The sequence below is a fragment of the Schistocerca nitens genome, chromosome 1 (assembly GCF_023898315.1).
Source record: "Schistocerca nitens isolate TAMUIC-IGC-003100 chromosome 1, iqSchNite1.1, whole genome shotgun sequence".
Taxonomy (NCBI): Eukaryota; Metazoa; Arthropoda; class Insecta; order Orthoptera; family Acrididae; genus Schistocerca; species Schistocerca nitens.
This window is the reverse complement of record NC_064614.1, coordinates 985,707,408-985,779,496: the sequence shown is the minus strand read 5'-3', so window position 1 is coordinate 985,779,496 and position 72,089 is coordinate 985,707,408. Positions and strand designations below refer to the sequence as shown.

Below are 72,089 nucleotides of genomic sequence, written 5' to 3'. Positions count from 1 at the left end.
TCTCAGTAATTTTGAGAGAACGCCGTCTGCTCCAGAGGCCTTGTTTCCACTTACGTCTTTCTCTCATCTTCACCTACCTGCGCTCTTTCTATAATATTGTACTCAAGTCTATTCCGCTTATAGAGCATCTATTAAATTTTTTTTCAGCTTGCTGGTTGCCATCAGAGCTCTGGATATGCAAATTGCTAGTAATTTTTAAAGCATTTTAGGAACAGCAGCAATCTATATCTTTTTTTGATGAAAATAATCAATCACGATCTCAAATATTTTATTTCGTTACTGGTGAGTAGTTTAAATCTTTGTATAACATCTGCAGAACAGAGGGCGACCCGCCTAGAGGATGAGCAGAACATTTGACGACTGGTGCCACACGTCACACACATGAGCTGTGTTCATCGTCTAGCTACGTGGATCACTAATGTTGTCATCCACTGGTCTGAAGATGGTCTACTAAGACTGAGTGATATAAAACATCATTTGCGACTACGACTGATTATTTTCATTAAAATTCATACATTTTCTTTGCTTTTCTCCAAAAGTCAATTGTCAATTTAATTCATCAATACCCATGCTTCTGCACCCACCCATTTATCATGTAGCCTTTCCTACTTAGAAATTTTGCACTTCCTGTCAAACGCAATTTTTAGACGTCTGTATTCCTTTTCGTCTGCTTCACATAATGCGATTATATAGTTTATCCTTTCGTGATATAAATTCAGTGTCTCCTGATTCCTCGGGGATTTCTATGAGACCTTACATTTTTACCTATGTGACCCTCTGCTGCGTTCCGTGTTTCACCTCTTTAAGCTACCCGTTCGTTTCCTACAGTATTCCTTTCCCTTGTGTCAGTCCAGTGTTACGTTGGCTTTAGAAATTCTCAACAATGTCAGTTTCCTTTAGTTTATACAGGCCCCATCTCTGTAATTGTCTAGCTTTTTCCAGTTTGTTCAGTTTCAATCTGCTGTTCATAACCAATAAATTATGGTCAGAGTACTCATATGCTCCAGTAAGTAATATTCACAGCAGTGCTTTGGTGTTAGTCCGCCTCCGTAGCCGCGTAGTCTGTCTTTATAAGCCGAGCAGTGCCGACTCCGGCACTCTTTCCGCCTGCGATGCTCACAGCCTGTCTTGTTTACTTTGCGGACTTCGACTCCGCTTGCCTGTGAGCAGGAACATAGACAACCGCTTCAGGAAAGCTGCACTTCGATTCCCATTTAACAATGAACATACACGACCAAAAGCAGTGGAAGCAGAGCGTTTCCTCTGTGACGATGAGAGGATACCACCATCGAACATACTGGGAATACACCTGTCCATACTCAGTAGTGTCGTATGCAGGATGGTCCATTGATCGTGAGCGGGCCAAGTATCTCACGAAATAAGCGTCAAACGAAGAAACTACAAAGAACGAAACTTGTCTAGCTTGAAGGGGGAAACCAGATGGCGCTATGGTTGGCCCCCTAGATAGCGCTGCCATAGGTCAAATGGATATCAACTGCGATTTTTTTAAATAGCAACCCCCATTTTTATTACATATTCGTGTAGTAGGTAAAGAAATATGAATGTTTTAGTTGGAACACTTTTTCGCTCTGTGATAAACGGTGCTGTAGTAGTCACAAACATATAAGTACGTGGTATCACGTAACATTCCCCCAGTGCGGACGGTATTTGTTTCGTGACACATTACCCGTGTTAAAATGGACCGTTTACCAATTGCGGAAAAGGTCGATATCGTGTTGATGTATGGCTATTGTGATCAAAATGCCCAACGGGCGTGTGCTATGTATGCTGCTCGGTATCCTGGACGACATCATCCAAGTGTCCGGACCGTTCGCCGGATAGTTACGTTATTTAAGGAAACAGGAAGTGTTCAGCCACATGTGAAACGTCAACCACGACCTGCAAAAAATGATGATGGCCAAGTAGGTGTTTTAGCTGCTGTCGCTGCTAATCCGCACATCAGTAGCAGACAAACTGCACGAGAATCGGGAATCTCAAAAACGTCGGCGTTGAGAGTGCTACATCAACATCGATTGCACCCGTATCATATTACTATGCACCAGGAATTGCATGGCGACGACTTTGAACGTCGTGTACAGTTCTGCCACTGGACACAAGAGAAATTATTTGACGATGACAGATTTTTTGGACGCGTTCTATTTAGCGACGAAGCGTCATACACCACCAACGGCAACGTAAACGGGCATAATATGCACTATTGGGCAACGGAAAATCCACGATGGCTGCGACAAGTGGAATATCAGAGACCTTGGCAGGTTAATGTATGGTGCGGTATTATGGGAGCAAAGATAATTGGCCCCCATTTTATCGATGGCAATCTAAATGGTACAGTGTATAGTGATTTCCTACGTAATGTTCTACCGATGTTACTACAATATGTTTCACTGCATGACAGAATGGCGATGTACTTCCAATAAGGTGGATGTCCGGCACGTAGCTCGCGTGCGGTTGAAGCGGTATTGAATAGCATATTTCATGACAGGTGGATTGGTCGTCGAAGCACCATACCATGGCCCGCACGTTCACCGGATCTGACGTCCCCGGATTTCTGTCTGTGGGGAAAGTTGAAGGATATTTGCTATCGTGATCCACAGACAACGCCTGACAACATGCGTCAGCGCATTGTCAGTGCATGCAATGTATGTCCGAACATTACGGAAGGCGAGCTACTCGCTGTTGAGAGGAATGTCGTTACACTTATTTCCAAATGCATTGAGGTTGACGGACAACATTTTGATAATTTATTGGATTAATGTGGTATTTACAGGTAATCACGCTGTAACAGCATGCGTTCTCAGAAATGATAAGTTCACAAAGGTACATGTATCACATTGGAACAACCAAAATAAAATGTTCAAACGTACCTACGTTATGTATTTTAATTTAAAAAACCTACCTGTTACCAACTGTTCAACTAAAATTGTGAGCCATATGTTTGTGACTATTACAGTGCCATCTATCACAAAGCGAAAAAAGTGGTGCAACTAAAGCATTCATATTTCTTTACGTACTACACGAATATGCAATAAAAATGGGGGTTGCTATTTAAAAAAGCGCAGTTGATATCCGTTTGACCTATGGCAGCGCCATCTAGCGGGCCAACCATAGCACCATCTGGTTTCCCCCTTCAAGCTAGACAAGTTTCGTTCTTTGTAGTGTTTTCGTTTGACGCTTATTTCGAGAGAAATTTGGTCCGGTCGCGATCAATGGACCACCCTGTATGTCAGTCGTTGACAATGCAGTGTGTGACAGGATCTTGAAATTTGCTCTACATTGCCTCCGGGCTTGGTGTTCGTACTATACTCGTGTGCTGCCGGCGGAAGAAAATATAGCGGCGTACTGGCCCTAACAGCGTAGTTCACGGTCACGCAGCAGAGCCCTCGGTGCAGTTCAGCACGTACCCCCCCCCCCCCCCCCCCCCAACCTTCTACAGTTTTTAACGGAATGCGTCAAATCACTATTGATCTTCGTTGTTACGTGCCGTTCTATTTAATTGCGTCGCGGGGTCGTTATTCACGACGGTCAACCTGAGACATACTCTGGGTGGGCGACGAGAGAAACACCACCAACCGTATTGCCTGTTAAACTACGCAGCGGCCTTCTTTTCGCCGCCCACCGGTCGGCGACCAACAGACCCAGTGTCACAAGCGACACGATCATCAGCGGAGTCCGACGGAACGAAGGAGACTACGACCTACCCTGCCCCTACAAGATCGACGCCTGTCAACTCCATTCCGGGCCCTTCGATGGAACTTTCAACACTCATCGTTCTCACAACGGGTTTTGTGTCGGAACGCCGGGGGAATAATGAAGGTCGGGAGCGCAAGCAGCGGTCACCAAAGAAGCACCAGCGGCAACACTTTACGGCCTCTGACCAGGATGCCTCGCTTCACGACGGTGATTCAGTAACCGATAGCCCTGGTGACATCTAGGTGATTCCTCAGAATAAAGAGAACCACGATATTCCTGTGAAAGACGAAAACAACGATCTGGAAAAACTCCACCCCACTGGCAGCTCGGTTGTTCTGCCGCCACCATCGGCAGTGTTGGCGATGGATCATTTGGACACATCTGAGACACCGACGACATTGGTGTGGAGCGACGACGTCGAGGACGCACCGGACCCTGCGGCACCCGTGACGGAGCAACAAACGCATGACAGCAGCAGAGGATTTCGTGGACACTCGGTGTGTGGCGCTGCCGGCAACCCCATTCCATGAATATTGAAGTTGGGGAGAAAGGAAGGGAGGCGATCACCGCTGTCAGCTGCATCGGCACGTGACGCGGAATCAGCGACCACGCGTGAAAATGTGTACCGGACCGGGTTTCGAACCCGGGATCTCCTGCTTACTAGACATGCGCTTTAACCACTGCGCCATCCGAGACATAGCGTCACCGCAATTGCGCGGATTATCTCGGCATGCCCCACGCCCGATCCACAATCTCATCGAGCACCACCTATCTGCAGTTCCTGTCCACTCCCTCCATGTTCTCTACACTGAGATTTTCCTACAGAAAGTCGGACGTATATGTGCATCCACACTGAAGAAGGTGGATATACGGCGTAACATCATATGCCCGTAAGTCGGTCAACAACATTAGAGTAGAGAGGACTGTGAGACGGCGTCAGCGAATAAAACGCTGACCAACCCCTCTCTAGGACGACAACGAGGCAGTAGCGCCATCTACAGCAAGAGAATATAAGTGCCGCCACTTCCTGGCCGCGGGCTAGTTGAAGTCTAGGCAGTCTACGAACGCTACAGAAGCGACTTAACACTTGTATTGTTTCCCTTGTATTGTAAGTAGGCTGTTTAGGATTTTATGTAGGTAACGCCACGCTCTGTATGAAAATCACTGGCTGTGCTGTGTGCAGTCTGTGGCTGGTTTGCATTGTTGTTCACTATTGTAGTGTTGGGCAGTTGGCTGTTAACAGCGCGTAGCGTTGCGCAGTTGGAGGTGAGCCGCCAGCAGTGGTGGATGTGGGGAGAGAGATGGCGGAGTTTTGAGAGCGGATGATCTGGACGTCTGTCCGACAGAAAGAGTAAACCTGTAAGACTGGATGTTATGAACTGGTATATATATTATGACTTTTGAACACTATTGAGGTAAATACATTGTTTGTTCTATATCAAAATCTTTCATTAGCTAACTATGCCTATCAGTAGTTAGTGCCTTTAGTAGTTAGAATCTTTTATTTAGCTGGCAGTATTGGCGCTCGCTGTATTGCAGTAGTTCGAGTAACGAAGATATTAGTGAGGTAAGTGATTCATGAAAGGTATAGGTTATTGTCAGTCAGGGCCATTATTTTGCAGGGATTATTGAAAGTCAGATTGGTTGCGCTAAAAATATTGTGTGTCAGTTTAATGTTGATCAGAATAAGTAAAGAGAGTAATGTCTGAGTACGTTCAGTTTTGTTCAGCTGTTTGAAATACAAATAATGTAAGAGGTTTATCAGCACAGTCATTCATAAATTTTTCTAAGGGGACGTTTCATAGCATTAGGAATTGTATATACTGAAGAAGCTTATTTGTCTGTCACCCATTGCTTGGAACACTTCTGTATTTCACACAAGTTAAGTATTGTCAATATCAATTATCTTACTGTAATAAAAATCCATTAACACGATATGCTTGAATTGTTGTCCAGCGATCCGAAAAAGCAGGTTTCCTAGGCACGAGTAAGCAGGACACAACACACAGCTGGGTGAATGAATTATATGACATGTCCAAAAGAACATACATCATGCATTCACAAAAAGCCCTTCTATTGGCTATCAGTGTGTTTCCTGCGCACTGCGGGTCACAGCTTCAGTTGTACCGAGTGACTATGATTAACATCAAGCCGCTGTCGGCGAGCGGTTCTATGCGCTTCCGTCTGGAACCGCGCTACCGCTACGGTCGCAGGTTCGAATCCTGCCTCGGGCATGGGTGTGTGTGATGTCCTTAGGTTAGTTAGGTTCAAGTAGTTCTAAGTCTAGGGCACTGACGACCTCAGATGTTAAGTCTCATAGTGCTTAGAGCCATTTGAACCATTTATGATTAACATCAGCGATGTTAGAACCCGGGTAAAATTCCAACTTCTGCGGGAAATGATCTGGGCTTCCGACACTGACGTCGCGCTGCTTCAAGAGAAGCACATGGCCACCCCGCCGGATGTGGTCAGTTACGCTGCTCTTGGCGACGACCTTGGACGAAGTAGCCAAGTACATTCGTGTTGGTATATTAGTTGATGACAACATGTGCCAGCCTTCCACAACTGGTATGGCACCTACAGTCATGAGCACCCACATTGTAAATGTTTACGTCACATAGAAGGGAGAAAGCTCGATTTTAATCTGAGGTGATCACTGCCCCCCACTTTTGCCGCTACGGACATTGTGTTTTACATCGCAAGGACCAACAACGACGCTACAAACCCTGCCAGGAACTATGCTTTGTCATATACGACCTATCCCTCTGTGACACATGGGAGATTCGATATGGCTATGCACAGGCTATACACATCACACGGGCCGCTCTGCAAGTCATCTGGATAGGATCCATGTCTCCCAGTAGATCGTCGGTGCTATCTAGGATGCAGAACGCTAGCCCTCGATGTTCCCGGACCACTGTGTATACGTCAGCACCATCCTCCTCCTATGGCAGGCGGAAAGGCGCAGTTGTGTGTCCTTACTTACCATTCCTGAATGCCGTCAATAGTAGCGGAGGTTTGGACAGTGTCCGAACCTCGACGCCTGGCATATACGATGAGGAAGGCTGCAATATGGCGAGTCTTGATGCAGTTTGGCTAGGAGGTGTCTACTTAGAGCCATCTTACGACAGACTTCTATTCTCTGTCCTTTGTGGCCTTAATATGCAGCCACGCTCTCTAGTTGTTCAGATGGACTGCAACAGGATAAAGGCTCACATAGTTGCGCTGGCCGTCGCAGATTGCAGGCAGTAACCGTGAGGACTAGATGGTCGTAGGAAGACCTCTCAGTGCGCCACATCGTAATTGACAGGAAACACCACATGCAACAACTGGTCTCAGAGCTCGTCTCCCATAGATGCAGTGGTACAGCAACGAAGTAGATATCATGGCTGGCTTTGTCGAACATTTTCGCCACATTTATCAGTACGAGCACCATGAAGGCTATGATTTGTAGTAGGTTTTGTCCCATATCACTCGCACCATTTCAGGCACTGAAGTGGAAATCCTGATGGAGGACACCACTTGTGAAGACCTCAAGGATGCGACAGTGATGGGTGCTCCAAACAAGTTGCCTGCTGTTGATGGTCTTCCTGTGGAATTTTATCCGGATTTTCAGGAGTTGGTGAGATTAGTGCTGACTGTGATGTTCCACGAACTGTTGATGATAGGCGCCACGGTTCCGGTTGCCATTTGTCGAAGGCATGGTCATCCTAATTCATAAGCCATCGCAGGGGAATACAGTTGGATATTATCGCCCCCTAACCTTACTCATTGCCGACAATTAGATATCTGCACGTATGTTGGCGACACGATGCTGTTGGATCCTTCTGAGTGTAGTAGCCACAGAGAAAACGACGCTGGGTTGACCAATCAGTGCCCAGATGGCCACTGGTGAACGTCGAGATTAGGTTGTTCTAACAGCTATGTGCAATCTCTGTGCAGCATTGGTGACCCTCAGTTTTGACACCGCTTTTAATAGGGTGCAACATTGTTACCTCTTTGTTATCATGGAGCAGATGGTCCCCACTAGTACTCTACGGCGTTACTACACAGAGAAAATTCCCTTGTCCAAGCTAACTGCCATATCGCCAGACCAGTACCGATCTGCAGTTCCTTACGTCACAGATGCCCTCTGTCGATGCTCCTCTATACTCTCGCCCTGGAGCCATTCATTAGGAGTCTCACAACGCACCTGTGAGAATTCACCCTGTGGCAATACACGTTTCACTGTTATGCTTATGCGGACAACCTGTTGCTGCTGGTAGGGACCTTATACCTACTTGATCTGATGTCCATGTATGGGGACTGGCAGGCCATGCTTTAATCGTTGTCAAATCTATGGTGATGCCAGTTGGCCTAAGACTAACACGAGAAGAACTGGCCCCTCTGACTTGCATCCAGATCTTCAGCTGCCTTGGCATCGTCTTTACATCCATCACCGTCGCACCGCAGTGGTCAATATCTGGGGCACCCTGCAAGCCACTCAGCAAACCGTCCGGCAACGTCGCCTCCATAGCTTTGATGCTCTGCAGTGTGTGTAATATCTGAAAGTGCATATAGTTTCCAAGCTGGTGCACATAGCACAGGTCCTTCCGATGTCGCCGACTACTGGTTGCAGCCTGCATCCCGCATTGGGCTACTTCTTTACCGTCCCACACGAATCAGGGGGACTTGGACTCACCAGTGTGTGCTGTCGCGCGGAGGCCTTATATCTAAACACTATGAACAAACAATGGTCTGGCATAGGGAATTAAATCACGCGACAACTCTTGGACATTTACACACCGGACTCCATGTCCCCTCCAGTATCAGTATAACATGTTGTGCCTCTATTTTGTGCTTGCACTAGCCTCCCATGTACGCGTCCTCCACGTCCAAAGGATCTCTACACTCAGTCACAGAGTGGCATACTTTGCAACAACGTTGGGTTCGAAAATCCATTAATGAAGTGGCCGAGGATGTGACGCAACATTCATCGGCCGCACCTTCCGATATCAGTCCAAGCGACATTGTGTCACATTGCCTGAGGAAAATTCGTCTTTAACCAGCGTTAACATGCGACTAGTTTAATGGACACTCCTTTATGCTCCACCTGTCACTGGGTGGACGATGATTCCCATAGCCTGACCTGCAGCGGTGTTCCTGACGTCGGGATACTGGGGCGTAAATGATCATCTGTTACCAGTTTACTCCTCCATCCGTGGACGAACCATGCTCTTCCATTCTCCTGGAGAATGTGTGCTTCCTGCAACCAACACTGATGTAGTAGTCTGGGTCAAAGGATGAACAGTCGCCTACCTTTTTGAAGACGGGGACCAACTGCGGTTTGGTCTTTGGACGCTTCTACAGAATGAGCATGCAGTGATTGAACGATGTCCGCGCTACCGCGCCTATTTCTCCAGTTACCTCCGTGGGGTTTTCCGCGAACCCACCGCTCAGCTGGAATGTGCCTGGCATGGTTAGCTCGACTGGTAGCGAGGTGCTCCACCAACACACCCTCACGTTAATTCAAGTCCCCGGCGGGCGAAGTGACTGATACCGTATTGTCCGTGTTCTCCATTACTGCCCCCCCCCCCCCCCCCCACCTACCACTGCCATACCACGCGATGGTTACCAATTAGTACCTCCTTCCTTGTCTGTCCTATCTTCTCGATTTGCGGTTGGTTGGTAGTGTTGGGGACGCCATGGCCACACCTCGGGTGGCTGACCCCTGCCCACTCTGCCCCTCGCCCTGCCATCGAGCTGCAGGTGGCCTGCAAGTACTCATATCCTATCGTCCCTCCTATCTGCTTATGGGGAACGGTCAGTTTTCCCCATGGGCATTTTCTGGCGTTATCTGCTGATTTGGAGTACTACTTATTTGTAAATAAAGGTTATATTTCCCTCTTATGTTCCACAAAAAATTATATCCATTATAAAAGTAGAGTGAAGAAAGGGTGTTAATTCGCTGTTTCCTAACACAAAGAAGTGAACTGGAGCCGCATAAAAAAGTTGTTAATGCGACGGACCCTCATGATGGCGACGCGGGCCGATCGGGGTAGTCGCGCAGTCTGAGGCGACTTCTCATGGTTCTCGCCGCTTCCCCCGTCGGAGGTTCGAGTCCTCCCTCGGGCATGTGTGTATTTGTATGTGTGTGTTATCCTTAGCGTAAGTTAGATTAAGTGTGTAAGCTTTGGCACCGATGACTTCAGCAGTGTGGTCCCATAGAACATTACCACAAATTTCCAAAAATAATTTACGGGGATCCGATCGCGATTCCGAGTACTGTCAAGGAGTTCTGCTCCGTGAGAAGGCTAGACCGTGATGTGGTAAGCCTCGAGTTACCAGCTGAGGAGCCACCTGACTCAGAGGTAGTGCCTCCAAGGACGGAACGTCAACAACGACCGGCAGTGCGGAGTGCTGATTCTGCTCCCCTCCATACCGCGTCAGATGACGATTGCTAATGATGACACGGCGGTCGCTAGGTTATCACGTTGCCTTTAGGATCTCACTGCAGGGGTTTCTTTCCTTTTGCTTTAGTGTGATGTTTCTCCAGAAAAATATTTTGTAGTGCGAAGGTGTTGTGAAATTGTACAGGCGTTTTGTTATTCTATATTTTCGTTACGGTTTCTGTCAAAACTCTGTGTTATCCAGTTCTTGACAATATAGATCTTAGTCGTAAACGGTTACTTTTTACTTGCGTCGATAAAAATATTTCGTAGTAATCTCTTTAATCTCTTCAGCTAATGTATTGTACAGTTAAATTCAAAGTTAGCGAATTCTGTTTGAGTTTTATGTTTATTATTTCTTAGCAATCGGAAGTTTATGTGCCTTGTTCTACGGTCATTGACAGAGCTGGTTGCGCAATAATTATTAATATTGGTTTTGATGTGTATAAGTGATATGTAAATGTAGTTAAGATACCCAAGAGTTTTGCATAGATCTTTACAATGAGCCCGATTACTATGTTTAGTTATTACTTTCATGGTCCTTTCCTATAGTTTGAAAACTGTGTTCACATTTTTTGCATCTGTTCCCCAGAAAGTAATTCCCCAGATAAAGTTTGAGCGTAGCATGTAACCAAAAGGCATTGCCTGCTAGGCACTGACGATAGAATTCTAAGTACATAACATACTGTTGATTTTGTGGCAAGTATCATTCTGCATTTGCAGAACTAAACCGATAATTGCTTTCATTCCGAAACATTTTGTGTTTGTTACTTACACCGTATAGGTACCATCTCCACTGATGTGGCGAAAGTCATGGGATACCTCCTAATAACGTGTCGGATATCTTTTTGCCTGGCGTACAGCAACAACTCGGAAAGGCATAGACTCAAGAACTGGTTCGTAGTCCCCTTCAGAACAGTCTATAATTTCAAAAGTTTTGCCGTACAGGATTTTGTGTACGAACTGATCTCTCGGTCGCGTAAATGTTCGATGGGATTCGTGTTGGGCAATCTGGGTGGCCAAATCATTCGGTCGAATTGTCCAGAATGTTCTTCAAACCAATCGTGAAGTATTGTGACACGGTCACAGAGCGCAATGTCTTCCATAAAGATTCCACCGTTGTTTGGAAACATGAAGTGCATGAACGGCTGCAAATGGCCTCCGAGTAGCCGAACATTTCCAGTTAATGATCGGTTCAGTTTGGCTACAGCACCCAATCAATTCCATGTAAACAAAGCCCACAATATTATGGAACCACCAATAGCTTGAACAGAGCATTCTTCACAACTTGGGTCCGTGGCTTCGCGGGTCTGCCTCACTCTTTAACCCTACCATCTGCTCTGATCAACGATGGACTCAATTCGGGATTCACCTGACCAGGCCACGGTTTTCCAGTCGTCTAGGGCCCAATCGATAGGGTCACGTGCTCAACAGAAGTGCTGCCGGCGATGTCATGCTGTCAGCACAGGCACTCGTTTCGGTTGTCTGCTGTCATAGCCCATTAACAACAAATTTCGCCACACTGTCCTAACACTGTTCGTGATAAGTTCCATGTTGACTTCTGCAGTTATTCCATTGCTTGTCTGTCAGCATTGACAAGTCTAAGCAAACACCGCTGTTCTCAGTCGTTAAGTGAAGGGAGTCGGCCGCTGCGTTATCCGTGGTGAGAGGTGATACCTGAAGTGGGTGTTTTCGGCATAAACTTGAGACTGTGGATCTTAAAATGTCGAATTCCCTAACGATTTACCAAACGGAATGTCCCGTGCGTCTAGCTCCAGCACAATTTCGTGTTCAAAGTCTGTTTATTGGCATTGTGTGGCCATGATCAAAATTGAAATGTGTGTTAAATCTTACAGGACTTAGCTGGTAAGGTCATCACTCCCTAAGCTTACACACTACTTAACGTAAATCATCCTAAGGACAAACACACACACCCATGCCCGAGGGAGGGCTCGAACCTCAGCCAGGACCAGCCGCACAGCCCATGACTGCAGCGCCATAGACCGCTTGGCTAATCCCACGCGGCGGCCATGATCGCGTCGGAAACCTCTTCACATGAGGCACCTGAGTACAAATGACAGCTCCGCCAATTCACTGCCCTTTTAAACTTTGTGTACGCGATATTACCGCGATCTGCGTACGTGCTTATCGTAATTATCGTAATTCCATAACTTTTGTCACCTCAATGTATGTTTAATTTAACAGTATCATAGCCGGCCGAAGTGGCCGCGCGGTTCTGGCGCTGCAGTCTGGAACCGCGAGACCGCTACGGTCGCAGGTTCGAATCCTGCTTCGGGCATGGATGTGAGTGATGTCCTTAGGTTAGTTAGGTTTAACTAGTTCTAAGTTCTAGGGGACTAATGACCTCAGCAGTTGAGTCCCATAGTGCTCAGAGCCATTTGAACCATTTTTTGAACAGTATCATATTCTCTTTCCGAACACATACTCATAGCATTTGTTGTTCTTGTGGTAAATATAACTTTAATGCATTATGACTAACTGAAAATTTCATTTGCGATTTCATTTGTTTCACTTGCAAAGTGGTTGCTTCCATTTCTTTAGTATCCATAATGCCTCTATCGTCGGTAAAAAGATTTTTGCCACAACTAGCACTGTTAGGAATGACACTGATGTACATCAGTAACAGTATTGCTGCTAAATGCTTCTCTGAGGACTCCTGTGACGAATCCTTTCGTGGCACGCTGAGAGGTTTTCAGAGGGGTTCGAACAGTTACTTGTTTGTGGTTATGGCTCAGACAACGTAGTGTCAACATTTTCTTTCTAATTGAGCAATATTAAATTATGCCATGTGCTGAATTATCCAGTTGCGGGAGGATTAACCTCTGGTTGAGAAGTCGACTGTAGAAATACTACTCAATATGGGAGCACTGTGGACAGTCGCGAGTATGTACTGCCCGTGAGACTGTGATAAAAATACACAGCCGTACCCATCTATCTTCACACATGTGAACTTGCGAGATTTCATTAGCCCTCTACCATGTTTCGCACCATATTTCACATGATGTTTTGGCTATTTCGAGGTCGTTGACTGATGCCACGTCTGTTTTCTATCGAGCAAAATGTATTCGACTGGGCAAATCTTTAGACTTCTTCATATGCAAATTCAGCTTCTTTGACAACCAATAAAAGAGAATTAACCAGTAGTTACTCACCAGTAACAAAGGAGGAATTGAAACAGCAGCTGAAAAAATATGGAAGGTGTGGCGTCACCGCTAGACACCACACTTGCTACGTGGTAGCTTAAATCGGCCGCGGTCCATTAGTACATGTCGGACCCGCGTGTCGCCACTGTCAGGAACGCAGACCGAGAGCCACCACACGGCAGGTCTCGAGAGACTGACGAGCACTCGCCCCAGTTGTACGGACGACATTGCTAGCGACTACACGTACGAAGCCTTTCTCTCAATTGCCGAGAGACAGTTAGAATAGCCTTCAGCTAAGTCCATGGCTAAGACCTATCAAGGCGCCATTAGTTACTTCATGAATCTAAAGAGTCTCACTTGTATCATCAAGAATGCTGTATACCAAAGGACAATATAAAAGTTAAGTGTTCTAGTAGCTACGTTCTTTTCTTTATCACATTCATTACGAATCCTGTTCCAGACTTAACGCCAGACAGCGTGAGTTGACGCGTGCCCTTTCGGCTACTTCACTGTGGACTGGCTGCCTTAACAGTCCACTACATTGGCGACGAGTCTCAAAAGGGACTTTAGCGTTCGTATTGCGCTAATTTGCTTGTGTCATGGCTTCGCCACATTCTCCAGATGTACTGTCCGAATTTTATCGCTTGCAGAATCAGCAGACGCAGGCGTTATTGGATGCCCTGGGACAGCTCGTCCAGGGTCAACGTGCGCTGCAAAACGATGCGGCCGCCGCCGCTTCATAGCTACCGCAGCCACAACACGCCATTGCACCGTCCTTCCATAGTTTTGATGCAGCCAACGAATCTTGGACAGAATGGTCCCGACAATTTGGATTTCATCTCGCCACCTACAGAATTCAAGGTAATGAGCGGCAGCCGTTTTTGCTTTCGTGTGTAGGTGTGTCCACCTACCGTGTGATAGTGAAATTGTTTCTCCGACGCGACGTAGCAACTCTTTCATACGAAGAAATTTTGTCTGCTTTAGATGCCTATTTCAAAGAAACAGTTAACGTAGTTGCAAAACGGTATACGTTCTTTCGTACAACACGTACGGCCGGTCAGACTAATAGGGAGTGGGTTGCAACTTTGCAAGGACTTACTAGGGAGTGTGCATTTGAATGTGACTGTGGACTCCCTTATTCAGATACTATGGTGCGTGATGCAATAGGACAGAACGTTTCTGATGTTCGCATACGGGAACAGATTTTGAAACTAGTTAATCCCTCCCTTCAACAAGTGATAGACATTTTGGATAGGCAAGACACACTTGACTTTGCTCAGGAATCCTTTGAAACTTCGCCAGCTGTGTGTCGCATTAACCGGCCCGCCGGGCGCGCTGCGCGGAACTGTAAACAGCCTTCGCGCTCGTCCGCACCGCCACGTGTCCCGCGAAAGCAAGCAAATGCAGTGAAATCATGCCCGCGGTGTGCAACTAGACATTCGCGTGAATATTGCCCGTCACGCCAAGCTATTTGCTTTTACTGTCATAAGAAAGGACATGTTCAAAGTGTTTGCCAGAAAAAGCTCAGATCAGACAATCACAACCATTCCAGGCCCTTTGCTTCGCGCTGGAATCGAACCAAGGACACTCAGGCTCGGGAACCTTCGCCCATGGACATTCATGTAGTTAGTGCCACTCCGCCCAGTGTTCCTCTCGCTAACAGTGACTGTGTTCGTCCCACAAAAAGTGTGCGTCGACGTCGACGGAAGTCCCGTCACGTCGCGCGTGATTCTGTTCCAGTGTCTGTTCAAGTTGCACAAAACAGTCGCTCTTGTCGTCAGCAGGACAATAAACTTTTTGTAGATTTGGACTTTGCCGGACAAGTGATACCGTTCCAGCTCGATACCGGAGCTGCAGTTTCATTGCTCAATCACGCCACGTACAAACAACTGGGCGCACCTCCGTTGCGTGCCGCAACTGCTCAGCTCAATAGTTATTCCGGACAAGCTATCCCTGTATTAGGACAGTGCACTCTTCTTGCCACATACAAGGGACAAACAAAACTTGTGTCTTTTTACGTCCTTCGTTCTTCTTCTGCAGTGAACTTGTTTGGGTTAGATTTGTTTCAGTTGTTTAACTTGTCTATCGTCAATCAGGTCCTATCAGTGAATCAGACTGTGCCTTCAGCCAGTGTTTCTAGTCTATGTGACGAATTTGCAGACATTTTTGCACCGGGCCTTGGTTGCGCTAAGAACTATGAAGCACATTTGGAACTGAAAGTAAACGCGCAACCGAAATTTTTCAGAGCGCGCAATGTCCCCCATGCATTGCGTGATGAGGTCGCCGGAACATTAAACGATTTAGAATCACAAGGTGTCATTGAACGTGTGCAGGCTTCTCTCTGGGCCTCACCCTTAGTAATTTTGAAAAAACCTTCCGGAAAATTGAGACTTTGCGTGGACTTCAAGGCAACTGTTAATCCACAACTTGTGACTGCTACTTTTCCTTTGCCCCGCCCGGAAGATCATTTTGACAAACTGTGCCCGGGTACATATTTTTCCAAGTTGGACCTAGCAGATGCGTACTTGCAAATACCGGTGGACGAAGAAACCCAGCGCGTATTGGTGGTTAACACGCATCTTGGATTGTACCGATTCAAAAGACTGCCATTCGGGTGTGCATCCGCCCCTGCTTTGTTTCAGCAATACTTACAAACTGTTTGTGCGTCGGTCCCTACTGCTGCGAACTATCTGGACGATATTGTGATCTCCGGAAAGACAGCAGAGGAACATTTAGAAAATCTACGAACATTATTTCAGGTCTTGCGACAAAATGGTCTTCGCTTGAGGAAGGACAAATGTGTGTTTTTTGCTCGTGACTTACCATATTTGGGTCATGTAATCAATGCCCAAGGCATACATCCGAGTCCAGAGCACCTCCGTGCCATACAGGAGTTGCCTTCGCCACAGAATGTGAAGCAGCTACAGTGTGTGTTGGGAAAAATTAATTACTGCCATAAATATGTTCCCCATGCCTCTTCCATTTCAGCTCCGCTTCATCGCTTACGCCGTAAAGGTGTTCCGTTTGTCTGGACGACGGAATGCGAACGCGCCTTTCGCCAGTTGAAATCGGCGTTGCTTTCGAATACTTTCCTTACGCCATTCGATCCCCAGAAACCACTTTTGTTGATGGTAGATGCATCGGATTTCGGGATCGGTGCTGTGCTTGCGCACAAAGATGGATCGCATGATCGCCCTATTGCCTTTGCGTCAAAATTGCTCTCGTCTGCGCAACGCAATTATTCACAAATCGAGAAGGAAGCTTTGGCTCTCGTGTTTGGTGTTACGAAGTTTCATGATTTCTTGTTTGGTCGTCACTTTACCATCATCACGGACCACAAACCTTTGACATCGCTTTTTCATCCGCACAAGCCTGTACCTCCACGTACAGCGCAGAAATTCATTCGCTGGTCTATTTTCCTCTCGCAGTACCGCTACGATATCTTGTATCGGTCCACTGCTAAGCACGGAAACGCCGATGCGTTGTCCCGTTTGCATTTTGCTGCAGATAAAGCATTCGATTCTTCCGAACTTGCTTGCATGTTCATTGACTCGGAAACCGATGATGTGGTCGAATCGTTTCCGATTGATTTTCGTCGTGTAGCTACAGCCACAGCTGCTGACCCTGTCCTTGCTACTGTTTTGCGTTTTGTTGCTACGCAATGGCCCTTGTCAAAGTCACAGATCGAGGATCCGTTGGTTCGCCGATTTTTTGCTCACAAGGAGAGACTTTTTGTACGACGTGGTGTTTTGTTGTTGCGTTCTGATAATGATCAGTCCAGAGTAGTGGTCCCACGTTCGTTACGGTCCTCTGTCTTACAGCTCCTTCACCAAGGACATTGGGGTATAGTGCGCACGAAACAACTTGCTCGTCAGCACTGTACTTGGTTCGGAATCGATGCTGCGATTACGAATATGTGCTCTTCTTGCATGGCGTGTGCCGAACAACAATCCGCGCCACCGCGGAAATTCTTTGCATGGCCAAAAGCCACTTCCCCTTGGCAACGCTTACATATCGATTTTGCTGGTCCCTTCTGGAATGCTGGATGGTTGGTTGTTGTCGATTCCTTCAGTAATTTTCCATTTGTTGTCCCGATGTCTTCCACGACGTCTTCTGCCACAATCCAAGCGTTGTCTGCTATTTTTTGCATTGAAGGTCTTCCGCAGACTATTGTTTCCGACAATGGCCCACAATTCATGTCCGCAGAATTTCAGTCATTCTGCAAGGCCAATGGTATTCAACATCTGACATCCGCGCCGGTTTCGCCTCAGTCAAACGGTGCCGCTGAACGATTGGTCCGGACTTTCAAGTCACAGATGTTGAAGTTGAAAGAGTCGCATTCTCGGGAGGACGCGTTATTGCTCTTTTTGTCCTCGTATCACTCTCAGCCCCGTGATGGTCGCTCGCCGGCTGAGTTGCTCCACGGTCGTCCTCATCGAACCTTGATGTCTTTGCTGCATCCGCCGCATCAGGTTCCTGTGCAGCGGCCGACTCCTGCTTTTGCTCCTGGCGACGTTTTCTTCTATCGCAGCTATCGCGGTTCACGGCGTTGGCTCGCAGGGCGCATTCTTCGCTGCCTCGGCCGCGCGATGTATTTGGTTTTGGGGGCCTCTGGTGAGGTGCGTCGGCATCTCAATCAGCTGCGCCTCTGCCGTCGCCTGGGTTCTGCCGCTCCCCGTCTGCTTTCAGCGACGGTGCCGTCCGGTCAGCGCCCTGGGGACCCATCTACTGGCTCGCCTCATCCCCAGGTGTTACCGACGCTGCCTTCCGTATTGCCCCATGGCGACGCGCCGCTGCCGCCGCTGCCGCCGCCGCCGCCTGTTCTCCCGCCGGCGCCGCCCGCAGTGGACGCTTCGCTGCAGCCACCCAGCGCCTCCCTGGGTCGCGCGCCGCCGATCGCTTCCCGTGACCAGCTGTACTCCGCCATGGAACTCTTGCCCGCTCCGGACCAGATGTCGTCTTCGCCCGTCGGGTGCCCCGTCCACATGGAGATCGACCCTTCGGCCCCTCCTGTCTCATTACGGGCGCACCCTGGACTAGGTTTTCAGGCGTTTCCTAGCTCCCCTCGGACCGAATGGCAGGGTGCGGGTGGCACAGCCTCGCCTGTTGTTAGGCTCCCCACCCCACCGCATATGTCAACATGGGGTCGGTCCTCCCCACGGCGGGCGGAAGCCTTATCACACGACCGTTCGCCGATCTGCGGGGGAGGAATGTGGTGTCACCGCTAGACACCACATTTGCTAGGTGGGAGCTTAAATCGGCCGCGGTCCATTAGTACATGTCACACCCGCGTGTCGCCACTGTCAGGAACGCAGACCGAGCGCTACCACACGGCAGGTCTCGAGAGACTGACGAGCACTCGCCCCAGTTGTACGGACGACATTGCTAGCGACTACACGTACGAAGCCTTTCTCTCAATTGCCGAGAGACAGTTAGAATAGCCTTCAGCTAAGTCCATGGCTACGACCTAGCAAGGCGCCATTAGTTACTTCATGAATCTAAAGAGGCTCACTTGTATCATCAAGAATGCTGTATACCAAAGGACAATATAAAAGTTAAGTGTTCTAGTAGCTACGTTCTTTTCTTTATCACATTCATTACGAATCCTGTTCCAGACTTAACGCCAGACGGCGTGAGTTGACGCGTGCCCTTTCGGCTACTTCACTGTGGACTGGCTGCCTTAACAGTCCACTACAGACGGGCATTAAAGAAGGAAGATATGGTTTCACCGGCAGGGAAACTCAGAGAAATGGTGTCCTGGGATTAAAAATCTTTTGTGCTGTAAAATATTGGGCTTCCAGTAAACAGACTGTCTTCTCAGTTACAAGAGCTGTTTCCTGTATGTGACAACATACACTAAGAATTTTATCAATCTGTGAACCCTTATTGTGTACCTTACAAACAGACGAAAAGATAATCTTTCAATGTTTACATAAGTAATCCATCTATAAAGTTGTATCGGTTGCCACTTAATTTTTAAACAAAACTAGTGTCTGAACAGTTTTGTTACAGCCTTACATATTTTTTTAATTACCTTAGAAGAGGATACATAATATTATGAGGATTATTGGGATAACATTGCTATGTCTCTTTCACAGCTGCAGAGTATGTTTTAAATCAGTGCACAATTCAATTTGTTATCCAAAAAAATCCGAATTTTATTATTTAATCCATAGTGCACCATAAAAGCTAACACCGGTGACGTTGATAGATTGCTGGGCACTCTCACTTTTTATACTGTGTCATGCTGCTTAACGTTCATAAGGAAGGTGATCTGTATTACCTGGTTGCTATATTTGATATAATCTGACTTCATTCATATCATGAAATGGTTGCCAGTAGTTAACACTCTTTCTTGTGTGTTATAGTGAATGCATAGCCATAGGCTTTACCTGTGTTTGAAGGAAGAAGGTGTTGATTTAATTGACTGCAGTGAAAGTGTACAGCAGCTGAGATCATAGGGGAGCTCTTTTCTGCCAAACCTGGGTGAAAACGTTTGCTGACAGCCAAGTCCCCCAGTCTCATTGTGCAGACACATTGGGTGGCGCCAGTAGGTCTGTGGCCGTGTCCAGGTAGGCTGACTAGCACCAGAGAGTCGCTACAGCTATGAGTGGTGCATTGTAAGATCTGATGGCCGACAATAAAGCAGCATTTGGCCCTTGCTAGGTAGATGAGACGGCTGAGAGTTTCTGCGAATTCTGCGGGACAAGGCAGTGGCTCCCAGGCGTCCAGACTCTGCTACAAAAGATATTTGTGAAGGCACGAGTCTTCTAACGAGTTTATGGCCGTTGTTTGAAAAGTTCGAAATGGGCGCAACTGGAGAGATAATAATCTTTTTATGGAGGGCTGTCGTTCTATCCAAGTCATGCCTTTAGCAAAGACATGGCTTAAACGCATGGGAAAGAGGGCGCTAAGCTGAATCTGTTTTCCTTTTTCCCCAACTACACTCCTGGAAATTGAAATAAGAACACCGTGAATTCATTGTCCCAGGAAGGGGAAACTTTATTGACACATTCCTGGTGTCAGATACATCACATTATCACACTGACAGAACCACAGGCACATAGACAAAGGCAACAGAGCATGCACAATGTCGGCACTAGTACAGTGTATATCCACCTTTCGCAGCAATGCAGGCTGCTATTCTCCCATGGAGACGATCGTAGAGATGCTGGATGTAGTCCTGTGGAACGGCTTGCCATGCCATTTCCACCTGGCGCCTCAGTTGGACCAGCGTTCGTGCTGGACGTGCAGACCGCGTGAGACGACGCTTCATCCAGTCCCAAACATGCTCAATGGGGGACAGATCCGGAGATCTTGCTGGCCAGGGTAGTTGACTTACACCTTCTAGAGCACGTTGGGTGGCTCGGGATACATGCGGACGTGCATTGTCCTGTTGGAACAGCAAGTTCCCTTGCCGGTCTAGGAATGGTAGAACGATGGGTTCGATGACGGTTTGGATGTACCGTGCACTATTCAGTGTCCCCTCGACGATCACCAGTGGTGTACGGCCAGTGTAGGAGATCGCTCCCCACACCATGATGCCGGGTGTTGGCCCTGTGTGCCTCGGTCGTATGCAGTCCTGATTGTGGCGCTCACCTGCACGGCGCCAAACACGCATACGCCCATCATTGGCACCAAGGCAGAAGCGACTCTCATCGCTGAAGACGACACGTCTCCATTCGTCCCTCCATTCCCGCCTGTCGCGACACCACTGGAGGCGGGCTGCACGATGTTGGGGCGTGAGCGGAAGACGGCCTAACGGTGTGTGGGATCGTAGCCCAGCTTCATGGAGACGGTTGCGAATGGTCCTCGCCGATACCCCAGGAGCAACAGTGTCCCTAATTTGCTGGGAAGTGGCGGTGCGGTCCCCTACGGCACTTCGTAGGATCCTACGGTCTTGGCGTGCATCCGTGCGTCGCTGCGGTCCGGTCCCAGGTCGACGGGCACGTGCACCTTCCGCCGACCACTGGCGACAACATCGATGTACTGTGGAGACCTCACGCCCCACGTGATGAGCAATTCGGCGGTACGTCCACCCGGCCTCCCGCATGCCCACTATACGCCCTCGCTCAAAGTCCGTCAACTGCACATACGGTTCACGTCCACGCTGTCGCGGCATGCTACCAGTGTTAAAGACTGCGATGGAGCTCCGTATGCCACGGCAAACTGGCTGACACTGACGGCGGCGGTGCACAAATGCTGCGCAGCTAGCGCCATTCGACGGCCAACGCCGCGGTTCCTGGTGTGTCCGCTGTGCCGTGCGTGTGATCATTGCTTGTACAGCCCTCTCGCAGTGTCCGGAGCAAGTATGGTGGGTCTGACACACCGGTGTCAATGTGTTCTTTTTTTCATTTCCAGGAGTGTAATTGTTAAAGTCGCTGGTTGGTCAAATCTGTATATGCAGAGCAAGAGGGGGCGGTCTCCCAGCTTCGAATGCCGAACTCCAGCTTGTGATTGGCTTGTTCTAAAGTGGATCTAGTCTAAGACGCAAATGTGCTATGCTACCGAGCTGTGGAGGAAAGCTGTAGAGAAAGAGAAGGTAACACTCTTGTACTGTCACGTCTCTAGTAAAGAACGGCAGGCCTTTACCTAATTAATGAGACTTGTGTCCTTTGCCAGTGCGCCACTGAGAGTCTGTGAAAGTCACCATCTGAACTGTCAGAGGTGCTGTTTCTTGCATCACATACACAACGAGTTATGTGTGGGTGTACTTATTTGTTTTGAGTCGGCCGTCTAAACGTTGGACATTTCTGTCACGCATAATTGTGTCACGGAGTCAAATTGGTTTGGCAGACCAGCAAACGGCTCAACCTGCGCACTGGAATCCACTGAGATTTCAGAGGCTCATAGGGAAGTATCTGCATTCCGAATCAGACGAACGCGAGACTGCGTACTTGCATATTTCCGAGCGCGCGCCGTTACTAACAGATTGCCGGTGTCCATGACTGCAGTCGGCGAGCGCGTCGTGCTCTGTCGCCCTCACCTGCAGAAGGGTAAACTATTCGCAACTACATAGTTAGGCTCCACTATATGCTTCTCAGCACCCTTTTCTTTGGAAACACATTTTTCTTTATGGAGTAGTAGAGTGTAGATGCTTGGTAGTGGCATAGTTTTTGGGTCATACCACAGATTCAAATTTATGAAGTCAGATAAATCGATTAGTTTTGCTTTGTGTGCTGTGTTGATCCCCAGCTGATCACTTTATTAATCATAAACGGCATATTACTGAATGCGTTTGTCAGACATAAATGTTTGTGTGGTTTTTTTTAGCCATCTTTTGTCATATGATGTTAAGAATGAATAAATCAATTATTATTTAGTCCACAATTCCTCACAGTGTTATGATTTATATTACCTCTGCCATTTTATGAAAATCTTGGTTGCAAATGAAAGAGCAGGAAGCTTGCAACATGAACATTTTTTTGTAATCACTCAGATGGTGAGTGAAGTCGTACGATCTCTATTTGTCTTGTTGTGGAGTTCAAAGTTGCAAAATAGCTTGATGTTCTGAAGAAATTTGTCGTTTAAATGTTATCAGTAAATTATCTAAACCTGATAAATTGGTATTTTATTTGCCTTTGTAAAATACTGATACTGCCTAACCGACAAAAACACTGCTAACGACGCTTACATCACTTAGTTGATGTGTGCATGCGTGCGAGAGTGAGTGCACATTTGTGTGTGTGTGTGTGTGTGTGTGTGTGTGTGTGTTTGCAGTTTCTGTCTGTTTACCTCTACAGACTTCCTTTCAGCTATTTGTTGCACCTTGAGATTCCTAATTTAATTTATGATGTATCTTTTATTCTTGCTGAAATTCGTCATGCAAACTTTGTCTTGAAAGGCAAGCAGTGAACTGGTTTCCAGTTTGTAACAACTGACGTCGATGCTTCTAATTGACTAAATCTTACGCCTTGAATTTTTTTATTTTGTTGACTAGAATAATAAAAAAATATGGTACACTTAGAATGACATCCATCAGCCCATTTTCAAACTATTTCTGTTTGTAAAAAATTTTTCGTGTAGTGTTTTGAGCTCCTACTGTTTCATTTCTCTTGAGACTCTTTGAATAGGTATAGTGAGATACGTCAAAATTCATCTTCATTTAATTCTTGCCTAGTGTCCTCCACGTTCCTGTACCCGTCGAGTAGTGCAGATCATATATCTCTTTTTCCTCTAATATACTTCCTGTTGATACCAAATGTAATTTGACAGTATGCCAGACAAAATATGTCACTCGTCCCATTATTATTAGTCGTTTAAAATTTACATTAGCTCTTCTGTATACCCATCTCTAGGATTGGCCTACCTGCAGCAATACCCAAGTTTTTGTGTGACATGTATGACGTGGTTCAACTTCGCTGTAATGTATTCAGCGGACTTATTATTTTATAATAAAAGTATATCACGCATTCAAAATTATTACATTTTTTGTGTCTACGGTATCGCTTTTAATTTTACAGTAGTGTTCTCTGGATGTGATTCATCTTACAGCATTATTTTGTGCTTTGTTGTTTTCCAGTAACACTGCCTAGGTATCTAGATGGGCACAAAGTAGTGTTGTTCATGTGGCAACAAAGTTAAATTGTTACATGAAGATAAGTTGAAAACTATGGCTATTCGTATGGCTGCTCACAGTAATCTTGTAGGTCTCTCGTTCAGTCACATTGTTTTTTGATTTATTTCGTTACATTCTGTTCGGAAAGGCCGTTAGCACGTTTCCTTTTGTAAAAGTGCTACGCGAGCAATAAAACACTTGTTAATACATATTAAATTGTCTGCACTGAGCGGCGTTTATAAAAAGAACTGTACGCAAGGGAAAATAACTAAAAGTGGGCATTCGTGTTTTTAAAACATGTGTTTAACTGAAGCTTTTGTTCCAAGTCCATCTGCACGCTTCACTCGCAGCTTCTTGAAAGTAATGGTTTTCTGTCCAACATTCAAATACACAATTAATCATAATTTTAAGCACAATTTAGATGAATTCAAGAAAATAAAAGGTGCCAGACTGGACGTAGCGGTGCGTAAATACAAGTAGAAGGAGCAGATGTCGCGGTGTCCTTTGTCACCTTCATAAGTCATCTAGTAGCGCAGCTTCCTTGCACACACATTTGGCTACTAACAGATATTGACAATAAAGAGAGTTGTGAGCAACGCAGACTCTGACATACATCAGTTTAGAGAATAAGAAGCAGTCAGGTGTCTAACTGACATACTGTTTAAGGCGGTTTTCTTTTATCAGGCAAAAAAGATAATGAGTTAGAATCATTCTTGTCAGCGAACTTACAATTTCTTGTTTATGTCGTCGTTATTTGGCATCAGGGCATTACATACAAAACATTGTCAGATTTTCTTTCTAATGCTTTTGACCCACATCGACACAGGGTCACCATATTTACTGACGCATTTAGCACAGTCAGTTTTCAGTAATGGTCAGATGCACGTTTTGACGCCCTCCCATTACGTCCTGGTACGGAACACGTTTATCCCAGCTATCTATTGGTACTGTTATTCATGTGAAAAGGAGAGAATGTTTTCTAATTGTTTACGAATCGTGTGACTGAGGCTGGACTTTGGTACCAGCTCGGTATTCACCTGATGAGGTATGAGAAACCGCCTAAAAACAACATCCAGGCTGGCCGGCACACCGATCCTCATCGCTAATCCGCCAGGCGGATTGTATCCAGGGATGGCGCATCTCCTCGTCCCAGAAGCTGCGCCATAACACACACGGCTATCCGGGTGAGTGATATTTAGAAAACATTGTCACCGAAATAAATGAAAATACTTCCAGCCCCAAGTTAAACCAAGATTTTGGGACGTTTACCTTGGTAATCCGGTTAATGCTGGAAACGGAAATCCCCTTCCATAGATTCCCACCCATCAAATTTGAATTTCGTCTGGAATATTATGTAGACATTGTCCCAGAAGTAAATTTAAATTGTTCCAATCCTACAGTATGATCAATATTTCGGGAGGTTTCTCTTGGTCATCAAGCTAATACTAAAACTGGCAATCCGCAACTGCAGTTGCGAGCAGTGAATTCCTGTGCCACTCACTATCTGTTGGATATTTGGCTGAAAATGACGAAGTCCCCGCCCCCCCCTCCCCTCCTGCTCTGAAGAACTGAGAATGAAATACAGACTTCTAGGACTTGTAGAAGGGAGTGAGTACATTGTATTTTGAATAGAAACCCATGTCCTGAAACCTCATCCAACGAGACTACAGAGCGTCAAAGTTATAGGGGCGGTCGTTTGTAAATGTACGTATACACGGGGTGATCTCGTGATGATGTTACAGATTTTCTAGGATGTTGGAGAACGATAAATGTATCAATTTGAAGTAAGGATCCCTGTACCGTAAACGAACGAGTCGAAAGTTATAAACGAAAACCGTTCTGGTTCCTCTAACAGTTGAATACATGTACCGGTTGTCGTGTTGCGAAGAGTGTAGGGCTGGTATCTTTCAGTGGTGGTAGTGTGGACAAAAACGAGGAAAAATGTCCAATAAACGTGGGCTCTAAATTGCATACCTGAGGAGCTGTGACCATTCGTTCATCTTCGCTAATGTGAAACACATCTCCTCTACTGAGCAAGCGTTTATTGCTGTTAAGGTATGCACTTTGGATCCCACGTTTATTGCACATTTTTTCTCGTTTTTGTCCACACTACCACCATGGAAATTTACCAACTCTACACTCTTCGCAACATAAGAACCGGTAAATGTATTCAACTGTCACAGGTATCAAAACGGTTTTCATTTACAACTTTCGACTCGTTCGTTTCCGGTACAGGGATCCTTACTTCAGATTAATATATTTATCGTTCTCCAACATCCTAGAAAGTCTGTAACATTATCACGGAATCACCCCGTGTATACGTACATTTACAGACGACCGCGCCTATAACTTTGACGCTCTGTAGTCTCGTTGGATGACGTTTTCGGATATGGGTTTCTATTCAAAATACGATGTACTCACTCCACTCTACAAGTCCTAGAAGTCTCTCACTGGAATTTCCGACCACCCTGTATGTAAACGGCCAGTCGAAGGTGTATTTGTCCAAAACCCGACAACTTCTTCTAAGTGCAGCACACTGATGTTTCTGCAGCGAGCAATAAGTCCATTAGAGAGAGGACAATGTGCACTGTGAAGTAGTGACAGACTGGCAGATATCTGTTCAAAGATCATTCCAGCGAAGACCTGAAGTGGACACTGGAATACGTAATGTAAAGTGAGTCAGGAGAACAAAGAGCTGACGTACTTTACGGTATGATAACGATGGCTATCTGGTGGCGCGGTGTATGGTATTGCTTCCAGAACTGTTGAGCGCCATGCACGGGCATGCGACCTGACGACAGCCGGAGGTCTCTGTGTGGAACAGCAGCGAGAGGCTTCACTGAGTCAGCCGACTGATGACGTCATCTTACCCTGCACGGCGGAGCGGCCCCCGGTATGCATACAAATGCTGTGCCTGGGCAGGGCGGCAATCCACGTGCACTGCCGGGCTGCGCACTCGCAGGGGCACTTCTTCCTTGTGCTCCCACTTGTTTCCTCCGGAACTCCCCAGGGGCACTGAAGACTCGAGCCGGGGAGGCGAGAGGCTTGCTGCTGGTTTGGCACCTTTACAGATATTCCATGCATAGCGTAAAAGCAGGGAGGCCCGAAGGTCTACTGCCTTAGGTTCATCTCCAAAATAAATTAAGGGAATAAATTACCCTCTAAACGTGTTATGCATTGATGCATTTTTCTTCTGTGAGGTGCACCGTTACATTGCCTTAAATATTTAGCGCAAAAGAATGATAAGATTTGTACCGATCTCTGAAGGAAATAAAAGGAGATATTGGAGAAATAAAGAGTAAAGTTTTTAACATGGCTGTCAGTCAGCGAGTGTTGTATAATACAAAATTTTGAAAAACACAGCCCTCAGTCGCGAACACAATTAATTTGTGAGCTAGGTTTCGGTGTCACAAGGGACACCTTCTTCGGACAAAATTAAAACTAAATGTTACAACATAACGAATCAAAAAATTCGAAAGCTGCGGTCATACCTGACAGTGTCAGATAGTCAGAATTTTATTTTAATTCTGTCTATCTGACGCTGTCAGAGTTTCGTTGTTGAAATTATTAAAAGCATCTCGCATTGGAGCACGTAGTATATTTCGAACTTCTGCAAAACTTTGCCAAGCTTGGGTAGTTTGCATTCTTTTAAATTTTGCATGCCTTTTTCGTCGCTTCTGCAATAGCGATGACCCGTTTTGTGTACCTTGGGGCACCAGGACCACCACTTATTAATTTACGTGGTATATATCTCTCAACTGCTGTCGATACTATCTCTCTGAAATCATTCCACTTCTTTTCTACGCTTACATGATCAGATCGGAAGGAATGGAGACCGTCTCTAAAGAAGGTGTTAAGAGAATTTTTATCACGTTTTTTAAATAGATGTATTTTTCGTTTCATATTGATGGTTGTGGCTGTTACGGTATTCAGCCTAGCAGCAATAGCCGTGTGGTCGCTAATCCCTGTATTTGTCACGATAATCACTATTTGTCCAAGATTATTTGTTGCTGAGTGGTCAAGTATGCTTTCTCAACCATTTACGCTTCGAGTGAGCTCATGAACCAATTGTTCAAAATAATTTTCTGAGATAGCATTCATTACAATTTCGGATAACGTTTTATTCCTGCCACCGGCATTATACGTATAATTTTTCCAGCATACCTAGGATAGATTGAAGTCACCACCGACTACAATTTTATGAGTGGGGTACCTATTTGAAATGAGACTCAAGTTTTCTTTGAAATGTTGAGCAACTGTATCTTCTGGGTCGGGGTGTCGGTAAAACGATCCAATTAATATAATAATGTCGTGTGACGAGGGCGTCCCGTCGTGTATGTAGACCGTTCGCCTGGTGCAAGTCTTTCGATTTGACGCCACTTCGGCGACTTGCGCGTCGATGGGAATGAAATGATGATGATTAGGACAACACAACAGCCAGTCCCTGAGCGGAGAAAAATCTCCGCCCCAGTCGGGAATCGAACCCGGGCCCTTTGGATTGACAGTCCGTCGCGCTGACCACTTTTTTTTTCCCCCTTGTATCTAACCGGGAAGCGTCGTATTGGCGTTTGGGTTATAACATTAACTAAGTGTTTCCTGATCAGAGTTCGTCACTTCTAATACCCAGTGTACGATCGTTGTATCATGGGAAACCCGAGAAACCGTCAGCACCAGCCGTACGAGGTCAAACATTCTGAGGATGGCTTTAACATATGCCGAAACCGGTAAATAAACAAATATTATTGCGATCTCTAGCGTTGACTTTAACCGTAGTTAGAATTATATTAATACCTTCAGCTGTTGACGGGCGTTGATATATATCAACGGGGACAGGTGAAAATGTGTGCCCCGACCGAGACTCGAACCCGGGATCTCCTGCTTACATGGCAGACGCTCTATTCATCTTTTTTTTCTCTATCCATCTTTTTTTTTGCCTAGAACCGTTTCTTTTGATTTTTTTTTGTTTTTTTTCTATTTTTTTTATGAAGGAAGGTAGGAGAAAAAGAAACCTTTATTATTCACAAAAGAAACATAGTACGTCCTGACACATTATAACTGTCCTGGAAGGAACCTCGCTGCCGTCCCACCATGCAGCATGAAATAACAATAAAATCAAAGTGGGGCCACCTCCGGCACCCTAAAGAAAAGTATGTATGGATATGAAAACAAAATTTGAAGTACATCCATTTGCTAACTGTTCAAGCGTGAGTTTTTCGTAGGTCGCATACTCGCATAGAGTTCTTAGTCGATAACATTACTTGGTCGGTTTCACAACGAAAGCACCGCCGCTCATCTTTGCGCACCCGGCACACCCCAAGTATATGGTGGGTCCGCAAAAACCGTTACTAGGAAACTGGCGTACCAATCCTTGTACTTTTGTAGCCGTAATAGTTTTGTGTGTCCATCTTGCTAGTATTGCCAGTAATCCAGTACGTTCAGTACGTTCTGACGTGTGTCGCTATAGATGTAGTGGACCGTCATACCTGTGATCCACGCCACTGCGTTCGTCTTATGACGCGGAAAATACGATTCCTCTGGAAAAAATACTATGTCAGAACAGACTGCTGTATAGATACTGCGCCGCATGGACGCTATTTTCTTTCTTGCTAGAGTCCAGACAGCCAATGCCTCGCCGCAGACCAGCCGATGGTCGTCCGTATCCAGCACGCCGCATTGCTGACACATGGGCGAATCCGCCAAATGTATTGCGTACTTTTTATCATTTGTAGGGTATTTTCGGTTGACGACAATGTACCATGTTGATCTGACTGATGTCGGTAGGTGGGGGTGGTGGACCGTGTGCCCCACCACGTGCCAATTAACAGCTGGATGTTTGCGTTCCACCCTATTCCGGGCGATCTGTCGAAGAAGCAGATGGTACACGTCCTTCGATGTCGACTATCGGGTCGTCGGTAAACGCTCTCGAACGTAACTGTGTTCCACGATGAACGTGCGCACATACGTTAAAGGGGGCGATATATGGCCGACACTGACTGGAGGAAGATGCGATGTTGGTACGAGTTCTTCGATGATCGTCCCCGTAAGCGAATGATTCCTGTTGCGCCACCGTTTGAGCATAGTATTAATATACATGGCACGCGCCTTCTCGTGCACGTTCACTAAACCAACGCGCCCCTCTCGCGCTGGGAGGGTAAGCGTGTTGTACTGTACCTTAAAGAGTTGTCCCAGGCACACATAGACCCAAAAGCCGCCTGAATCCTCATAGCCATCGGGCGCGTCAAGGGAAGAAGGTGTGTCAGGTGGCACATCATGGGTGCGAGATAAAGGTTGACGAGTAACACTCGCTGCAGCATATCCATCGACCGTAGGGCGTTTAGTCGTACTGCCGTGCGGACTCTGAGTAACAGTCTTCGGTAGTTGTCCGCAGCCGTTCTCGTTGTCTCTTTATGAAAGGTGATACCCAAACAGCGGAGGGTTTCCACCGCAGGTAAGGGTCCTTCCGTTCCTGGTTCTAGTCCACGCCCCACATGCATGAATTGTGATTTTCGGTAGTTGATCACACTTCCAGCTGCCATCCCATACGTCTGTAGCCAATCCAGTGCTGTTTGAGTCTCCCTCGCATTCCGTACGAGGAACACAATATCATCCGCGTATGCTCTGCATTTGAATGATAAATGCCGTAGGGAGATCCCGGTAAGACGGCGGCGAAGGCCTGCGAGGCACGGTTTTAAGGCGATCGCATAAAGGAGGATCGATGAGGGGCAACCCTGTCTCACTGATCTTAAGATCTTAAAATACTCAGTTCTCCCTCCGTTGACGACCATCGCTGATCTGGCGCCGTGCAACAGCCGCATCACAGCATTGGTCAATAATGGCGAGGCACCCATCCTGTTCATCACCGCCGCGAGGTACACGTGATCCACGCGATCAAAAGCATGATCGAAATCTACTGCAACCATCGCCCCCCGGAGGCGGCATGCAGCGGCTAGGGCGACGACGTCACGATAGTCTCCCAAGGCTGTGTGGATATTACTGATGCCGCCAAGACAAGTCTGATCGGCATGTATTCGATTCTCCAGCGACTTTTTGATACGACTTCCCAGGATGCGCATGAAGATCTTGTAGTCACTATTAAGGAGGGTCAAGGGGCGATAATCACAAGGCCGTGTGCCACCACGGGGCTTCGGTATCGGTATCATGAGCCCTTCCATGAATTGAATGTGAACCGGTACTTCTTGTCGCAGAAGCTCATTAAACATACATAGCCACATCGGTGTCATAATGGTCACAAAGGCTCGGTAAAATTCCAACGGGAATCCGTCTGGACCTGGGGACTTGTTGCAAGCACCTCGTGTAATCGCTTCCTCCAGCTCTTCACACGTAATTTCAGATAACCCATCCGCTTCCCCGTTCACACTCGTCGCGTCTGGGATCTCTTCCAGGACGTTCCCCAGCTCCCTCTGACCCTCCCCGTTGCTCGCATAGAATCTGCTAAAATCCGTGAACGCCTGTGCTATGCCCCTTTGTGTTGTAAAACGACGGCCATCGCCGAGATCGAGCTCATGTATTAAATTCCTGCGTCATCTTCGTCTTTCCTTTATCACATAATGCATCGAGGGAACCTCGTTGGGCAGGAAATCCTGCGACCTCGCGCGTCTCACCGTACCTGCCATCCTCTGCGTCGCAAGTTGTACCAGCTTGGCCTTAACTCGGTGGACGGCCGTCTGGCGTTCTGGTGTAGGTGGTTGAGCTAACAGTTCCCGGAGAGCCGTAAAGTAAAACTCAGTGGTCGTGCGCTGCCATTGAGAAACCACCTCCCCGTAACCTATTAACGTCCTCCGTAAAGCTGGCTTCGCGCACTCGATCCACCACTGCAGGACATAACCGAAAGAATTTCGTCGACGGAGGCAGCCATGCCACGCGTCCTCCACCATGCGTCGGCATTCTGCATCTCGCAGGTGGGAGACGTCCATCTTCCAATTACCCCTCCGTCTCCATACCTGCTGCCTATTAAGATTAACCGTACAAATATATGCCTCGTGGTCTGTAAACGCTGTCGGCCATATTTCTGCGTCCACCGTCGACATTGCTAACGCCCTTGAAACGTAGATCCGGTCCAAACGGCCCTCGGAGTGGCTAGTAAAAAATGTATATCCTGGTTGGTTGCGATACTTCAGGTCCCATGTATCGACTAATTCCATCCCGTTGACCAGCTCCCTAAGTTTTTGGCTAGTAGTATAGTTAGGTTGTTGGTCCTTTCTGTCGAGCACACAATTAAAATCTCCGCCGAGTATGCAACCATCGTATCGTCCCTGGAACAACTGTGTAACCTCATGGGCGTAAGAATCTGCTCTGTCCCTTCTCTTATCCGAGCCTGACGGTGCGTATATGTTGATCAAACGTATTCCACCTATGGTCACGGCCGTACCACGGGCAGAAGGCAAATACTCTACTTCGTCTGCACGTATCCCTTCCTTTAATAGTATAGCTGTGCCAACGCCTCTCTCGTCACACGGGGAACAGTAAATGTCGTAACCGTAAAAGTCCGAGGGGGGAAGTACCCGAACATCTTGTAATAATGCTATGTCTAAATCCGCAGCCTTTATCATGCCACTGAGCATCTTGATTTTTACCGGCGTCCCAATGCTATTGATGTTAACAGACCCTATCCGATAAGCTTGTTGCATGGCGGTCAACGAAGATAGGGTACCGTACGGCCGCTAATTTTGCCGTACATAGGCTGCTGTCGGACTAACGTCCCCCGCCGTCCCCTCATATGGTCTGTCATTATTCCGTGCAATCTGCCGGTCTTACACCGGGAGAGTGCGTGGGAGCAGTTCCTCCGGCATCATCTGTTCCCCACGGGGGTGGATCTTCTGACCAGTCCCCTAGTGTCCCATCGTTGTCGTGCGGTGCAGGCGCCGTAGCCTCCTCAGTAGCCTGTTTCCGTCTATCGAGCTCCGTCGCTGTGTCTGGAGCATCGTCAGTGGTAGGTCGTACCGCCGTCCCGCTGGCCACCATTGCATCCACGCTAGGCAGTTCTTCTGTATCCACGGTCGTCTGTTCTGTACCCGTAAACTTCTCAGAATTGTCTGCTAGATCAGAGTGGTCGTTCTCCACCGTGAGGCGGCGCTTCTTCCGGCGTTTTTGTGATCGCTGTTTACGTTGCCGGGCCTCGGAATCAGAGGTCAGCACGGTCTCCAGTTGTTCGTGGGGGACGTCGGAATCGTGCGCCGTCGTATTATCGACGTCTCCAATTGCCGTATCTGAAGGGGCCGCAAGCGGAACCGAAGAGAGGGCGTCCTGTGACTGCTGCAGGTGCCGGCCGGTGTGGCCAAGCGGTTAAAGGCGCTACAGTCTGGAACCGCGTGGCCGCTACGGTCGCAGGTTCGAATCCTGCCTCGGGCATGGATGTGTGTGATGTCCTTAGGTTAGTTAGGTTTAAGTAGTTCTAAGTTCTAGGTGACTGATGACCTTAGAAGTTAAGTCCCATAGTGCTCAGAGCCATTTGAACTGCTGCAGGCGGTCCAGCGCAACGTCGTCTTTCTGTGGCTCGCCACGATCCGCCGCTGTCTGTGTGTTCTGGTACGCGTCTGTCTCGCGGCCCACGTCACCGCGTAATGCGGCGACATAATTCATGGGGAGCACAGTCGGATGCGGCGTGAGAGGTGGATCATCCCGTGGCTGCTGTAATAACCTTCGTTGAGCACACTCAGAACGTATGTGTCCCTCCTTCCCACATCCAGAGCACGTCCTTGGTTGTCCGTCGTAAACGACAATCGCCCTACAACCGGCGATGTACAAGTATGACGGGACGTGTTTTCGGAGTTCGATCCGTATTTGTCTGACGCCATTGAGGACAGGATACGTCTTGAAACTCGCCCACTTTTCAGCCACGTGGGATAGGACCGTTCCGTAAAGACGCAGGGCGTCTGTCACCAATTCTTCTGGCACTTCGAACGGAAGTTCAAAGACGCGGATCGTTCGGAGGCCCATGCCGGCGTGTTCAACTGTTACCGCTCCAACATTCCCGTCCGAATGACAGAAACGAAGTCCTTGTCGGTGTCGAAGTAGTAGTTCGTCACATGCCGCTTCATTTATGAGCTTGACGTAGACCACGCTGCTGACTATAGATAAGTGTATTCCAACTAGAACGTCAGGTTCGATTTTCACCTCGTCCCGTAAATAACGTTCGATCTCGTAAGCCTTCGGTCGAGCATATTCGTTAACAAAACTAAATTTCAGTGTCGATTTGCGGAACGACAAGGGCATGATGCGTTCTGTGTACACCGCGACACACCGCTACACACTTCACGTAAACACCTCTCGCGCAGACATGCGGCTGGGACGAAAACACCATCCGAACCGCTGCGCCGCCGCCGAAGGCTGACTGACTCAGCTACCCGCGGCGGGCATCCAATTAATAGTTTAGTCCAATTGTCCAGTATAACCTCTACCCACACTATTACGCAGGAATTATCTACTTCAGTTTCACTAGAAAGCGGGCTCACACCCCTTTAAGTACTCAAACATGTGAGCAAAGGTAACTGCAGTACGAACAGAGACGTCCAGTTGAGCAGCGTGGTGGTTGATTGTGGTCCGTCTATCAGGTCAAATGAGGATGTCCGCATGTTCCAACGCTGCCGGGGTCACAGCTGTGTGCGTCCGACCGGCACGCGGAATACCGGACGTATTTGTGCACCGCGGCTGCGTGTAGTGGCCCCGCGGTTTGAGGCGCCATGTCATGGACTACGCGGCCCCTCCCGCCGCAGGTTACAGTCTTCCCTCGGGCATGGGTGTGTATACTGTGCTCAGCATAAATTACTTTATGTAGTGTGTAAGTCTAGAGACCGATGAGATCAGCAGTTTGGCACCTTAGGAATGCAATATATTTAGTGACCATGTTGCGGTAATGACACGCCCCGCCCAACGACACATTGTGCTTTGTTCTCTGCCAGGTCTCCGTAGACATTCAACAAGCACCTATGATTATCCGCGAAGCTCGGATTTTCAGGCAAAAGGAACTCAGAGACAGCTCTCTGCTTGGTACACCGCCGCCTGTCGGAACTTCATGAAACTATAGAGACTGAAGGGGGAGTACTTCACGATGTCCTACAACAAGTTACGAATTTTTTCAGCCTAACCTGGCTGAGGAAAATAATTATTGTATTACTTGTTGAATGTCCCTCGTGTCCTCGTGTGTATCGCGAAAGGTTGACATCAATAACGTGCACTTATACATTTGAGTAAATGTCTGAAATAACCTAGGTTTTTTTTTTTTTTTTTTAATTTCTGAGGTCTGTGTGTTCGTTCAGTATGTATTTTGGTTTTCCTCTGAAGTCTGTATAAATTTCAATTTCTGCTGGAGCGTTCATAATTTGCCATTCTCTAACGAACGCAGTGTTTCTGAAGATTTCTCGATGCTGCTAGTGTTGTGATTATAAATTCGTAGATGTGCACTCAGTGAATAGTTATGTTCGTATGCGCCTTAAATCTGGGTGGGAAAAATATGCTTGTCTGCCCCACATGGAAACTTTCACATTCACCTTATTTAATTTTATGCATACCTGATTCTGTAAACGATTTTGTTTAGTGGGTGTCTGACTAATGTTCCTATTTTGTTAGTCGTATGGAATCCGATTCGTACATTAGCCTTATCAAAATTATCGCTATTCTGTCTGTTGCGGCACAATAAGGTAAAGCAGTGTATTTCGTTTTTTCTGTTTCTCTTGTTAATGTTATTCATTTATACTGTTACTTATGTTATGTAATTTTGTAGTATACACTTTGTCTACCATATTAGCAGTGTAGCCGTTATTTGTGACTACATGTTTTAGTACACACAACTCTTTAGCAGGTGCGTTCTGTTCTAACATGTTCTACATGTTGTCTAGTTTCCCTTAACAATAGCTGCACCACAGGGAAGACTGTAGTAAGATCCACACCCATCCTGCTAACGAAACACGTCAAAAGATGTCAACAAATACCGATAGAAAAGTAATACCAAAAAAACGTTAGTCGATTTAGAATTAGTGTTATACTAGCGGCAAAACGATCAGACTTTGTAAACCGGAATTATTAGTTTGTTAGAAGTATACCACTCGCTAACACAGTCTTCCTTTAGTGAGGACTTCTAATGCTGATATACTACTATAGAGCACGGAATTGTGCGAGTATTACAGACTGCATGATTGTTCAGGCTATAACGGAAAAAGTGGGGAAAACTATACACGTATCAAAAAAGTATTGCATCACCTCGGTTCCGAGAGTTCCAGAGCCTGTACAGAAAATTAGAAAAAGAGACCAACATAAACATCATTTCTGTCCTTTTATTGCTCATGAAAACCGCGTATTGCGTGTTGTACTAGCATACAGCGAGACCTTCAGAGGTGGTAGTCCAAATTTCTGTACACACAGGTATCAGGTGGTACCCAGTAGCATGTTATTCGTCGTGGCTAACTATCCACAAGTTCATCAAGGCATTGTTGGTCCAGATTGTCCCACTCCTCAACGGCGATTCGGGGTAGATTCCTCAGAGTGGTTCGTGGGTAACGTCGTCCTTAAACAGCCCTTTTCAATGTATCCCAGGCATGTGCGATAGCGTTCATGTCTGGAGAACATGTTGGCCACTCTAGTAGAGCGATGTCGTTATCCTAAAGGAAGTCATTCACAAGATGTGCACGATGGTGGTGCGAATTGTCGTCCATGAAGACGAATGTCTCACCAATATGCTGCCGATATGGTTGCACTATCGGTCGGAGGATGGCACTCACGTGTCGTACAGCCGATACTTCGCCTTCCATGACCACCAGCGGCGTACGTCGGCCCCACATAATGCCACCCAAAAACATCAGGGAACGTCCATCTTGCTGCACTCGCTGGACAGTGTGTCTAAGGCGTCCAGCCTGACAGGATTGCCTCCAAACACGTCTCCGACCATTTTATAGTTGAAGACATACGACACTCGTCGGTGAAGAGAACGTGATGCCAATCCTGAGCGGTCCATTCGGCATGTTAATAGACCCATTTTGTACAGCGCTGCATGGTGTCACTGTTGTAAAGATGGACCTCGCCATGGAATTTTGGAGTGAAGTTGCACATCATACAACCTATTGCTCACAGTTTGATTCGTAACACGACGTCCTGCGGCTGCACGAAAAGCATTATTCCACATGATGGCGTGGCTTTCAGGGTTCCTCCAAGCCATAATCCGTAGGCAGCGGCCATCCACTGCAGTAGTAGCCCTTGGGCGACCTGAGCGAGGCATGTCATCTACAGTTCCTGTCTCTCTATATATCCTCCATGTCCGAACAGCATCACTTTGGTTCACTCCGAGACGCCTGGACACTTCCCTTGACGAGCGCCCTTCCTGGCACAAAGCAACAATGTGGATGCGATAGAACCGCGGTATTGACCGTCTAGGCATGGTTGAACTACAGACGACAGGATGGAATGACTGGAACTAATCGACTGTCGGACCGCCTCCGTTTAATAGGCGCTGCTCATGCATGGTAGTTTACCTCTTTGGGCGGGCTGAGTGCCATCTATGAACAGTCAAAGGGACTGTGTCTGTGATACAATATCCACAGTCAAGGTCTATCTTCAGAAGTTCTGTGAACCGGGGTGATGTAGAACTTATTTTTATGTGTGAAATTTACAGCTACACGTGGAAGAGTAAGCCGAATGTAGAATGAAGGACGCTTTGTACTTTCTGGTTCAGATAGGTTATAAAGCTAGAATTGGTATCCTCTCTATCTCCTACAACAATTTTAGATCACTCCTGTGTTTCCGATATTTGTCAACATAAATTATTTCATAAACATTACACTAATGCATATGGTGAGACTAATTTCCATTTCATTCTTCAACAATCAGTTTCTCCTTAGTGTTGCATCTTTAATGAGGGCAATAACGACACCTCATTATCTAAACATCCGAAAATGTTATATTGAAGGCCTGTGATACAGTTAAGAAAGAGACAAAAATATAAAAACGATTCCTCATAGATTTCCTCGGTCCATAAGAGTAATTCCTAACATGCTACTTCCTGCAGACAGTTTAAAGGCATACGTTCGTTAACTCCCGACGAACAGCTGCCTGCAGATACTATGCTAGAGTAATAGGAAGCCTAAGTGCCTTGTCTAGCCCCCCCCCCCCCCACCCACACACACCGTCAGGTGGCTTGCGGAGTATGGATGTAGATATACCGTTTTATTGAAACCATAATAAATAGAGCTCAACGGACGTGGATATGGGTGTCACGCGAACATAATATTACGCATTGCGTTATAATAATTTCGAACAACTGTAGTGGAAAGGATGGGAACATGAGACAAATTCTTGGAAATTTTAAGGAAAATGGCAGTAGTTTCTGTTAAAAACACACACATTTTATTGTTTACGCACCACATTATTTGTGAGCACATTGTTATATACGTCAGTACAGATAGAGCAAAAATTTGTAACCTTATTTAGTTTTCGCAATCGGTTCATAGCACCTTGACCCCTAGGTTTTTCAATGGTTTATGAATAAAGGCTCACTTAACGCTGTAGACATCAAAATTAACACGTTTCAGAAAAAATGGAAATTAAAATGCTACTTAAAAACTTTCTATTGTATTGAGCAAATGTGCAATGTGTAACAAACAGGTGAAGAACTTCCAAGAATTGTAAAGTGTATGCCGAGGAATAAAATGAGGATGTGAACCCATGTTGATGCAATGGAGCGAGGAAGCTGTAGAGGGAACGTGCATTTGTAGGATTTTGTGTCATTCTTGCACTCGTTCCCCTCCATCTAATGTAGTACGTGGTGTCAGGCCAGAGCAATAAATTCCTCTTGCTCTCTATCAGCGTACAAATTCGACTTTGCTGCCTGAAGGTTGCTTAGCGGCATGTTTTTCGGAACAGGGGTTCCTAACGTTAAATTTTTCCTCAAGAGGTTGTACAAGCACTGAAATATACGCAGAGTAGATATACTGCCTTAGTCAAACAGAGTGACCATCTTGAAGACATAATAATATTAGTAATAGGTTTGCTGCTTCAGGTCTTACAGATTATCTTTACCAGTGTTGACTCACTGTTAATTCGTCATCATGTGATCTACTTTAAAAGGTGATGACTTGGTAGGAACCTGAAACAGGTACTGCTACAAACTATGTGACCTGAGGCCAGAATAAGTAATATAAAAGAAATTTCCTCGTAGTTTGTCAGTATGGTTTTGTTCAAACTGTGAAGAAAAAAATTAATCACAGACAGGGACATGCATATGTGTAAGCGTTATCTAGTCTTTAGCAAGGATGTACAGTGTAACACAGATTTGGCCAGGTAGGTTGTTGTGGGACACAGCCAGGGTTGTACCACGGTCCGCAGCTGGGAGGTTGGGGACACTGTAGGAAAGGCCACCACGGAATCGGACGGCACTGCTGTGGGATGTCGTACATTACCTCCTGCGGTTGGGACTGTCGCTGAGGTTGGAGTTGGGGATATGGGATCGGTTGGGGAACGGCGTAAGGCTGGGACACCGAGATGGGGAAAGGGACTGGCCAGGGCTGCTGAATGGGAATGGACTGTGACTGAGGCACGGGGATGGGCTGTGGTTGTGGAATGGGCATGGGTTGTGGCTGAGAAATGGGAATACGTTGTGGCTGTGCAAGTGGGAAATGTTGTGGCTGTGGAATCGGAATGGCTTGCTGCTGAGGAATGGGGATTGCTTGTTGCCGTGGAATGGGCATGGGACGTAGCTGTGGGAAAGGCACGGGCTGTGCCTGTGGCAGAGGTATAGCCTCGGGCAGTGGGTACGGGAAGAACGGCCGCAGCTGCCTTTGTTGGGGAGTCGTCAGGGGCTGCTGGGGGAAGGTGTAGGGCATGTACTGGGAACAGCACGACCAGCAGCAGGGCCCTCCGAAGCCCGCCTGCCAGCACTGGGTGCAGTTGACGCGCGAGCACGCCTCCGGGGGGCAGAAGGGCCCGCACGGTGGCAGCCCGTCGCAGCCCACGTCGTTCTCGTCGCAGTCGGACAGCAGGCAGTCGCCCGTCGGGGACGGCTGTGGCTGCAGGACCAGCCGGGCCGAAGTGTCGTTGCCCTGCTGCACGGTGCGGGTCACGTCCACCGTCGGTGGGACGTTCACTACAATGGTCTGGTTCACCTCGCCGGGCTTTATTGGTGGCACCTTAATGATTGTTGAGCTGCACGTCGCCTTGTCAAGCGACACTGCAAGCATCAGCAGCAGCGCTGTCAGCTCCATCTTCGTCTGAAACATTGAAGTAATACTTACTATTGAGGCATTTAAACTATAACAGCGTGTTACGACAGTTACTCTGAAACTATATATCTCCTATTCTTTATAGTGCCTACGGGGTGCACTCAGCCTCGTGATGCCCATTGCGGAGCTACTCGACCGAATAGTAGCGGCTTCGGTCAACAATACCATCATAACGACCGGGAGAGCGGTGTGCTGACCCCACGCCTTTCCTATCCGCATCCTCCCCTGAGGATGACACGGCGTTCGGATGGTCCCGGTAGGCCACTCGTGGCCTGAAGACGGAGTGCTTTTTACAGTGACTAAGTGTCTAAGCCAGTTTACGTATCAGTACTAATAAACCTGGTCCCTACTGCGCACTAGTAGGCGTTCCAGCGTTCACTGTGCGTCGCAGGAGATATGTATTACACGTTTCCATTCGTTTCTCATAAAATTTTTATATGAAGTATTTTGTAAGTAATTATTAGTACATACTTTAGCTTCCTGTAACTGTGCTTTATAAATTTTATAAAATAATGTCACTTCTCTACATAATAAATCACCATTGTCAGTTCAGTGGGTGGTTGAAAAATTTTACTCCTAACAGAGATACAAAAGCAGGCGGTAGTTGAAAATGTGGATTACCGATGCACTACATCAAATTTCTGATTATCCTAAAGTGCGCGTCATTTACGACGGTGGACGAGTTTAGGTTCGTTCTGCGCATCTGACGTCACAAAACACAGTCAGCCAATGAACAGAGAACGACGTTGCCAGATCTCGATTGCAGTGCAGAGCACGGACGAGTGTCTTCAGTTTTAGAAACGTTCAGTCATAAAGTAAGTAATTGAACAAAAGCAATGTCTTGATAGCAGACTTTCTTTTATGGAAACTTTGGAAAAATCATTCTTTATAACAATCGCTTCATATTCTATTAATTAATTAAACCAAACAAGCAAGGAAAGGTATTTGTATCATTCTCACTAACCGCTTTTTCGCAATAAAGAACAGCGGTAATTGTTTATTTCCTATTGTGTTTATTGGTATTTTGCGTGACGTTTTAAAGTCCTCCGCTGGGAGAACTATTGAATAATGAGTTGCGTTAGCGTAATGGTTAAAGTGTATGGCTGCAAAGCGAAAAGTTCTGAGTTCAGATCTTGTTCTGGCTTTAATATTTTCTTTATTTAAAAACAATAGCGAAGTGTCTTACTTCATGAATTTTATTCGTTTGAATGTAATTTTTGAAATTTCTAGTGGCAACTAAAATCGACCATACGGAAAGTATATGCAATGGACTTTTACCTCTGCAAACTCTTCAAAATTTCGTGCAATGGTTTACTACATCTAATGCTCCGCAATAACTGCGTTGAACATCGAAACAAAATTAAGTCATTTATGGGGGGAAGATATCAGTCTAGAAGATGTGTAAAAATCAAATTTTTGGGCCCAATAGTTTTTGTGAAATCGAATGATAAAGTGTGTCAAAGCAGTCGAAACACCATGTGTCTGCACAGGCGAGCAGTGCAGTGATGACAAAATCGAGCACACCGCGGAATGCGGGGAGCACGTCTCTGTAGCAGTGAAAGGGTGAATGCGGCCGTGGTGGCTTTACTCCTGCGCGCTCTCCCCTAAACGTAAGTTTGCGAACCATACTATACTATGGAACTGCTTCTCTTGGCGCTTACAACTGGCAACGCAGCAATCTCCCGCGTCTGGGCGGGCATGCGCGAGCCGCCAAGATAGAAGAATTGAACTATAGTGTGGAATATCTTGTTCGTGAATCACTTCTGCTTGTGAAACGCAGCTTTAACAGAGATGTCTGTGAACTGGAATTTGACCATCTAAGTCTGGTATATACAGTTAAGAATCTGTGTTCGACAGGGAAGAGAGGGAATACACGGTGATCGAGAATTGGTTATCACAAGCGTAGATACACTGAGCTGCATAGTTGGAGTACGAAGCACATAATTCAGTTTATTGTACTGATGCTCTAAATCCCCGGAAAATGAGAACAGTTGTCAGGAAAAAGTCGACGGAAAATAGAAAAAAAAATGGACGATTATTTCCCGAACGTCAACCGAAATTAAGTGATACGAAATACAGTTTATCCTAAATGTAATTTTGTTGATAATCTGTCAGTCTCCGGCGAGTAACGTGTAAGTAATGCTGTGGAATTTCAAACCTAACACGCAGCATGATTCAGAAATGCAGTAAATAGCAGTTTCCGATGAAAACATGTGTATTTTGATCTACCGTGTTTTTCGGTTTTCCGTGCAGTCTACTAATTTTAGATCTTCCTGCTAATGTCTTCTTCGTGTCGTTGTCCTGTGACTGGCACCAACAGCAGAAGAAGAGAGTTCCTAATCTCGGAAACAGAGATGTGTTATTGAATTCCTCACAGCAGAACATACTGCGTCAGTTTTGGTGACGACGCTGGTTTAAGATTCGGTGCGTAAGCGATGCTTTGTGAGATCAGTTGACAGGTTCGGTCAAGCATAGTCGATTCTCGAGATTGGAGTCTCAATAGTTAGGGGTGTTGGTACGTTTATTAGAAGTAGGAAAAAGTTGACAGGCGCCGCGTGATCTTAGATGACTCTGTGCTATGTGTTCCTGGCTCGTACCGCCGCTCTCAGAGTGAGCGTGACGATTTGCGCACTGTTAGTAATGAGACCGCACGAACAAGACCAAATGTAAGGATATACAATTCTCTGGAGGCAGCAACAAGAGCCTTACTGAGTTACAGTAGTCAGCCAGTGTTACCTAAGCGTAGATTGCTATTTTTATTCCATTCTTGCATTCTTTTCATATGTAACATTGTAGATACGATGGTGTTAATTTCCTTTCCTGTTCAAGCGATTGTAGGCGCTTCAGTCCGGAACCGCGCTGCTCCTACGGTCACAGGTTCGTATCCTGCCTCGGGCATGGATGTGTTTGATGTTCTTCGGTTAGTTAAGTCGTTCCAAATCTAGGGGACTGATGACCTCAGATGTTAGTCCCATAGTGCTCAGAGCCACTTGCAGCATTCTTTTTTCTTTTCCTGTTTTACTTTGTGACACAAAACCTTCGTAAGGCAGAGCTAAGTTCCAATTTTCAAGTTGATATTCGTTATCAGCACTATGAAACTTTTTCATGTAATTTACATTTTCGCTATTGCATGGTGTAGTTTGCCTCTACTGAACAGATTTAATACAGGCATTGATCACAGGTTAGTTCCCGTTATTTTCACCTTCAATCCGAAAAGACTGCGTTCAAGATTAGGAAAGTTTAATACTTCGCTCATGAAGCAAAGTGAATTACAGATCCATCAAAAATTTCATAAGAAACCTCGTTCTGAGCAAACTTGATGAAATGGATTTGAGACTTCCAGACTCTTAGAACCGATAGTTTCATGTATTCATGAGCCTTAGAAATGCAACAAAAAGTCTATTAGTTCCTGAGGCATCTTCAGACTCGTCTAACAATGAACGTAAATGGAGAGACATACAGTGGAGTATGAAGGTATCTGCTTGAAAGTTGAAAAAAACAGGAAAGGACATTCGCAATTTACCAAACATTTTATCACGCAAATAATAGAAGAAAAAATTTTAAATGCACGGTGGCAGTCAGAAGAACTATACGAAACCAACCGTCATAACAAATATCGACCGATTGTAACAGATAAGCAAGATGTGATTTGCATGGTGAGGGATTTAAACCGGAAGCGTATACTTCGAGTACTGCCGCATTACCCGAAGAACAATCATTTGACAACAATAGAGAGAAAATGATAACGACAAGGCTACAGGCCAAAATAACGTGGCATAAGAAGTTTTGCAATTAGGAAAGAAAGATCTGTTAGTTCCTTCAACAATACACGTCACTAAGTTTACTAAGATGAGGGAAACATTGAAAATGCTGCTGTGATACTATCGCTTAAGAACGTTTCAGAGGAAGTCTTGAGAATTGCCGTCCTCCAAGAAGACCCTCGTTCTGCCAGAAGCGTTGTCAAAGAGAGCGGTGGAGTGAAAAGTTTCAGGTCGCCCTCTTGACCCTGCGGTACAAAACTGACACTAAAATGCTAAAAAAGCAGCAATGATCAACGGTATATGGACACAGAAGGCAATGGAAGCAACTGCAAGAGACACATTGTGTGTATGGGCAGCATATATGGCTCGTAATGAAAAATGTATCAGTAAGATCACATCATAGGCTAAGGATTCAAGGTTAGTCCCCTACTCGAATCTCCAGGAGGTGAGTGTCAAGTGCGTGGTAACCAAGGACTGAAAAACCACCGAAAATATAACATTCTACGAGTTGAGGCGTGGAATGTAAGAATTTTGAACGTGGTAAGGAAACTAAGCTCTTGCTGTTGAGAAGAAGTATCACCCTCGCTTGTTCAAAGAACCTATAGAAATATACAAACATGACAAAAGCTTCAACAAGAAAGAAGAAAACCTAAATGTGAACGGATCCTGGATTTTCGTGTTGCAGCGAACGAATATGTGGGTAGCAAGGGAAGAACCGTAGCGGAAATCACAACGGAAAAGCCTTGGACGTTGGTGTGCCAGATACATATAGTTTGCGGCCGTGAGTTCGACTCCAATCAACCATTAGTAATGAAGCGTGAAGCTTTGATAACGCCAGCCGCACGTGCTGGCGTAGCTTCGGAAAAATCAAAGAAACTGTGACAGTCTCCAACAGGCAGTTTGTCAAAGTGTACTTTCACAGAACCGTCTGGAAGACCTAATATGGAAATAAGTGGGATGCTGAAATACTGAGGAATGATAAGATGCGTTTGAAATTGTCTGAAGCATCAGAAACTGTGATAACAAATATCATAGTAGGCAGTTTAGGTGCAGAGGAAAGAACATATCTAAATTGGCTATAAGGAAGCTCGACAGATAAACATACTTACAAAGCAGGTAACTGAAGATACCTTGGGTAACTGAAGTAATACTTCAAGTGATCGACGAAAAAAAAAATACAAAGACGTGCAACAATAGACAGGAATACAACAAGTGCAGAAAAGCCAAGCCGAATGGGTGCAGGAAAAATGTGATCTAAAATGGAATGTTAAATGCAAGGATAGATTCAGCATATAGAAAAATGAAAAAAAAAATCGTTCGGAGGCAACAACAAGAATGGACGACGAAGAACGATATGGTGTGATTATAAACGATATAGGATATGGACGCCATCTTTCGCCCCTACTGCTTAAATTATACCTCAAAGAAGTAATGACGGAAATAAAAGTAAGATTCGAGAGTGTGACTGAAATTCGCGTAGAAGGGTATCAATGATAAGATTCGCTATCCTCAGTCAAGGCGATGAGGCAGGATCTGTTGAAAGAAATGTAGTGACTAACGGGTACAGAAAGTGGATAGAAAATAAACCAAAGGAACACGAAAGTAATGAAGAGTAACATGAGTTAGTGATGAGCTTCACATCGAATTAGGGGATCTCGAAGTAGAAGAATTTAAGAAATTTTGCTACCCTCGAAGTGAGATAACGCATTTAGGCGTAGCGCTTCATATCGCGCCTATTTTAAGTAAGAGACGGTATTGGGCAAACAGCTTCAGATAATGAGTCATGGTTACTGCATGACAGATGCGCTCTGATCCAGTAGCTAGCTACAAGTAGCTACGACTGTGGCCGAAAGCCGACAGCTTCTTACGGACTATGAAATTATCAAGTAGTTAAAACATTTTTTTTGGGAACAAAACTGTAGTTATTGTGATTATCACGATTGTCATTAATTGTTTAATTTTTATTAATGTGAATGATGGTGTGAATGGAAAGTAAGATATTAAATAAATATTCTTATAGCTATTAACTTAGTACAGATTAGTGTGGGAACTGTGATTGTACAGAGAAAGTAAATTATACCTTCAGGGCAATTTTGTAATGCACAACTAGCCAGTTTATGGCACTGGGAGAACGAGAAACATTTTACGATAATTCTGTTGTTTAAAGAGGGAGCTATTCTAATATCTGTGGACTTTCTAATTTCGTTCATTTAGTAAACAGTTCACAAAAGCTATTGAGTTGTGATTGGTCAAACAGAAAAAAGACAATAATTGCGCGGTTTAATACTAATATCCTATTGGTTACGATATATACCACTCAATCAAAGGACATTACGTACACGCGTATTTTGTTGCATGTTGTACAAGCTGTGACCGCAAACAAAACATTCGTAGTGGTGAAATTTTGAAATATTTGAGCGTGCATTCTGTCACAGAGAATCCGTTTGCTGATTGGTTCGGCTAATCACCATAAATTAATTATTATGAGTGACTGTGATTACGTCTGAGTGTTGAAACTTAAGATTAGCAAGGATTTTGTAACGCTTTTGTATCAAACAAGTGTCAGTATATCGAAGACTTCATCCACATACCACCTTTCAATTAATCGCTCATTAAATCTGATACTGAGAAACATTTGTTCGCCCGTTGTGTTCCTAGAACGTTATTAGTATAGAGTGAACCGTGGGGGAAATCTTGCAGATATGTGTGTAAGCTTCAGACACAGAAGGTTTTGGTAGGTGGGAAGCTGTACACGATTCGCTGGAAGAACTCGAAGAAAATAATATTAGCGAAAAGACAAGACAGCTAGTAATTTTTCTGAGGGTTCAAGATGAAATGCAGTGCTTAACTGACAGCGGCAGTGATCTTTGTGCTGTCAGTCAGAAGTTGTTAGATGCTTTACCTAATAAGGAGGTGTTGGTAATAATACCTATCATGGGTATTCAAATAATTGTAACCACTGGAAAAGTAAAGAAGCTTGTTAAATTTGAAATGATTTACTTATTAACTTAAGTGGTATCCAGTTGTGTAACAACTGTCTCATAATTTCCAGTTTGAGGATCGACGCGTAGATAGCGGTAGATTTCTTTAATAAATACAAGGACAAGCTGGATTTCAGTGACGATTGTGTGACTTTGTAAGTAAAGGGTGATAGTACTCCATTTTCCAGGAAAAAGAAACTCACAGATGAGGAAAGTGACAGAATTCGTATAAGGTATTGTAGGAAAAGGATTTGTAAGGGAGTAATGAATGCAGTGAAGAAATGGAGGTGACCCATAAGAATCATTGCTAGTAGAAGAGCAAAAGGAAAAAATAACACATGAAAATATTAAGAAACACGCTTTAGCGAGAAATAGACGGCATGACACTAGGGCGTCTCCTACTAGCTTTAAGATTGGAGACCTGGTCTTGGTCTAAAGAGAAAAAATCAAGGAAGGTAATGGCAGAAACCAAATGGTTTACTAATGAGTACCCGATTCCGGCCATCCTTATGTAGGTTTTCCATGATTTCCCTAAATCGTTCCAGGAAAATTCCGGGATGGTTCCTTTGAAAGGGCATGGCCGACGTCCTTCCCCATCCTCCCATAATCAGATGAGAACGAGTACTTTGCTGTTTGGTCCCTTTCACCAACTCAGTCAACCAACCAACCGACTGATGAATACATGGGTCCATTTAGGGTGACTGAAAAACCACATCCTAATGCCTATAGGTTAGATTATTGGAAATCAGGAAAACTGTTGACAACATTGACTTAGAGAGATATGTACACCGAGATCAGGAACAGGGGACAAAGATCTCAGGGGGCATTGCACTCTTCACAATGTCAGGTGACTGACGATCACCAAGTACTCTAGTTAATGGCGACATTATTTCGTTTTCATTTCATGTTGTCACTCTTCCTCTTTTGTCATTCGGAACTTTGTCTATCATCTTTTATCATGTACACTATCGAGAGAAAAGTAGAGATATTACAGGATGTTGTGTAAAAGTTAATTTTAGGAAGCGTAAAGAAATTCAGAGTCAAATATTAAGAAATTTGGAAGAGTTATAATTAGGTCTGTGAATAGCGAAGAAAGTAATTAACGGATAAATAAAATAATTTGTTGCTGAAAAGGGTGTGTTGTTGTGGTGAAAAATAGGCAATGGATACTGAAGTAGTGGTGTAATGATAAAAACTACAGGAATGAAATGATCTGTACAAGAAAATATATTGTGGAATGATCTTACTTGTGGTAGAAGGGTGTTTTAATGTTTTATTTTGTTGAAAAATAGACAGGATGTTGTTGAACAGTGAAGCGAATAATACGCTATGTGGTTTTTCAGGAAACCTAGTATAGGTAAACTAACTAGTTATGGAATGAAGCACTGATTTTAGAAGAGCATGTGGTTGGGATGAAAAGTGATTATGGGTACTGGAATAGAAACGAAGTACTTAAAGGATGTGACAAAATAAACTGCTTAGTATGATAGAGTTTTAGTGGTAATATTAAATAGTTTTCCTAATATGAGTAAACCCAAGTTTGTGTGTGTGTGTGTGTGTGACAGAGAGAGAGAGAGAGAGAGAGAGAGAGAGAGAGAGAGAAGGACGAAAAAGTGATATGAAGACTATATATAAACTGAAGAGAAATGTGTAAAAACAGTGGCAACTGTTTTATGCTTGTAACTTTGTAAAAGAATTATTTATGCAAGTTTTAAGCTTTTTTGAAAAAATTTGCAAAGTAAGATTTACTGAGTTACTTAAGTAAATGTTTGAAATGCTTTCACTAACAACCAGTTTTACTAATGTTATTGATGTTTTTCACTTTGGAGAGTCATGCTTTTAAGGAGTTTCGTATTTGCGTCATTTGAGAGTGCCAATTAAAGAAAAATTCCACCATTAATTTACTTTCTAAGACAAGAATCAAATAACTCAAAATTGTAGCTGAAAATATAAAGCAAAATAATAAATTTAAGGAAAATACATGTACTAGTATTTATCTTTCAGGGAGATACTGCATAGAATAGTATCCTTAGATAAGTATGGTTTCAGGTAAATGGCCAAGTAACTGCAGCCTTGACTGCGTTGTAAACAGAGGTGGAGTGTTATGGACACTACACAAGTAAGGCGCTGTGATGATGTAAGTAAAACGACTTCAGATGTGCCGTACATAATGTAGATATGGACCTATAATTATACGTAGGCTCATTACTGAGTGAAAATTGTAGAACTACTTGGAGTGAACTAGAACAAATTGAAGAGAGTATAAATAAAAAATATTTTGGAATTAAAAGAGAACGTAAATGCCGTATTTAACTGAAATGGCGTAAGTAATCTGAACCGCTTTCGAAACAAATTAATTTGCTGCTTCGAAAAAGAATTTGTATAAAGGATGTCAGGGAAAATGAGCTTTTGTAAATTGATAGACTAGATTACTTTTATAACTGACAAGTCAAGAGACAGAACTATGTATTTTAGTCTACTAATGTTGCTATTGGAAAGTCGTGATGTAGCACAGTTATTAAAAATTTGTTTGCAAAAATCTGTTATAATTATAGGGAGTATGAGTCATAGCGCTTAATATCGAACTTATAGTAAGTAAGAGATGGTAGTCGGCAATCTGCTTCAGACAATGAGTCATGGTTATCGCATGACAGATGCGTTTTGATCCGATACCTAGCTGCACGTAGCTACGACTGTGACCGAAAGCTGTCAGATGCTTAAGGACCTTGAAATTGACAAGCAGTTGGAAACAAAACTATTTATTGTACTTATTGTGGCTGTCAGTTATCCTAATTTGTTTATTAATGTGAATGATAGTGTGAACAGAAAGTAAAATATTAAATGAATATTGTTATGTCCATCAGCCAATCCGAGAACAGTACTCTCGCACATATTTTTTCGTTTAAAGAATTACTTTATTATGTCTAAAGAGTGGAGTTCGGAACTGAGCCACCATCATGTTTGTTTGCGAATATAAGGAGACCTGAACATATGTGATAATTTTGCAGAATAATGATTAAAAGTTGGCCGTGTAGTGCCGCAGAGTCGATGCGAACGTGAGAGAAATACGAAGACGTAAAATTCCGAATTTAAAAACTGTAATTTGATTTGAATAACCAAAATCCGCGCTGCATGCTATACAAGCCGTGACCGCAACCTGGAAGTTCGTAGTGGCTAAATTGTATAATGTTGGAACTAGTACTCTGTCACACACGCTTGATAAACTTTTTGGTAACGGGTTCTGTTGATTACAATAAGGTGGCTATTACGAGTGACTCATTGCGTGTGAGTGTTGAAACTTAAGGCTAACAGGGGCTTGGCAGTGTTTTTTCATCAAAAAAAGTGCCAGTACATCGAAGTTTTCACTCACGAACTACCTTTCAATTAATCGCTTATCTAACTTGATACTTAAAAATATTTGTAGCACCTGTTAAACTCGTACAATGCTGCTGCTTATACTACAGATTTTCCAGTAGAGGAAAATGTTTCATTTTCAACAGGGAAGGCGTGTGGATAGGACTGCAGAGGAAGAAATCATCAGAAGGTGAGTGAACATTATTTCTGAAGGACGAGCACATAGAAATTGCGACACTGCAGCATGGCAAAAGACTATAAAGGCCATTAACAGCCGACTAGCACCGGAAAAGAAGACATTCCTGGCCAAAAGAAGTCTACTACTATAAAAAATAGGTCTTATTTTGGGAAAGAAATTTCGCGGGATATACGTTTGCAGCGCAGCATTGTGTGATAGTGAATTGTGGAAAAACGACAAAAAAAGAGAATCGGAGCCTGTGAGAAGTGTTGCTGTAGCGGGTTGTTGAATACAAGACGGACGAATCACATGAGAAATGAAACGATTCTTCGCAGAAGCTGCGAAAAAAAGGAACATACGGATTACACCGACAAGAAGAAGGGATGGGATGGCAGGACATAATACATCAGGGCATAACTTCCGTGGTACAATAGGGAGCTGTAGATGGTGACACCAACAACTATGGATAAAGGTATGCTAAGTTGAAGGTTAGGGCCCATGTATCATCATGTGTCATTTCCTGTTACTAGCTCATTGACATAAATACCTATGAAACAGGTAGGCCTTTGGCAATCAGAATTTCAGTTGGTTACTAAACAGAATGAGTGAGATATGAGATCTGAACAATAGGGCAATAAGAGCAGGCAGGCCTTCTTGGTTAATAAGAATTCCAGCTAACCCAAATTATTAAACAGCTCTTGATTAAAAAGGAAACAAATAGGACTTCAATACTGGAAAGGCTAATCTTGTGATAATACATTAGCAATCAAAATATCCACGGGTGTACTGCCGGTCTACAGTGTCCAACGGGCACAATATTTCGGCGATCATACATGTCGCCATCATCGGGTAAACTGACGGACTGAGCTCCTGTGAACGTGCTGGCACGGAGATCCGTACGTTATGGCTGCTCGGAGGGAACTGGGTTCGGTCGCGGCGGCGGCAGTTTTAAATACCCTCCGCCCGCGGCGCCCTCCCTCCGCTGTCCGCACCCCGCGCCACGGTCGCACGGTGGAACAGATTGCGACGGCGTCTGAGATGACGTCGGAGTAATGGCTCTGTCCGCCGTGGTCGTCACAACTATACGTTTGCTCGATTTACTCTTGATTAACCCAATCGCTGGTTCCAAAGCCTTGCTAAGATTACAGCCACAGTCACGGTTTATGAGGTCGTCATTGGTGCGAATTTCGATGGCCTCTCTAACAACGCTGTCCCAGTATCTCGACGTCTGTACCAGAATCCTCGTGCGTTCATACTCCATATCGTGATTTTCCGAGAAACAATGTTCAGAGATCACCGACTTGCTCGGATACATCAGCTGAGTGTGCCTCTGGTGTTCACGGTATCGATCCTCGACGGTACGCATCGTCTGACCAATATACGATTTGCCACATTGACACGGAATCTGGTACACGCCGGCCTTCCTCAAACCGAGGTCATCTTTGGCGCTCCTCACCAGTGCACGAATTTTATTCGGAGGACAAAACACAGTTCCGAGCCGGTGTTTCTTCAAAATGCGGGCGATTTTCCCCGAGAGTGCGCCTGTATATGGAATAAACGCAGTGCCTACCCCTCCCTCGTGGTTTCATCCATCTCCACAGGTTGTGCTGAGTTTTATTCGGAGGATAAAACACAGTTCCGGCCAGGTGTTTCTTCAAAATGCGGGCGATTTTCCCCGAGAGTTTGTCGGAAAATCACGCTGTGGAGTATGAACGCACGAGGATTCTGGTACAGACGTCGAGATACTGGGAGAGCGTTGTTAGAGAGGCCATCGAATAAACGCAGTGCCTACCTCCTCCCTCGTGATTTTATCCATCTCCACAGCACCGGGTCGGAACTGTGTTTTGTCCTCCGAATAAAATTCGTGCACTGGTGAGGAGCGCCAAAGATGACCTCGGTTTGAGGAAGGCCGGCGTGTACCAGATTCCGTGTCAATGTGGCAAGTCGTATATTGGTCAGACGATGCGTACCGTCGAGGATCGATGCCGTGAACACCTGAGGCACACTCGACTGATGTATCCGAGCAAGTCGGCGGTCGCTGAACATTGCTTGTCGGAAAATCATGCTATGGAGTATGAACGCACGAGGATTCTAGTACAGACGTCGAGATACTGGGACAGCGTTGTTAGAGAGGCCATCAAAATTCGCACCAGTGACGACCTCATAAACCGTGACTGTGGCTGTAATCTTAGCAAGGCTTGGCAACCAGCGATTGGGCTAATCAAGAGTAAATCGAGCAAACGTATAATTGTGACGACCACGGCGGACAGAGCCATCACTCCGACGTCATCTCAGACGCCGTCGCAATCTGTTCCACCGCGCGACCGTGTCGCGGGGTGCGGACAGCGGAGGGAGCGCGCCGCGGGCGTAGGGTATTTAAATCGGCCGCCGCCGCGACCGAACCCAGTTCCTTCTGAGCAGCCATAGCGTACGGATCTCCGTGCCGGCACGTTCACAGGAGCTCAGTCCGTCAATTCACCTGATGATGGCGACATGTATGATCGCCGAAATATTGTGCCCGTTGGACACTGTAGAACGGCAGTACACCCATGGATATTTTGATTATCAAATACGCCGGGAGAAACTCAAGAATCACACAATACGTTAGCAGTATAATAAACATCCAAACTTGGCTTTTCTTTCCACTGGTTTCCACCTTAAAACACTGAAGGGCAAGTGAATTCCAATTTCAATCAGTTTATTTTCGTTGACGAGAACTACCTCACAATAACAATTCAATTTACACAACATCTAACAGATAATGAACCTCCAGTCACCAATCACCAGTGGACGACGGAACACAACTACTAGTGCCCAGTGCACCGTTTTAACGGTTCACCATTACGCGCTATGCTCTCAGTATGACAAAACATCAGCCCAAGCTATTCGTTTCTCGCGCAGCAGAGCTTAAATACCTTTTACGCCTTAAGATAGTTACATTCTGCTAGTAATCCAGCTTACCTGTACAAAATCTGCGTAGACACCACTGATGCTATGTGACTAATCAGTCCACTGTCTTAAGAGAGCGTTGTGCACGCACACCTATCTTAGAATTAGAGGGTAGCCCTATTATGCACAAGAAAATTTCTAACACTCGTACTTTTATTTTAATTGAACACAACACTGGCAAACAGTATGAAAGGGCCACGCCAAGTGCGCTTCATCAAGTCACAAAATCATCAGTTGTTTTCTCACGCTGAATGTAGCAGACAGACGTCCTGGTACATTACACTAGGATGTGTACAGGGTGTCATTCTTCCACAGGCACTGCCTCTAATGGCGCAACGCTCCTCTTTTATCGCCGTGGCGCCCAAAAAACAAGTCTCAATAAGAACATCAAATACAATCTTCCACGACCAGCACAGTGCTTAAAACCAATAATAAGTTGGGCCATAGGAATGTAAAACGTTACTGTAGGACACTTACAGCAACGAACACAGGGAGAGAGAGAGAGAGAGAGCGGGAGGGAGGGAGAGAGAATGAACGACCCATGTCTCGCTGTTAGACTGAAGCCAGACACAGAATAACAGCAATACCGTGCGACAATGCCGGAGCAACTGACGTGGGCTGCACTCCGTACTAACACATGACATCAGACATAGACAACACTAACCTTGTTCCGCGCTTGTTGATAGTGCACAAGACCCACCACACGAAGTCCGTAGTTAATCTGTAGCATCTCCTGCCCAGGTGCTTCCATAGAATTCTTCTTGATCGTTGCACATGCAACAGCACCTCTTTTCACTGTAAGATGATTTCCCTAACCAATAGTGCACACTCGCCAAAACAGCAAGGCCAAGGAACTTGCAGTAACAGCAACGATGCAACAAAATGCGATCTGCACGCCATTCACAATTTCTCCGACCGAAGCGTGTCTACGGAAAACTACCACCAACTACGGCGACGACACTGCACTAAAACATTTAATAGCAGACCTGTGGTGCGACACCAAACCAATCATCTCAACATAAATCGTATACATTAAGTAAGCGGGTACACGTCTTTTGCATCAAGAACCCCGCACACGATTTTAATATCCTCCGATCAAACCGACAGTTCAACAAATCGTGCGGAATCCACAGAGCAAAAACTGCAGAGGCCGTGAACACCAGCCATTAACACTTGTCTGACCAGGCCAAACACGAGAACGCACTCGAATTCAGCCACGCAAGGCGACGCTAGCAACCCTGCCACGGGTCAGATGTTAAACACAGTAGGGGAAGACAGAAATATATTCAATGAATATCTGAGGACATAGGGAGTAGTGCTACTCTGAGATGAGCGTAATTCGCAGCGGGCCCCATAGACCTCGCCAGAAAGCCTATGACTCAAAATAAAGGCTCTTTACGTGTTTCTAACGCATCATATGCAACGTACTCATTGTACAAGGACATGTCTAACAGCCAGTCGAACAAGCAGCATTTTGTAGTGGTTGTCTCAGCCGTGGACCATATCCAAGTCGTCGGGCTTATTCTTAAAACACAAGGGAATAAATAAATATAGCATAGTTGAGTATAAGAAAGCATTTGACTCACTGGAGAAGTTTTAGCGATAATGAAAGTCATTATGATTCCTAGTGTCATTCAGAAGTACTTAATCTTCGTGCAGTCCTATTTACTAGCAGGCAACGACATTGTTGGAGTAGATTAAACTCTCATAACCATGAAAATCGCAGCAGCCGAATGATTTCGCCAGGAGGAAACAATATTTCCGAAGTTAATTAATCTTGGATTGGATCACTGTTCGGAAACTAAATCGTATTCTGTACATCAACAACAGTTTTGAGGCTGTAAGCGTTTCTCACTGTCTTTCTGATTGATACAAACCATAACATTCCATTTTTTTCTTTATTTTCGCTTCTTTGTTGTTGCTTTCGTTGCGTAATATCCTTCAGATACCGCTGGCTTCGTTGTTTAGTGACCTTTGTTCCTTACTTACCCTTTATCACAAAGTCTTGCAGCTCTGAAGTGAATAGAGCTGCCATAAGCACATCGTTGGCGTCATTCAAATATTTTCTGTTTTTTACATACCAGTTGAAGTATCTCTATTCCTGTACTATGGCTTGATTTCCGTTCTGTAGTCAGTGTGTTCTTCAAAACTTATTGAGTTCTTACGTTTCGTAAGCTCTGTGTTCTACAATCGCAAGTGCTTTCCACGATTGCTACGGTATTAATAAGATTACGCATTACTTCCAACATAATTATTCCGTTTAATGTGATGAGTTTCATCCTTGATTAGTTATTCATTGTCTCCCTAGACAAGATACGACTGTAATGAAATGAGTTCCAGTTGTAGATATTTATCGCACACTACTGTAACGAATATTGACGGAAAGAAATTTGAGGAAACATCGGGAACTCATTTGACAGGCGGCAAATCAGCGGAACGATAGGAATTATTCCAGTCGCGTCGTTCGTTTTCAGCCGCGAATCAATGCATCGTCATACCGCAGATCCATAGCAGAATTTCAGTACCGAACAGACAGCTACGCTAACTGTGCATTTCCATATTCTTCATTTCGTGCGCTCGCGGCAGCTCCCTATTTGCGTAATTAATCCGTACGAGTTCCTGGAAATTGGATAAATTATTCAGACCTTTTGCACGGGCTAATTACCATTCTAATCAACAACAGCAAAACAAGAGTGCGTTCCGCATGTACCTGGGAAGCGTTGCAGAGTTGTAGCAATTTTAAACGAAGATTTATGTCACGAGCCAAGGGGTGCTTTATTACCGTAATCTGGGTGGGTGCAGCTAGCATGATTGGATTGTGTTTTAACATGACGTCACGTTGAATGATTGCAAATGCGTGCGCGGTTACGCTCGCACAGTGTTTTGTTGCTACCGGCACTGAGGGCGGCCGTCATTCTGCGTGGTTAGAATGCTACGGCCACGCCCTGCATTGGGCACAGGAGCATCATACAGAACGGAAGTGTTTCTGACATGGATCCGTATAACGGTAAGACGTCCAGCTGTTGACGTAACTAAATAACAAATGTAGGGCAGGGAAAAAGAGAAATGAATTTCTTTATAATGGGACTAAATGAAATCTGTGTGGTTTAACATGCAGATTTTGCAGTAATTCCCCTTATAATTGCTAATTATAGAAGAGTTCTTGATGTAGTGTTCAAACGAGGTGAATCTGACGTATGTTGGTTATTTACACAATCAAAAACATATCGCGTTGTAAATATTGAATCACTTCTAGATATGAGGGTGTGCTGAAAAGTACTGCCTCCAAATTTTTTATCCTGTTCTCATTATCGGTTAAGGTATTAAATGTCACGCATATTACTCGATCGACTCTCCCGCTTAACTGCAACACCTTGCCGCTGAAGACTTCAGCGAAGTTTCTGCTACATAAATGACGCAGTAAATGGTAGAATTAGTAGTTTTGGTAGGGAAAGAAAGATACGTGAATGTGTAAGAGAGAAACTAGGGACCGATGGTTTTTTTTTGTTTGTGTAACGTAGTAGTGTGTAACGTAACTATGTCGGTGCATGAGACACGCTTAGAAAATTGGCAGCACGAATTCGAAGAGTACGTCCACACATGGACCACTCTCCCCATTATGACAGTGCTAGACCACACACGAGCACTCCGACATCTGCAACATCGCCTTGGGTTCGCTGTCGTCGATCATCCTCCAGACAGTGCCGAGTTGGCCCCATCCGATAATCATATGTTCCCAAAACGTAAAGAACGACTTCCAGAACTTCACTTTGATAGCGATGAGACGGTTCAAGTGGAGGTGAGGCTGTGGCTCCGTCATGGAAGTCAAACTTTCTATAGTTACTAGGGTGACTCTATTGAGAAATAAATTTATGGGAACTAGAGCTGTTCTCTACCAAAACTGTCGGTAGTTTTGGTACGCTACATAAATGACGCAGTAAATGGTAGAATTAGTAGTATTGGTAGGGAAAGAAATATACGTGAATGTGTAAGAGAGAAACTATGGACCGATGTTTTTTTTTTTTTTGTGTCTTATTTATTTGAATGGTTGTTGTGCGCATAAGTAGCACCGCATATCACTCAGTAATAGTGCACTTTGCATAGGTAACAAAAATTAAAGTTTGTTTTATTTTAAGAGTTTTATGAGTTTTCGCATAAAGTAATTCGGAGACTATACTTTTCAGCACACCCGCGTACTACACTAAAAATAAAAATGAGCCTTCACAAACTACAAATAGACTTGGAACTGCTTACGGTACAAAAGTCTTTCAAATTTAAGAACTAAAAGTAGAAGGAAATCCGGCAATACTCACATTCAGTGATTTAAGGGCTACGCTCTTTCGGCATTAACGTAACCGAATAGTGATGGATCTGTCCGCCTATTTAAACACAACAGGTGTCCGCCCCCGATAGCTGAGTGATCAGCGCAACAGAGTGTCAATCTTAAGGGCCCGGGATCTATTCCCGGCTCGGTCGGAGATTTTCTCCGCTCAGGGATTGGGTGTTGTGTTGTTCTAATCATCATCATGTCATCCCCATCGACTCGCAAGTAGCCGAAGTGGCGTCAAATCGAAAGACTTGCACCCGGCGAATGGTCTACCCGATGGGAGGACCTAGTCCCACAACAACACAATAAGTTACATTTATTTGCGCCCAAGATCAACTACCAGGCCCTGATACAGTCCTTCATCCTCTGCATGTCTTTATGGATTTAGCCACATTATTCTGGATTTGAAACCTTTCATATAGACAACCGTATCTTCTGCGGCAACTCTCATAGAGCTCCCAACGTTGTTCACTGGATCATTAATGTATAGTGTAAATGGCCCTGTAACACTCCGTGCGGATACTCCAGAAAGATACTTTTACATCTGTTGAATGCTATCCAAAACAATAAGTATATTATCCAAATTCCAAAATCGGATTCTCTGTCATTATGCATTAGGTCGCCCACGTTCCCCACATGGTGTTCTGATCAGAAAGGTCAATGCCAATGTCCAGTAGTTAGGTCTTCTGGGGTTCCTCAGCCGAGAGGTGGAGGAGGCTCTGGCTGCGGCTATCTAGCATGCAGGATGCAGTCATCTGGTAGTTGTGGTTCAGGTCGGCACAGGTGACGGCTGTCTGTTGCGATCTGAGACCAGTCCATACGAGTGCGAGCAGATCACCCATTTTGCAGCAATGTTCCAAGAGTTGATCGGGTTCCTTTGGTTTGAGGCCGAGTGAAGAGTCTCAATGAAAGGGTCTGTGGCGGTCTTGGCTGCAGATTTCTATACGTGCATTTATCAGGCGGAGAATTGTAGGCTTCCCCTTGTCAGGCGTGCACTACACAAAGGAACCAGATGCTCGGGTGGCTGAGTACTTGTGGAGTTCAAATGGCTTTAAGCACTACGGGACTTAACTTCTGATGTCATCAGTCCCCACAGAACTTAGAACTACTTAAACCTAACTGACCTAAGGGCATCACACACATCCATGCCCGAGGCAGGATTCGAACCTGCGACCGTAGCGGTCGCACGGTTCCAGACTGTAGCGCCTAGAACCGCTCGGCCACCCCAAACGGCAGTTGTGGAGTGCACATGTGGTTTTTGTTAGGCTAGGCGTTAGTTTCAGGTACTCTGATCATTAGACACGCAAATAGAGAAACCAGACGGCGTTTACAGTAAAGACTTTTTGAATGTCAAAATTTTATCTCTTAACTGTCGAAGTATTCGTAATAAAGTTCCCGAACTGGTTGCCCTCTAGGAAATTAGTCACGTTCAAATTATTCTCGGGACTGAGATCTTGTGGAATCCAGAATAGAAAGTTTGGAAATATTTAGGAAGTCATGGATCATATAAAGTAAAAACAAGTTAAACGCAACAGCAAGGGGAGAGTTTATTGCAGTCGACAAAAATATTGTCTATATTGAGGTCGAATTGGAGTGTGACTGTGGAACTATCTGGAGGCGTGTAAGACATCCAGGTTAAATCAAATTATTTGCTAGATGTTTTTAGTGGCCACCCGATTCCGCCGAGACAGTTTCAGTCATTCAAAGGAAGTCTACACTCTGAAGGGCGGAAATACCCACACTATGCAATTTTAGTTGCAAACGACTTAAACCTACCGAGTATATTATGGTACAGTATAGTATAGATTTATCGCAGGGGGTAAGAACAGCCAGTTTTCTGAAGTACTTTTGAAAAATTTTTCGAAAACTATCTTGAACAGGTAGTTAGAACACCTACATGCAAGGGAAATATTTTAGGTCTTGTAGCTATAAACAGACCTGACCTTGTCGACGGTGCCGGCCGAAGTGGCCGCGCGGTTCTGGCGCTGCAGTCTGGAACCGCGAGACCGCTACGGTCGCAGGTTCGAATCCTGCCTCGGGCATGGATGTGTGTGATGTCCTTAGGTTAGTTAGGTTTAACTAGTTCTAAGTTCTAGGGGACTAATGACCTCAGCAGTTGAGTCCCATAGTGCTCAGAGCCATTTGAACCATTTTTTTGTCGACGGTGTCAGTCTAGAGACAGAAATGCTGATGTCATCGTAGCTACGATGGTTATCAAAGTTAAAAAGTCAGTCAAGAAGGCTAGAAGAGTATTTTTGTTAAAAAGAGTAGATAAGCAGTTGTTAGCAAATTCTAAACGGATTGTAAAGCACGCTTTGGAGAGGTATATGACGAGTACATGGTTTAAGAGCATAAAAAATCCATGGTGATTTAAGAACTAAACTTAGTATAATATTGAGAAAGCAAAGACTGTGGCACTCTGAGTTCGAACGAGAGCGCGCAAATGAAAATTCTCTAAAGTTAGCAGAGATCAATGCGTCTGTAAACAGATCGACGCGCGAAGCATACAGAAGCTACGGCCGTGATACATTAGCAAAAGATGTTGGCGATAGGCCGAGAAAATTCTGATTCTACGTAAGATCGCTAAGTGGGTCGAAGGCTTCCATTCAGTCACTCGTTGAGCAGTCTGGTGTGCCAATAGAAGGCAGCAAAAGGAAAGCTGAAGTACTAAATTTTGCGTTTAAGGAATTATTCACGGAGGAGGATCGCACAAACATATCGTCATTAGATCGTTGCACAGACTCCCGTATGGGGAACGTAATACCAGACGTCCCCGCCGTAGAAAAGCAGCTGAAAAAGATGAAAACATATAAGTCACCAGCTGCAGATGGAATCGTAATTCGGTTTTACAAGAGTACTCTATGCCTTTGGTTCCTTATTTAGCTTGCAGGTACTGCGAATCTCTCACTAAGTCCCAAGCAACTGGAAAAACCGCAAGTGATTCCTTTATATAAGAATGGTAAATGAACGGACCCGTAAAATTTCACATCAGCATCCTTAACATCGGTTTCTGCAGTATACTTGAACATAGGCTCATTTAGACTGTAATAAACTTTCTAGAGACGAAAAGCATTAGTCCACAAATCAGAACGGATTTAGAAATCATCGCTCGTGTAAAACTCAGCTTACCCTTTTCTCTCCTGCGAACCGTGAATGAAGTGCAAGAGACGCATTCCATACGTCTGGTTTTTCGAAAAGCGCCTTTCCAGTTTTCGCGCACTTTTCGTAAGCTGTTGATGTTGTAGAGAAATTTACATAGTTTATGAAATAGGTTAATAACAGTGGAAAGGTAATATGATTATGACAGTAGGTGTGTGTGTATGTATGTGTGAGTGTGTGCATATGTGTGTGTGTGTGTGTGTGTGTGTGTGTGTTGGTGTGTGTGTGTGTTTGTGTGGACTTCCGTTTGTGAGGTATGTGAGTGAGTTAGATGGTGGGTGAATGGGTGGGTACAAAGACACATGTTTATCTGCTCATCACTGAAGCGCCAAAGAAATTGGTATAGGTATGCGTATTCAAATACAGAGGTATGAAAACAGGCAGAAAAAAGTGCTGCGGTATGCAACGCCTACATAATACAATTGTCTGGCGCCGTTGTTAGAACGGTTATTGCTCCTAAAATGGCAGGTTATCAAGATTTAAGTGAGTCTGAACGTGGTGTTATAGTCGGCGCACGAGCGATGGGAGACATCATCACCGCGCTAGCGATGAAGTGGGGATTTATCCGTACGACAATTTCTCGAGTGTACAGTGAATGTCAGGAATCCGGTAAAACACCAAATCTCCGACATCGCTACGGTCGGAAAAAAGTCCTGCAAGAACAAGACCAACGACGAGGGGTAAAGAGAATCTTTCAACGTGAATGAAGCGCAACCCTTCCGAAAATGTCTGCAGATTTCAGTGCTGGGCCATCAACAAGTCTCAGCGTGCGAACCATTCAACGAAACAGCATCGATATGGGCTTTCGGAGCAGAAGGCCCACTCGTGCAACCTTGATGATTGCACGACACAAAACTTTACGCCTCGCCTGGGCCCGTCAACACCTACAGTGGACTGGAAAAATGTTGCGTGGTCGGACGAGTCTCGTTTCAAATTGTATCGAGCGGATCGACGTGTACGGATATGGCGACAAATTCATGAATCCGTGGACACTGCATGTCAGCAGGGGCTGTTCAAGCTGGTGGAGGCTCTGTAATGGTGTGAGGCGCGTGCAGTTGGAATGATATGGGACCTCTGATAAGTCCAGGTACGACTCTGACTGGTGACACGTACGTAAGCATCCTATCTGATCACCTGCATCCATTCATGTCCATTGTACATTCCGATGGACTTGGGCAATTCCAGCAGGAAAATGCTACAACCCACACGCCTAGAATTGCTACAGAGTGACTCCAGGAACACTCTTCTGTGTTTAAACACTTTCGCTGGCCACCAAACTCCCCAGGCATGAACGTTATTGGGCATATCTGGGACGTCTTGCAACGTGCTGTTCAGAAGCGATCTCCATCGCTCGTACTCATACGGATTTCTGGACAGCTCTGCAAGATTTATGGTGTCAGTTCCCTCCAGCACTACTTCAGACATTAGTCTAGTCCATGCCACGTAGTCCTGCGGCACTTCTGCGTTCTCGTGGGGGTCCTACACGGTGTTAGGCAGGTGTACCAGTTTATTTGGCTATTCGGTGTATTTTAGAGTAGTGAAACGGGAATTTACTGCACACGTTCCTAGTTAATGGCACATAATGCAATTTACCACCAACAAATATTACAGTACAGTGCTTAAAAGTGCGGTATAATCTATCCTATTCATCTCTCTTCCGTAAATCTTGATTCACCGGTATCCAATAGTATATCGACAGGTGTCAATATTTATTTATTTGTTTAATCTCGAAATAAGGAAGGATATATAAAGTATTTTTGGTAAAAACATTTTCCTTTTACCTTTGCATTATGTCTGCACAAGAGGAATTTGCGGTACCGTGTGTTTTTTGCGGTGCGCGGAAAAACAGAGATTATTAGCGTACCAGGATTACAGTGATATCCAGAGCAAAGGTTGAGGTCGGAGTAAAGAGGACAGTGTCAGCGATGATGTAATACTCAAATACGTCACTTGATGATTCTCCCACGTGGCATTCAGGGTGGTAAGTTACAGACGATTCAAGATGAACAATTTTCAGTCGCTGAAGAACAACCACACAGGATCATAGTCACAGAAATTATTCGCTGGTGGTGTACCTGGGAGGAGAAGTATCTTGTACGCAATGTATTAGTTGTAGTGCAACAGTTACAAATGTGTTTACACGGCAGAGCAGCCTGAGTATCAGTATAAGAGAGCCTACGCATTCGTTAATGCTTCAAGTAAAAGCGCAGCATATGTTACTTCGTCAGTGCTACAAGATTATTCCGTCCGAAACTGAATGTCGCATTAACAAAACTGATGATTGTTAGTAGAAGGAAAGAACACAAACACACACACACACACACACACACACACACACACACACACACACACACACACACAAGCACAAGCGCGCGAATTATCAGAGGTAAATGAAATAACTTGTTATCATGCAGCGGTCAATGTAAATTACGAGTGTTGGAACTTGTCAGCATTATTTATTCACCTTTTATGTAACGGCCTTAAGCCAGAATTGGCACTCAAGTGATTTATGTTAACAGTAACTCTTTTTCTCGGTCGACCAAAGCTGACCTTTTCATCACTCAGAATATGCCACCTACTTACACAAGGAATCAATTAAGAGAGAATTCATAATCAAAATGAACTCTTTGCTCTATCAGATTTCTAATTACTTATAGTGCAAAAAACAAAATTTGTACAGTAAGAGGCAGTGATACATGTTCAAAATTTTACAGTTGATCTTTAGTACAGGATCTCAGTTTCATTCAGTAACAGAGAGGTTCCGCTAAAATTATTAGTCAGACGTTCGATATCGTCACGAGGAGCGTTAGCTGAAATGACCACAGTCACATAATCAATTCATGCACAACGATTTAGCAGTACATTCTGCTCGCCAGTACCGGCACAGGCAGTAAATCAACAGCACACAGAACACCATTCAGTAGGCAAGTATCCTAGGGCTCTGTCATGCATCACATGCACACGCATACTACTATTATCCTCCACGCCATAAACTAAAGCACATAAGCAGGATGGTCTACAGAACCCACCAATAAGGGTGCCACTGAATCGCCGTAAGCGACAGATGTCTGTTATCTCTCTAGTAACCTTATCTCAAACACGGACGTTGAACTGTTGGTGACGAAACAAACTCAGTATTCTGTTGAGATGCGCTCAGACACATGCACAAGAGATTTCTCGTAAGGATCAGTTGAACAAAAACGTAGGTAACTGTTTATCAATTCAAAAGTACTCACCATAACTGTTAATAAATTTACCAAAATGTGAGATAAGGCGGTGAACGCCTTCATGGGAAAGTACACACATCAAAAAAAGTTTTGCACCACATCGGTTCCGAGTGTTCCGGAACCTGTATAGAAATTTGGAATAGAGATCAACATAAACATCATTTCCGCCCTTTTTATTGCTCATGAAAATCATACATAGCATGTTGTACCACCATACAGCGAGACCTTCAGAGATGATGGTCCAGATTGCTGTACACACCTGTACCTCTAATACCCAGTACCACGTCCACTTGTATTGATGCATACCTGTATTCGTCGTTCCATACTATCCACAAGTTCATCAAGGCACTGTGGGTCCAGATTGTCCCACACCTCAACAGCGATTCGGCGTAGATCCCTCTGAGTGGTTCGTGGGTCACATCGTCCACAAACAGCCCTTTTCAATCTATCCCAGGCATGTTCGATAGGGTTCAAATCTGGAGAACATGCTGGACACTCTAATCGAGCGATGTCGTTATTCTGAAGGAAGTCATTCACAAGATGTAAACGATGGGGGCGCGAATTGTCGTCCATGAAGACGAATGCCTCGCCAATATGCTGCTGATATGGTTGCACTATCGGTCGGAGGATGGCATTCACGTATCGTACAGCCGATACGTCGCCTTCCATGAGCACCAGTGGCGTACGTAGGCCCCACATAATGCCACCTCAAAACAGAAGGGAACCTCCACCTTGCTGCACTCGCTGGACAATCTGGCTAGGGCGCTCAGCCTCACCGGCTTGCCTCCAAATGCGCCTCCGACGATTGTCTTGTTGAAAGCATATGCGACACCCATCGGCGAAGAGAACGTGATTCCGAGCCTGAGCGGTCTAATCGGCATGTTGTTGGGCTTCTGTACCGCGCTCCACGGTGTCGTTGTTGCAAAGATGGACCTCACTAACCATGGACGTCGGGAGTGAAGTTGTGCATCATGCAGCCTATGGCGCACTATTTGGGTCGTAACACGACGTCCTGTAGCTGTACGGAAAGCATTATTCAACATGGTGGCATTGCTGTCATGGTTCCTCCGAAGCATAATCCGTAGGGGGCGGTTATCCACTGCAGTAGTAGCCCTTGTTACCGACAGTTCCTGTCTCTCTCTTTCTCCTCCATGTCCGAACAACATCTCCTTGGTTCACTCCGAGACGCCTTGACCCTTCCCTTGTTGGGAGACCTTCTTGGCACAAAGTAACAACGCGGACGCGATCTAACCGTGGTATTGAGAGTCTAGGCATGTCCGAACTACAGACGAGTCGTGTGCCTCCTTCCTGGTGGAATGATTGGAACTGATCGGCTGTTGGACCCCCTCCGTCTAATAGGCGCTGCCCATGCATGGTTGTTCACATCTTTGAGCTGGTTTAGTGACATCTCTGAACAGTGAAAGGGACTGTGTCTGTGGTATAATATCCACAGTGAACGCCTATCTTCAGGAGTTCTGGGAACCGGGGTGATGCAAAACTTCTTTTGATGTGTGTATTAGCGGTTGCCTAAGGAATCATGGTTATACTCAGCCGTGCACTTCTTCGTCCGAAGCAAGAATGTCTTTTGCCACGGCTCCAAAAATATGGATATCAAATGGAGAGAGATCGGAGCTGTATAAAGGATCTGTAAGGCCTTCCCAGCGTAGCTTTTGCAGTGTTGTCGAAACAACCTTGGCAACACGTGGGCGTGTCAGCGATTTGTTTCGAACGAAGAGGTGCACACTGGGTTCAACCGTGTTTCTGTAGGCTACCGCAAATGTTTTCCCATGAATACATTCGCCGTCTTGTCTCATATTAGGGTAAATGTACTAACACTTACGGCGATTTCATTTGAAATAACTTACTTTTCTAGCATGTGGTTTGTTTTCATTTAACTGCTCCTTATATTACGACGATGCAGTCGCTACCGAAGGCCTTTTCATTAATAAAGAAATCTGATGAAGGAAGTTTCACAGTGGCAGTACTCTGTTGTATAAGCAACAATGGAACTTCTCTCACAGGTGAAATAAATAAACTAATTACTGTAATCTGAATAACGAAGCAGACGATAGTGATAGTATCACTCGTTGCATAGGTGAAAGTGGATATGTCTTTGTTTCTAATATCTTGATGCACAACTTACAGTGGCTATAAATGTCAAGTCTGACGTACAACTGCACTCTGACGAATCCATTTGATATTTTTTATTCACGGTTACAAAAGTCTTAGTCTGTAGTTGCTTAATACATTTCCTGGGGATTTGATGAGTGTACAGAAAATTTCCATTAATTTCTTGACTTGCTTTTCTTAATACGAAGGATGGGACACTAATACGAGTACCTGTTCAGAAGCAAGTCCTCCATTTATACTACGAGTTGTTATGAGAACTGTTAGGGGTCAAAGATAGATATTGCCTATGTTAAGTGGTATTTACATGTGTAATTCAAATCTGTCCTCTGTAATGCTGTCCGACATGCAAAATATCGACATTCTTTGTAGCTCAATACTCAACGAAGCGAACTATAGTCGCAGTAAAGGTGATAGTATTAGAAAGTAAGCAGCAACGTCCCAGCAAAAAGTAATGTGCGTTGTCATCTTAGAAAGTCGATCGCTCGAAACTCTTCCTGGCACGTGCAACGGCTTAATGGTAGCATCGCTGGATTTGTAAAGAATGAGGAAGAGGGAAGAATTACTTGTGGTAACTAAGAAGGCGACAGAGGGTTGTTGAGAAATGCTGAAGCCAACTAAGCCATGGTGTAAAAATTATGTGAAGAAGTCGCGCGATCTCTAGGATGTTACGGTTCGATTTTCAGCCCAAATAAGAAGCAACATGCTCTCAATATACATTTGATACACATAAATCTGCTATTATGCATCTTAACTTGTCCAGAGATATCAATCGATATTGGTTGATTTCTTGTAACTGTCATTATTTGAAAATGTCTTAGTTATAGAAATCTGAGAAGACAGTCACTCAGTTTCTATTAATTCAGCTGCTCCTATCAGCCACCTCACCAAGAGGCCTCTTATGGTGTGCGTATAGCGCACACAAATATTTCGAAGAAGGGCATTTTGCTTTAATTCATACAAGTTTTAATTAGCGATCGCGCCCGGACGACAGAAAGTGGTTACGAAGAATTGACACACCGTCACACTTGTACGAGAAAACTAGGCGTATTCTAGTTTACTTTCCATCTATTCTTTAAAAAAATTTTATTAACGTTCATTGATAACAATGTCAGCTCATCCCATCTTCCGATGACAACCTTTGAGCTCCTATCCATAGAATTCAAGGAAAATGCTCGTGAATCACCTGTCTAGACTTGCTCGCTGACTTTGTACGTGGTCACTTATTTGACCCAGAGTTGTGGATCAGCATTCATCAGAGTCGGCTCATGTAATGAACGAAAGATAATAAATATTTTATTGTGATCTTCTTTTGAAAACCAATTTAATTTGCAAGGTCTTTATATAAACACAGCTACTGGATTACTAGTTTCGACATTATGTATTGCGATCCTCAGATCCACAAATCCTGGCAGTAGTAGCTACACCATACAATGCGAACACCATTGTGTCACATGGGGACTGTAATTACAATAGGACTGATGACCGTAGATGTTAAGTCCCATAGTGCTCAGAGCCATTTGTAATTACAATATGCATAGAAGGGTCGAGGCATTGCATGTGAGAACGTTGGTGTAACCGTTTCCTGGCGTAGCTAGCAGTGCCCGGTTTTATGGATTTGAGAATGGCAACTCATATTTCCGTAACTAATAACCCATTATTTTCATTTACATAGTGATCTTGGTAAAGTAACCGGCTTTCGGAAGAACACTACAATACAAAATTATAGATCGCCTCCTGCACTGACTGATCATATCAAGTAACAATAATAAATACAGTTAGTGATTTAGACTAAAAATACATTTCAGTACACATTATGATGGCGGATTTGTACAAGGAATTTCACTCGTTTATAAATAAAGGTGAAGAATTTTGTAAAATACTAGTGGATTATATTGGCGAAACGTTGTTCGCACATATTACATCGTCATTCAATTCTATCAAAAATGCACCATAAAAGTGACTATTGACGTTCAGTTCTCGCTAAACGTTTAGTGACAGTTTACAGATAAGGACATCGGAACACACACTTTCGATATCTCTTTCTGTATCATTCTGTGTCTTAAATAGCACGCTGCTGCAGGTTTGGTCATAGCCTCTCTTTACCTTGTCGGGTAATACACACATATTGCCACAAATATAAACGGCGACCCTCGTTGAGAGGTCTATAAATGGCTCTGAGCGCTACGGGACTCAACTACTGAGGTCATCAGTCCCCTAGAACTGAGAAGTACTTAAACCCAACTAACCTAAGGACATCACACACATCCATGCCCGAGGCAGGATTCGAACCTGCGACCGTAGCGGTAGACTGTAGCAGTAGACTGTAGCGCCTAGAACCGCTCGGCCACTCCGGCAGGCCGAGAGATCTACAGATACAATGCGAGCGTTCATATGTCCTTGACATGTTACGTTTCTAACAATTCTAAATAAGTAGGTGGGCAGACGTACTCTAAACGATCCGAGATCACACGAACACTGGTGGCGATCAAAATATTGGGCAGTATTTATACGATCCCACATTAAAAGTGAAGGAAACGCGTGGTGCCGGGTATAAGACGCCTGTGCTGTGCAGAGCGCTCACGATAACACCGCCCCCCTGTGGACAATGTTACAGAACACGCAGTACGTGCAAACGTTGCAGAGTGCTTACCAGTGCGAACGGCATGTCTGCGAGAAGCGGTCGGTCAGTCGGCCGCTGGAGGCCGAGTCTCGCGCCGGATTGAGTGCGTCGCGCCTGGGCAGATAACCCGCACCAAGAGCTACGATAAGGAGGCGCCCGCCTCCCAAAATTTATCTCCCACGCCACGCCGAACGACCGTCAAGGATGAACAGGCGCACAGCTTCTCCACGCATGACTGTTTCCACGTCAGACAGACTGGTACATCGGCCACAAACATATCTGCATGCGGGATTAAACTGGAGTTAGTAATTTCACAAACAAAGCATGACGATAACAAGGAGATAACTGCAACTGCAGCTGGTTTCGTCTTACACTACAGAAAGTTATTATAAATACGGAAGAGGTAAAGCATATCCTCTCAGTGAATTCTTTGAGTTTATTTCGTCTTATTAGTGGCTGCCCTCGCAACAATTTTTCATCTTCTGTATTTGTGAAACAACAACCCGAACGTTTCGTGGCCAAGTCCAGGTAACCACAAATAATTATTTATATATTCGCTAACTATATCCGTTAACTATATTCGTTAACTATATCCGCGTAATACTAACAGCTGTTTAAAGGACGTCACATTCTGCTTATAGGCGAAGAAGTTTTTAAATTGCTATTATAATTTCACCATTATGTCATTGTCAAGAAAGTAAATACATGTTATTTCACAGTGCAGATATAACGGTACTTAACAGCCTATTAACAAATCGTAGGCACGTACAAATGTTGTGTTAACAGGCTGCAAAATGGGACGCAGTGCCTACTAAGGTAGCATTATTTATGACCCATACCTGTGCCGTAACGTAACACCAATATATGGCAATGGCAAGAGAAGAATTTTCAATAATAAAATAAAAACTTCACAGCCATCTATTGTTAAACAATAGATGCAAGCCGTAGACAAATATTACAAGGTCTTAACTAACAACTATAACGTTCATTTTCTTCTTCCTTGAAGATTTTGCTGCCCCGAAATGCGTTGGCACTAAAAAATAAAACAAAACTAGACATTCTTCTCACATGGAGTAATCTCTGACTCTCATTTACACAGAACAGGCTTATTTCCTGTCTGCCGATCGCCGTTTTTATTTCAAATTGACCGGTTACGCTAATGTCGTCGATCTTCAGATTATATCTCGTACTTTACAGAACTAAATAAAGCCTCATGCTAATGTGTTGAATGACAGTGAAACTGATAGTTCCATGAAGACTGGTTACTTTGTAATTACCAGATACGATCTGAAGATGGGCGACATTGTACGAAACCGATCATTTTGAAATAAAAACAGCGATTGTAAGAAAACTGTCACATATTGTACGAAATCAAAATATTGGTTCTGAAGAAATTGTACTGCCAGCAAATATATTCCTAACCAATAGTAAAGAGCAGCTTGTGTCTGTTAGTAACGCAATAAAAGTAATGAATCGTCGAAGGGCCTGTGACGCTAAGATGGGCATTTGTGTACCTGTGAGGTTCCTGGCTAGGGCTAACACCAAGAGTTTTGGTAGCTCACAAAATAGCATCAGACTTTATAAAAATATCTTGGATAATGCGATATCTTCCGCACTAAAGGAACATCTGAAATCGTATCATTCTATATCAGCATGATACTTATCCTGCCCACGTACTTAAAACTTGGCTCGGAGATATTTAGGTAACCGTTTTGAAATAGCCTTCTCATAATCTGGCGTGAATCCCAACGAACGTGTCTGGGATGAAATACTGGAGTGGTTGTGTGCCAGATTAATTCGCTGAAAACTTGGAAACGGGAATTCACTTTCCATCAGGACGTATGTAAGTAATTGCGCCTTACTTGTACCAGAAATAAAATGTTGAAAGTAGTTCACCGGAATGCAACCCAGTAAAAGTTGCAAAAGCGGAACGTAGACATTAATAGCAGACAGAGTCTTGTTCGCTAAAAAAAGGAATAGGACGCGGACGAGATTTGGGCACACAGAAAGAACGTAAGTGAAAATGACTGTGTGGCGTTTCGTGTTGTGTTTGTACTGCCGGTAAAAGGAAGGATGAAGAGAGATACTGAAACTCATTGCCAGCGCAAAGCACTACGTACAATTTATGTCTGTTCCTGGATATGGATCATTAGCAACGCTTGCGTCCTCACTACGCATTTGTTTAAGAACAGTAATTAAAGTCTGCGCGCTTTACAAAACTGTGAGGAACTAAATAAATTCACCGTCGGAGCATATATATTTTTGGTAGCCGTTTTCAGTCCGACATGTATATCTTTTTCCGATCAGAATACTGCAATAGGCGGTTTGTAGTTAACGAAAATATACAGGGTGCCGCACGATAAGATACCTGATTTATTTCATGAATAACACATTTATTCCAGAATGAGAATTTCCACTCTGCAGCGGAGTTTGCGCTGATAAGAAACTTCCTGGCAGATTAAAACTGTGTGACCGACCGAGACTCGAACTCGGGACCTTTGCCTTTCGCGGGCAAGTGCTCTACCATCTGAGAGACGAGATACTGGCAGAAGTAAAGCTGTGAGGACTGGGCGTGAGTCGTGCTTCGGTAGCTCAGATGGTAGAGCACTTGCCCGCGAAAGGCAAAGGTCCCGAGTTCGAGTCTCGGTCGGTCACACAGTTTTAATCTGCCAGGAAGTTTCAACACATTTATTGTTGAATGTAGCGGCATAACTCCAGAATGATGGCCCTAAGTTACATTGCATTTTCGGGTTTTCTGTGATACACCTTTTCTTTAAGGAACTCCCAAAGGAAGAAGTCACATGGGTTAATGTGCCGTCTGTGGGGCGGCCACATTCCTCCTATTGCATAACGTTCTGGAAATCTGTTTGACAATACCTTAAGGCCAAGTCTTTCGTGTAGGAAATTAAGCACAACATTGGCAGTATGGGGTGTGCTCCATCCTGCATGAACCACTGTGTCTGCAGTGGAAGACACGAGTCCACGACTTGAGGAAAGAACTGGTTTTGCAGAATGTGTAAATATCATTCACCGCTTACTGTAGCATCGAAGGAGAACGGACCGATGATTCCATGGCTTGACATCGCGACTCAAACACACACGTTCTCCCCACATGTGTCTTTTGTGTGGATTATTCGCGGAGTTTCACGTGCCCAGAATCGAATATTCTATTTGTTCACAACACCGTTCACGTAAAACTAAGCTTCGTCAGAAACTCGTGTGTTGTGTAGCACTGCCTCTTGGTCTTGCTCGATTGCCCACCTTGCAAACTGCAGTCTCTGCTCCTTATCTCTCGCACTCAGCTTATGCGCCATAGTAA

At 44.9% G+C, this 72,089-nt stretch overlaps 1 protein-coding gene across 1 annotated transcript; it reads right to left on the bottom strand.

Annotated features, from left to right (window-relative positions):
• Positions 1-38,190: 38,190 nt before the first annotated feature.
• On the bottom strand, positions 38,191-68,956 carry LOC126237779 (keratinocyte proline-rich protein-like). The gene is made up of 2 exons (XM_049947748.1): positions 68,801-68,956; positions 38,191-40,072 (listed from the first exon to the last, which is right to left on the bottom strand). Exons 1-2 carry the CDS (start codon positions 68,813-68,815, stop codon positions 39,110-39,112), a joined length of 978 nt encoding a protein of 325 aa, XP_049803705.1. The 5' UTR covers positions 68,816-68,956; the 3' UTR covers positions 38,191-39,109.
• Positions 68,957-72,089: the final 3,133 nt, after the last annotated feature.